The sequence below is a fragment of the Protopterus annectens genome, chromosome 7.part0, assembly GCF_019279795.1.
Source record: "Protopterus annectens isolate FY-2018-M chromosome 7.part0, PAN1.0, whole genome shotgun sequence".
Lineage (NCBI taxonomy): Eukaryota > Metazoa > Chordata > Ceratodontiformes > Protopteridae > Protopterus > Protopterus annectens.
The window spans coordinates 52,210,481-52,282,569 of NC_056739.1; positions in this window are offsets into that span (position 1 = coordinate 52,210,481).

The following is a 72,089-nucleotide window of genomic DNA, read 5'->3' on the forward strand; positions in this document are numbered from 1 at the left end:
AGAATTCACGCTGACCCACTGACAGTAAACACTGAAGCAAAGAGGTGGTGTGACATCTTTTATTGGATGAAGACAGGTTTCACAATGCAACAATTAATGGTCAAAGGCATGCTGAATGGAAACCAATTCATGTTATACAAAAACAGATGATTTTAGGAAGATGATTCACCCCAAATGCTAGCATTCTCAGAAAGTTAAAAGTAGATGCATGATTCTGGGGTGTTGTATAATGCTGGCATCTATTTTTGTTCATGCAAATGTAATAATAATGTTTAATATTAATTTTAAGACAAGTAACCATAAGTTTGACAGTGACTAAATTCCTAATATTCAATATTTTAACATTTTTACAGGCTGTGTGGTCACCACTGCTGTTCTTCAGAAGTAGAAACTATTTATTTATTCATTATTATTTCATTTATTTGAGATTTGTTTACTGGAAAAGTCCAAGTTGGATAATATCCCATATTTTGGTGGAGGCCTAAGAAGGAAAGATCCACATTGACATAATATAGTTATAGTTAAATAAAGTTATTACAAACCCAAATACAAAAGAGTGATGGATTAACTAAGTAAACATGCAGCTTAAGATTTAAACTAGGATTTAAATTGCTAACCCACCCCCCAAAAAAAAAATATTTCCCTTTTATTCCTTTTAACGAAGACTCCATCCCATTATATGTTAGAATGATCAGACCATCTTTTCCACACACATTCCCATTTCATATGTATCCAGGCATCCTAAGCATCTTATTCATTTAGTACTCATCAAAACCCCAGTCTGTGACCTGGGTATTATATATACTGGCACAGATGTATATGTACAAACGATCTCTCTTACCTACATTTCATGGTAATACAGAATACCAAAGTATAACTTCTAGCTTGTTTCTCTGGTTTTAACTAATTTTCAAGGCTATCTCCCTTTATTGTGATTTATTTTTCATTAGGTATTAGACTAAATGAGTTGAATTAATGCTGGTCATTTTTATTCTTTCCTTAATAATCACAAAGGAAAATGCCTCAGTGAACTACCGAAGACCGAGGCTAAGCATTTGAATTGCAAGGGGATTGTTTTCTCACATGGGCATTTTCTAAAGTGTGCTTTTAGCCAGTTAAAACTATGTGCTCATGTCTCCCTTTCTAAAGACAATAGAGTATTAAAGTAGTGCATCTAGAATCAATGGCTTATTACATCCCAATGAGAGGTGATTAACTTATTGAGTCTAGATTCTTCAAATCTGACATTTCAGGTATCTGTTAAACATATATTGGTCCAGTAAAAAGTATCACATTCTGTATCCCAAAGTTTTCTGCAACTTTACCTGGAGTTTAATTCAAGTCTCTGGAATAAAGAGCTGTTTTCTTCTGTACACTAAGAAACCACACATATGAATAACACCACAAGTGCTGAGTAGCTGGAAAGAAATGTTGAATCCAAAACAGTGAATATTACTTTTCAGACTCAAAGAACGGTTGTTTCAGAAAGCAAATAAGACAACTTTATAAGATCATGATTCTACAAGTAGAATAGTATTTGTTGCACTTGACTTACTTATTACAGGGAATGTAAATACCCTCAGCATCAGAACTGCCAACAGTTAATGCAAAGATTGCTCCAATAATGACATCTCCATCACGTCTGTACCTGAACAGCTGAGACCTCTGTGGTGCTACAGAAAGAGAACCAGTGAGTCTCTGCATCATACTGAAGATGAACAGAAATGATATCAACTTGTTTCTCATTACTGCAAAACAATTAGAACCTTCTAGCTGTTTGCCGAATATATGCTTTATCTTTGTCAAGCCTCCATATATTTTTAAAGCACCCACATAACCTTGTAATCCTAACTGCAAGAGTGCAGGAATAGTTCCTGATTCTAAAGGTTAAAAGGTGTTTCAATCAAGATTTATATCAATTCTGCAAAAGCTGGCTTGTTAAATCAAGAAATTTCTGTTATTGTCATTTACAGAATAATTCCTTAATATAAGTCATATAAGGTAACCACACAAAAAAAACTACAGTTAATTAAGCAAACATATTTTCATATATTCATTTACTGGTTCTAGTTAACACCTACTTGTAAATGCATGTTGTTTATATGTCTGTTTCTTTTATACTTTTTCCTCTGTGTATAAACAGTGTTTAGTAACTGACCATGTAATTTGTATAGTTTCTTTGCTCTTCCAGAAATAGAAAAAACATCTAACAAATAAATATCACTGAGACCTGAACTACACATAAGCCCCTTGATAAATGAATCATCCAAAGATATTTACTTTACCAGCTTGATGGTCTATTGAAACAATACAATTACTTTGTCTGATGCAATCAAATGAAAAGTTCATTGTTGTCCTCAGCTTTAGCAAGAGAACATGATTTACTTATCAATTTGAGGAACCACAGGTCAATATTATGTATACAATTAAAAAAAGGGTCAGTAAATAAACGTCTTTGTCCAAGGCAAAGGACAGTACACAGTGTTAATTTCCATGTACTGTATGCTTCCTGAAACTGAACTTCTTTACCAATCTGTGTTGATGTTTAACTGCAAACCTCTCAGTCTCCAAACATTAAAAATCATAAAACTAATACAGATGCTTAGAAAGAGGAGTTCTTTTTTATTTTTCACAATTGAAGGTCTTTATATAGCTTGAGCTGGAGAAAAGCTGGCTCTTTTCTCTCCGGGACTATGCTGCAAAAGGACCTGTGTCCAGTGGACTTTCCCAGTCAACAAATGTAAAATAAAAAAAAATAAATAAATGTACTAGACCCTTATAGACAGTGATAAGACATTTTTTGTAGGCTTAATTATGTACCCGTGAATGGATCTGACTTTTTGAGAAACATAAGTAAGTCTAGGAGAGGCTAAAGTATATTTGAGGGACAAAAATCATAATGCCATGCCTACATCAGATTAGCTGAATGGAATATTTAACTTGCACAAATAAATGCTGCAATGAAAACTTTATTATCAGTGTTTAGTATGTGAATATTAATCCTAGTCAGTTAATCTAGAAGTATAACACAAAGGGCTAAACTATGATCTGCTTGCTGTGGCACCATGGCACAGAGGAATAAAATTCTTAATGCGCCCCATGGCCTATATCTGATTGCAGGCATGGGAGCTGGTAGGAGTAAACAATGATCGTCAGCTCACACATTTTGGAGGCGGGGTGCAGTCTAGGCTCATTGCACTAAAGCAATGTTACAAATCTGTTGCACTCTGTGCTATATAAGAATTATGAAGCTTAGTCAGGAAGTTGTGCATGCACAAAAGTACATCTGTACCTTCTGAGGGCAGTGATTGTGTAGATTGCAAGGTGGGGTGCTGAGAATTAGTGCACCCTCCCCGGCAACAGTATGATGTTTCATCAACATCCTTCATCTCCTTATCAGACCTGCACGTGGGTCAGACTCATCATGGGGAGGCCAAAATGGGTCCTGTGGAGATAGTGAAGAAGGAGAGGAGCTGATGAAAAAAGTATGAGGTGCTTCAACCTACATTCGAGCTTTGACTCCCAGAGCCTTATTTTGTATACTGTGTAATTTGAGCAGTTAAGTTACACAGAAGGGTTTCCCAGGTTATTCCTTAAAACAATTACTGATGTCTAGCTGTTTTACCAAGTTAACAAACAAATGTAGAAAACGCATTTAATAATTATTTCTCAGACTATTGTGGGTATTCAGAAAGAACCATAACTTTACCATGCAGTAGTAAATAGTGTGATGAGGATAGCGCAATGTGGTCTGAAAGGGAATAGTGTGATGAGGATAGCGGGATGTGGTGTGAAAGGCATCAGACAATACTAAGTGCCAAAGCTGTGTCATCATATGTAGACAGTGCTGCATAATTAAACCTCTTAGTCACAAAACTGGCGGCCAACAATACAACTGTGTAGACTCTACTATGAGCAATCATATGCCCTGGGAGGCACTGGTGTACTTGTGTTGTGTGTGACACCATGAGCAGACAGAAGCACATCAAAGCTCCTCATAGCTGCTACATAGCCATGGCTTCAAGCTCGTAAAATGATGACACTGGAAAGATTCCACTGATTTTATTGTATAATCAGGAAGAAAATAGAGGAATAAAATAGAAATGGGGAAGAGACAGCAGAATAATATACAGACAGTAAGAAGGGAAGCATTGAGGGAAGGGAAACAGGGCTATATTTTTTGAAGGGCAGGTACCTTTGGTACCCATTTTTTGAGAAGGCGGGTAGAGAGGGACGTTAACATGAGACAGTAGTAAGAATGGTATCATGATAGCAGCACAGGCAGGCACACATAACACAAACGAACACTGATGGGGAAGTAGTGACAGGAAGACTAGGCAACAGCAAAAGATGCTGAATGGCAGTGAGTGGACAACTGGTGATTGACCTGACCAGACAACAAACAGGAAGGATAGTGATGCAAAACTATGGGCAACATCATGATAGGGATAAGTGATGTGAACGTTGCCTATCAAGTTGTCTCAGAAGGAAATCCATGCAGAAGTTAGTCACCTCTATGACTGACGTGATGAGTGGGCTACATCTCTGGTGGTCCAATGCCTGGGCCCAGATGACTACGCAACTTTATCAGCCACATGAGGGATGCTCTAGAGTACTAATACAGGCATCAAGCCACCAGACCATCCCAGCCTTCACTAGCTGCTGAATGTAATTTTCTTTGACCCAGAAGTAGCCCTACACATTACTGCCCAACGAGAGTGCATGAGACTCCAAAAGAAACAGAGAAAAGGACAGTTTTGAGCCCTGCAAGTTGCCTTCCACAAAGGAATGTAAAACACTTTCAGTGGAACACCTGAGTATACAGTAAATAATACACACCACTACATAAAACATCTGCAAAGTCAATGAACAAGTAAGCAATGGTCAAATACTCAATGAAAACCTAACAAAATACAACCACTGAGTGATATAATACAATGTACTTAATCTGCTATGTGGGGAGTACAGCTTGTGTAGTGTGGTATGGAGAGCGTGGCTTGTGTCTTGTGGTAGGCTATTTAGTTGTCTTTTAACTCCAGAGATTCTAAAAAAAATATAAAGCAATCAGCCGTGAATACAGCATGTCCCTGACAGCAAAATAAGAGCCCAGCCTACTGTAGAGTGACATTCCAAAAACAGCTTAATATAAGATAGGGATTAACTCTCTGCACCTTCCTCTCACTGGCAGAGAAGGTCTGGGTGATGCCTGCTCATGTCATTACATTTACGTTGTCATTGTTTCCCTGAGCAGGTGAGCCCAGTAGCATCACTCACCACACTGTTAAGCTTGTGTGAGGAATCCACATTATATAGGTATCTTCATCTCTATCAGTGAGGTGCTCCCTATGGTGCATATATGACAGGTAGAAAAAGAAGAAGATAATGTACCCCTTGCTACACTATATGGGAGCTCTGCCAGAGTCTGATCCTGCTGAGGATATGTCCACTCATCGGGTTAAGTCCAAGAGTGAAACAGTAGTCAGGACACATAGCTGCATGTCACAGAGACCATGTGATATGCATCTATGGGCAAATTAAGAGCAGGATGCCCATGAGCAGCAGTGCTGTGCATATGGTCAGTAGTAAAATGACCATGTTCATTAGTGCATACAAACTATTTTAACATGGCTAAACTTTGTAAGCAGGCAGACCCCATGTAACCTCAATGCTCATGCTATATAGTTTGATGGCCATGATGAGTTGTGTGATGCAAACAGTAATTAGCACAGCCAGGATCCACAGGCAAACACACACACACACACACACACACACACACACACACACACACACACACACACACACACACACACTCACACACACACACACCATACATGAACTCAAAGCGCATTAACATGTCACTTAGCATGGTATAAAAGGTGACAGTTCATCATGCCATTGGTGTGGTTCAGAGACAAATATACTAAATCCCCTCATCAGTGCAACAGCTGAGTTCCATGTCCAGGTGTAGCATGATAAAAAGCACAGTCACTCCATGTCCAGGTGTAGGATGATAAAAAGCATGGTCACCATGTCCAGGTGTAAGATGGTAAAAAGCATGGTCACTCCATGTCCAGGTATAGGATGATACAAAGCATGGTCACTCCATGTCCAGGTGTAGGATGATACAAAGCATGGTCACTCCATGTCCAGGTGTAGGATGATAGAAAGCATGGTCACTCCATGTCCAGGTGTAGGATGATAGAAAGCATGGTCACTCCATGTCCAGATGTAGGATGATAAAAAACATGGTCACTCCATGTCCAGATGTAGGATGATAAAAAGCATGGTCACGCCATGCCCAGGTATAGGTTGATAAAAAGCATGGTCACTCCATGTCCTGGTGTCGGATGATAAAAAGCATGGTCACCATGTCCAGGTGTAGGATGATAAAAAGCATGGTCACTCCATGTCCAGATGTAGGATGATAAAAAGCATGGTCACCATGTCCAGGTGTAGGATGATAAAAAGCATGGTCACTCCATGTGCAGGTGTAGGATGATAAAAAGCATGGTCACTCCATGTCCAGGTGTAGGATGATGAAAAGATGGTTACTTCACGTCCAGGTGTAGGATGATATAAAGCATGGTCACTCCATGTCCAGGTCTAGGATGATAAAAAGCATGGTCACTCCACGTCCACGTGTAGGATGATAAAAAGATGGTCACTCCATGTTCAGGTGTAGGATGATAAAAAGCATGGCCACTCCCATTTTAAATTCCCCAAGTATTTGGGGTTTCTAACATGATGATGGGAATGGACCCTACTCCTAAGTCAGGGGATGATTACAGTTCATGAAATTAATATTGCTTCAGGCTATAATGTCAGCTAAAACTGCTCTTCTCAGCACCTGTAATGTATGCAGAACTTCCTCCCTCTGTAAATGAGCATATCTAAGTACGACCGTGAAAAGTTTTTTATTACACCCATTGCTCATACTACTTTTGGAACTGTCCAAGTATTTTTCTTCCACATTGCTCTCATTCCTGCCTACAAATCCTGGTATTTTGTGACTTTGTGTCTCTATAGGTAAGACTTTGTAATCACTGGATGTAGTAATTTGAATGATCAATGTTACTTTTGCCTATCTTAATGGAGTACTATATCTGTTTTTCTCCTCTATTTTTTCCAGTGTTGCTAATGTATGGCCTAGTGTGATATACATGCCATTCTCTACATTGTGCTTCGTAGTTCATGGTTCCAGTACTTCTCAGCTGTTTCCATATTGTAGTGGTTGCATAATCTCCAATGCAACAGCCTTGTGATGGTATTGCGTCTTTCAGTGTATACGTCATCCTCCATGAGTGTATCACACCCAACAACAACATTACAGCTGTTTCCAGTTCTTTCTTTTTTTTTCAGAACCTACATTTGTCTGTTTCTTTCACATGATCAATGGACTTTATAAACCAATGTGTATGTAGTCCACTATCCTAGGCTGCCATTATTAACCTTTCACCCTTTGGTTTCAATTCATCCCTTCTTAACCATTCCTGCAACACATGTTGCTCGACATGAGGTAGTTAAGGAGATCTTCAAACTTGCCACTATAGTTATGGATTCATCCCTTAAATTTTATAGTCTCCATGTATACCCCACTCCCACTTGTTAACACCACCTATCAGCTACCTACAATAAGAGTATAATTTGATAATTTCTTTTTTTTTTGTAAGGTTATACATATGTGCACATATTAATGTATACTCAAATAATCAACTAAAGATGGATCCCCTGCCCTCAAAAAAAAAAAAAAATATATATATATATATATATATATATATATATATATATATATATATATGACTTTACTATATTGAAATAACTTTCTCCTTTTTACTAAAGTGCCTATTGTATATTGTAATTTCTTTGCCTCTAGATATTTCTGTTAAATTCTATGTGAAACCGACACTGTACCTGTCAATGTTGTTCTTGTTTTATTGGAGCTTTTCTCCCCGGGCCTGTGCTGAACATGGGCTCACACCCAGATGGACTATCCTGGTCAACAAATGTAAAATAAATAAATACATTTTCCCTTCTCATCTGAGCCTTCTTCTTCTATTTGTTTTTTTGTTTTAGTGCATTCAGTTGCTATCTAACTTGTCCACTTCTGATTTGACTTCCATTCCAACTTGAAACCAAAATGTTTCTCCTAAATTAAGCAAAGATGTCATCTTAGAATTTTTCTCATGTTTTAAAACTTTAACTCTGTTTTGATATGATGAGGTTAGCAGATGTGTATGCAGTCCCAAGATTAAAGATCTATACATCTAATGAAATTTGAGGAGATCCATACTTCCTTCAGAGCAAGGAATATATAATCTTGGTATACAATGATTTTTATATATCATTGGATAAACATGAAGAATTTTTCTTATTTTCACATTCAGTCGATCCAATAATTTCTGGGGCCAGACAATCACCCCAAAACTATAAGACAAACAGGAAGAGCAAATTAATTTATAGCTTAGACTTTATTCCTAGAAGCCGAGGCAGTTTTCAATATCAGTTTTAGTCTCCTGAAGTATTCCTTACTGAGTTTTATTTGCATTTGTTCATATTTTCTTGTTGATCCTACAACTATTCCCAGATATTTATGCATTCACTCCTGCTCAAGTTCCTTTATATCAAATTTCTGTCTCAGGGTGAAATTTTCTTGTTGCAGATTTTCTGTTTTAAATATTTCTTTTGCACATTTACTAAGACCAATGGTCATTCTTATATCATCTGAGAACATTTCTATTATTTGTATGAGTGTTTTCAAACAACTTAACTGATGACCAAAAATGAGGAATGTGCCGGATAAAACCAACACAAAGCAACAGTGTGTCCAGGCACAAATAAAAGGGCTTTAGTGGAATAAAAAACTAGTTTATTGCCAATTACAGTAGCAAAAGATTAAAACTTCCAAATAAATGCGTTTTCATCTCCCACTTAAAAGACTTCATCAGATACAAGAAGCACCTCCTTCCCACTCCTTATATAATAAAGTTGATAACTGAACAATCATTGAATTAATCACTTTAAAGTGAATCATAACATAACAGAATAAATTCACCATAAAACAACAAGAATACCTCAAATCAAGGTACAAGCACTGTTCATGATAAAAATACCTATCAAAAGACTATTCCATATTTAAAAAGTGTTGTAAGAATAACATAAAACTAATTTTAAAGTACATTGTTGTGAAAAAATGTATATAATAGCATGGTGTTGTTTATTGATGAAAAGAAAAAAAAAGAAAAGGTAGGACCCAGGAACACAAATAGTCCATCCATGTAGTTATTTAAATTACCCACAATGGGAATTAATGACCCAGCATAAACATGGATAAGATAATGACAGATGTGAAATCCGCAATATTAAGATTTTCAGATCTTGTTGCAATTTAGCAACCCTTAGCTTTAACACTGGCACCAGGGAGAAATTATCATTACGTCCTGGGTACTTATTAGCCTCCAGCACTATCTGCCAGTAGGCTTTCCGATATTCTAATTTAGTTTCCCATGGACATCGCCTTGGAATCCAGGGACAATTTCTATAACAAAAAATATGAACTTGGCTTTTTTACATATTAATATATGCTTGTAAAGGGCATTACGTTCATTATGATTTTTAACATAAAGATGTTCGTACCATTGATGGTGTAGATTTGTTTTCTGTTATCCCTCATGATGTAGGGATACAATGACTAGAAGAAGTGCTTAGAATGAATAATAGATTATCTTACAGTGATGTTTATGTGTGTTTAGAGCTGGCTAATTTGGTATTAAAGAATCATTTTTTTTGTATTTTGAAGGGGAATTCTAATGACAGGATAAGGGAGTTGCTATGAGGGCTAGCTGTGCCCCCACATATGCTAATATTATTTTATTCCTCTGGGAACAGAAATTTGTTATCTATTGCCAATATACTACCTGTTGGAAAATGTATAAAAGGTACCTAGATGACATTTGCCTTTTGTGGGAGGAGAGTTTGGATAAACTTGGTGAATTTATTGAGTATATTTCTAACACCACTGGATTCTTAAAGTTCACCTACAAAGTTTTGCCTGACCATATGGACTATTTGGATGTGTCCATACATAAAGGGCAAGGATGTTTCAAGTCCACTATTTATAGGAAGGAGACTTTCTCCAATTCCTATATTAGTTTTTCTAGTGCTCACCCCTTTTTTCAAAAGAAGGAGATTGTAAAAGGTCAGTTCATTTGAGCTAGTAGAATAATCTCTGAAGATGAAGATTTTGAAAAGGAGTGTGTAACGTTGGAACAAATGTTCCTGTAGAGGGGTTACCCAGTGGACTTGATACATAGGATTAGAAATGAAGTAACGGAAGGTAGAGGGAAAGGTATCCCACTATCTTGGGAAAGGCAATGTCACTACAAGGAGGTAAAACTTGTCAAGAGAATATTGATCAATCGTATCATCGGGTCATCATCACTAATTACAGTGGAGATGCTTTGTCATTAAAGGAATAATAGAAAAGGGGTGGAAACATTTTTCTTAATTCTTGGAACTGGAGAATATTGTGGGGAAGCTCCTTAAATTATATTTAGAAAAGGACAGAGCATCAGAAGTTTGCTTGAACATACAGTTACCCCAAGAGTTAACAGTCAGAAAAAAATAGAGACTTACAAGTGTGGGGTTTGTTCACAGTGCACTTATGTAAGTCACAGTGAGCAAATATATGTTAAGGCTAGACAGAAATATTTAGAAGGAAAAATTTTCTCTAATAGACAGAAATATTTAGAAGGAAAATTTTTCTCTAACTGTAATTCTAGAGGGTTAGTGTATATCACTCAGTGTGACAACTGTGAGGCTCTTTATGTATGTAAGACCAAGCGTCAGTTAATGAGAAGGGTTTATGAAGTTCTTTATGTTCTTGTTAATCATAATGAACATAATGCCCTTTGCAAGCATACATTAATTTGTAAAAAAGCCAAGTTCATATTTTTTGTTATAGAAGTTGTCCCTAAGGATGCCGGGGGGATGTCCATGGGAAACTGAATTAGAATATCAGGAAGCTTACTGGCAGATCGTGTTGGAGGCAAATAATTACCCAGGACTTAACGATAATTCCACCCTGGCACCAGTGATAAAGCTAAGGGCTGTTAAATTGGAACAAGATCTGGAAATCTTAATATTGTGAATTTCACATCTGTCATTATCTTATCCATGTTTATGCTGGCTCACTAATTCCCATTGTGGGTAATTTAAATAACTACATGGATGGACTGTTTGTGTTCCTGGTTCCTACCTTTTCATTTTTTTTTTCTTTTCATCAATAAACGACACCATGTTATTATATACATTTACATAACATTGTACTTTAAAATAATGTTTATGTTATTTTTACAACACTTTTTTAATATGGAATAGTCTTTTGATGGGTATTTTTATCATGAACAGTGCTTGTACCTTGATTTGAGGTATTCTTGTTGTTTTATGGTGAATTTATTGTTATGTTATGGTTCACTTTAAAGTGATTAATTCAATGATTGTTTAGTTATCAGCTTTGTTATATAAGGAGTGAGACGGAAGTTCTTGTTGTATCTGATGAAGTCTTTTAACTGTGAGACGAGAACGCATTTATTTGGAAATGTTAATTTTTTGTTAAATTAACGAATGAAATATAGTTTAAAGTCATCCACAAAAAAATAGAGGATAAATCTTTAAAAAACATTATTTTCTGGGAGCCAAATTGTAACCATAGAATAATCTGTTAAGTAAACAGCTTAATGGGTTAAAGGCAAGACAAAATAGAAAAACTGAAAATGAATCACCCTGGAATATCTACCTTTGAATTTTTATCCCTGGGATAATAATTTTACCTTTGTCATGGCTCAACTGCAAAGTAGTTTTTCACTGTTTTCCTGTCCCTGTAATGTAACTGATCAGTGCAAGGTGTATGTTATACTTCTGTAAACATTCCTTTAGCTGCACAGTAATATATTTTATTTATTTTTATTATATTACATATTCCCTGAATAGTTCTGACTACATTGTTCATCTGTTTTAACCATCTTCTCACATTTTGGGTCTTATTAACTGTTTTTATCTATTTCGTTCACATAAATTAATATGTCTGTCTCTATTAAATCAAGCAGGACTTGTCTTAAATAGTTTTCTTCTGGATTGAGGGAATCTTCTTTGCTCTCTGTTTCCTGTGTGCAATCTCTAGAAAGTTCCAGAAACTTTTCCTGTAGCATATCCTCTTCAGGTGCACCCTACTTCATATGTTGCTGTTTTATATGGGAACCCTTTAGCCCAGCAATCTGCAACATTACCTGTGTCAGAGTTGTCATCTATTCCTGCAACATTACAGGTGTCAGAGTTGTCAGCGATCCCTGCAACATTACATGTGTCAGAGTTGTCAGCAATTCCTGCAACATTACATGTGTCAGAGTTGTCAGTGATCCCTGCAACATTACGTGTCAGAGTTGTTAGCGATCCCTGCAACATTACATGTGTCAGAGTTGTCAGCGATCCCTGCAACATTACCTGTGTCAGAGTTGTCAGCGATTCCTGCAACATTATCTGTGTCAGAGTTGTCAGCGATTCCTGCAACATTACCTGTGTCAGAGTTGTCAGCAATCCCTGCAACATTACCTGTGTCAGAGTTGTCAGTGATTCCTGCAACATTACATGTGTCAGAGTTGTCAGTGATCCCTGCAACATTATGTGTCAGAGTTGTTAGCGATCCCTGCAACATTACATGTGTCAGAGGTGTCAGCGATTCCTGCAATATTACCTGTGTCAGAGTTGTCACTGACTCCTGCAACATTATGTGTGTCAGAGTTGTCAGCTATTCCTGCGAGTTTACATGTGTCTGATTTGTCAGCAATCCCTGCAACATTACCTGTGTCAGAGTTATCATCAATTCTTGCAACATTACTTGTGTCAGAGTTGTCAGTGATCCCTGCAACATTACCTGTGTCAGAGTTGTCAGTGATCTTTGCAACATTACCTGTGTCGGAGTTGTCAGCGATTCCTGAAACATTACCTATGCCAGAGTTGTCAGTGATTCCTGCAACATTACGTGTGTCTGAGCTGTCAGCGATCCCTGCAACATTACAAGAGTCAGAGTTGTCAGTGATCCCTGCATCATTAGGTGTATCAGAGTTGTCAGCAATTCCTGCAACATTACATGTGTCAGAGTTGTCAGCAATTCCTGCAACATTGCATATGTCAGAGTTATCAGTGATCCCTGCAACATTGCCTGTGTCAGAGTTGTCAACGATTCATTCAGCATTACCTGTGTCAGAGTTGTCAACGATTTATTCAACATTACCTGTGTCAGAGCTGTAAGCGATTCTTGCAATATTACGTGTGTCAGAGTTGTCAGTGATTCCTGTAACACTGCAAGTGTCATAGTTGTCAGTGATCCCTGCAACATTACATGAGTCAGAGTTGTCAGTGATCCTTGCAACATGTGCCAGAGTTGTCAGCGATCCCTGCAACGACGTGTGCCAGAGTTGTCAGTGATCCCTGCAACATTACGTGTCAAAGTTGTCAGCGATCCTTGTAACATTACTTGTGTCAGTGTTGTCAGCAATTCTTGCAACATTACATTTGTCAGAGTTCTCAGCAATTCTTGCAACATTAAGTGTGTCAGAGTTGTCAGTGGTTCCTACAACATTACCTGTGTCAGAGCTGTCAGCGATTCCTGCACCATTATGTGTCAGAGTTGTCAGCTATCCCTGCAACATTGCCTGTGTCAGAGGTGTCAACAATCCCTGCAACATTACCTGTATCAGAGTTGTCAGCAATCCCTGCAGCATTATATGTCAGAGTTGTCTGCAATTCCTGCAACATTACATGTGTCAGAGATGTCAGCGATTCCTGCAACATTATCTGCGTCAGAGTTTTCAGTGATTCCTTCAACATTATCTGTGTCAGAGTAGTCAGTGATTCCTGCAACATTACATGCCAGAGTTGCCAGAGATTCCTACTCCTTCTGTAGCTGCACAACTTCAGCTTGACTTTTGTGCCAGTCTCCTACAGAAGGCTCCAGATCATCATCATGTTGCTAATCTTCTTCAGATGCTTCCAGCTCCACTTGTTGCTCCTTAATCTGGGGACCCATAATCCCATCATGCTGTGATATTATCTGTGTTGGATTCCCCACACTAAATCCTTTACTTCACGGATAATCCATAACAGTTTTTATTTGTTTAACTTCTATCTTAGTAATCCTATTTTCTACAGTTATCTTTGTTTTCAAATTTGTTCTATTGTTATGTTCCATATCCGAGTACCTGTATTTCTCTTTAAAAATCTTCTGAGCTGCTTTCTGTATTGATTAGTTTGACTTCTCCTTTGCATAGACATTGCACCAAAACATATCTCTTTTTCTCATGCCCATGTTTCTTTAGAACTTTCAAAAAACTCTGGGTTTTGTTCTTTATATTTTTGCACTTCCTTTGTCACTTCTTTTTCCAAAGTTCTTTAGTGTATGTAATATTTTTTTCATAAATCTGCTGTATTAATAAATGAGTCTATATTATTTCAGCAAATGCTTAAAATAGCAAATGCTCTTTAATTGACTCAATAAAGTCAAAATCCCTAAATCCCAAACACACGGAATAGCGATTTTTTTTTCCAGGGAAAAGAAATCACTGCTCCGTTAAAAAAAAAAATCAAAACACAAAATAAAGTAAAGGGCTTCACCTCCACACCTCCCTACTTAAATATACCAACTCCTGGATCACACTACAGTAGAGGAAATGACAAAGTCCCAAACACAGCCTAGTGACTTTTTTCCTTGGGAAAAACATTGCTGTTTTGTGCCTTCGGGATTCAGGGATTTCAACTTTATTGGGTCGATTAAACAGCATTCGCTATTTTAAGCATTCACTGAAATAATATAGATCCTTAATAAATACACATTGGCAGTTTTTCTTTTGCAAGTATTTTTCTTTCCACTAATTTCTCTTTTAATCTTTATAAATATCTGCTAAGTGGAAATTCTGGCCTTCTTGTGTAATAGTAATGCTACATAATATCTTCCTTTTCCTCAACAGTCCATGTCATCATCTTTATGTATCACTTTTCTCCTGTCTGTTTTGTTTTTTGTTGTGGACTGTTTCTTCTGTCTATAACAGGGTGACCATGCTACGGCAAGCAACACGGATAGTCTGAAGAGACTGGATTTCTGGCCATGCCACTATATAAGGAAAGTGATTTTAGACAGGATAAATGTCAGACCTCAGGATCGCAGTCCCTACAAATAGGGGCATGACACACAGCGGGGACACTATAACATAGAAGTGCAGTGCACTGTGGCTGTATTTGGTAACTCTGCTCCAGCCACATCAGACTGGTGTCATAGAGGGATAAAGTCCTGATTGTGGCTCATGTGACCTGTGTTTGATTAAATGCTTGCACACTTGATGGAGCTGCCAAGGATGAGTATCTTTATCCTGAGGAATTGACATGCTGGATGTCCCCTTAGTGAAGCCCTGGGGTGATTACAACACACCCCGACCATGACCAATCCACCTACTCTGACTTTTCTGTCCTTTGTCATTATATCCCCTCCTGTGCAAATGATGATGACTACTCACTTCACTAGTTTGTGTGGACATGATAATGTCCCAAGTGCAATATGACCAGTCAGTGCACTTCAATGGACAGTCTGGTGTGTATATGCATGCATCAGTTTTATTCTATGTTTATCTTATAAGGGCTCATAGTTATGGACCAAATAGTGCTTCTTTGCCAGTCCATTTCATATTATACCTATCTTGGCCTTGCATAAGGGTCCTCTGCACTCAGTTTGCTTGGTGACTCCTCACTTAGCCCCTCCTCCACTGCTGGCACAGGCATATCAGACAGTCATACTGGCTGCCCCTACTGTAACAACAGCAAGGCATGTCAAGGACATACTGCTTTAAATCAGTCAGTCATATTGCCTGTCCCTGCTGCAACAGCAGCAAGGCATGTCGGGGACACACTGCATTAGATCAGTCAGTCATACTGCCTGTCTCTGCTGTAACAGCAGCAAGGCATGTGAGGGACACACTGCATTAGATCAGTCAGTCATACTGCCTGTCTCTGCTGTAACAGCAGCAAGACATGTGAGGGACACACTGCATTAGATCAGTCAGTCATACTGCCTGTCCCTGCTGAAACAGCAGCAAGGCATATCAGGGACACAGTTCATTACATCAGTCAGTCATACTGCTTGTCCCTGCTGAAACAGCAGCAAGGCATATCAGGGACACACTTCATTACATCAGTCAGTCATACTGCCTGTCCCTGCTGTAACAGCAGCAAGGCATGTCAATGACATAGTGCATTAGATCAGTCAGTCATATTGCCTGTCCCTTCTGTAACAGCAGAAAGGCATGTCTGGGACATAGTGCATTGGATCAGTCAGTCATACTGCCTGTTCCTGCTGTAATGGCAGCAAGGCATGTCGGGGACATACTACATTAGGTCAGTCAGTCATACTGCCTGTCTCTGCTGAAACAGCAGCAAAGCATGTCAGAGACATACTGCATTAGATCATTCAGTCATATTGCCTGTCCCTGCTGTAACAGCAGCAAGGCATGTCAGGGACATACTACATTAGGTCAGTCAGTCATACTGCCTGTCCCTGCTTTAACAGCAGCAAGGCATGTCGGGGACATACTGCATTAGATCAGTCAGTCATACTGCCTGAGCCTGCTGCAACAGCAGCAAGGCATGTCAGGGACATACTACATTAGGTCAGTCAGTCATGCTGCCTGTCCCTGCTTTAACAGCAGCAAGGCATGTCGGGGACATACTGCATTAGATCAGGCAGTCATACTGCCTGAGCCTGCTGTAACAGCAGCAAAGCATGTCGGGGACATACTGCATTAGATCAGTCAGTCATACTGCCTGAGCCTGCTGTAACAGCAGCAAAGCATGTCAGGGACATACTGTATTATAGTATTAGGATCTCAGACAATGTTGAGACACCAGCTTACTAAAATCTTCCCTGAGCAGCATGTGCGAACAATCTTTTATGTGAATGCCAGTGACTGAAAACATGAATACAAAATTGCATGGAAATAAATGTCTGGCTAAGAGGGCATCAGCCAAGATAGGATAGTGCTCATGAATAATTCCTCTCTTAATCAAGGCATAATTATTAATATAAATAAATATTTATATTGAAAATAATTCCTCTAATAATCAAATGTCAGTCAACAGATGCAAACTAACTATAAGACTTTGCAGGGTTTTTTAGAATTGTCAGCTCAACCTGCTATTAGGATAAAGATAGAATGGAAAGGTCACAACAGCCTGAAACAAGGGTCACACCCTGATATGCACTGATGTATTGTAACAGCAGGAATGGCTCTTCTATTAGAAGTTGTATAAAACATGTATTAATCAGTACTTTTCTATATCTATCAAAGCATTACTAAACTATTTGTGTAAAGAATGCAAATAATGTAAAATACATGGTTTGTAAAATGTACATATTTGCCATAAACATCAAAGAATTAGGAAATGTATATTATTCTATTTCATACATTATCTATAGAATGAATGACAGGGGCATATGTTGTGCCTTGCATATATATGCTGCAAAGCTGAAAATTTTATATGAAGTTTTTATTAAGCTTTTGTATTGTATTACTTTGTAAGTTGCAAACTTTCATTAATTCTGAATTATTCAACAGTAGCAATAATGTAAACTGCAGCTGTAACAATAATAAGTACTCTTTCTCATTAGAAATGTTATGATAAGACAATTAAACAGTAACAACATATGATGACAAAGTAAGCTGAAGCAAGAAATGATAGCTCTGTGCTTGTTACCAAAAAAGGAAAACTTGTATAGCAATTCTAGAAAAATAGTCTGCTATGTCTGCTATAACGGCACTTTTAAAATAACTTGTAATAGTTGCATGACCAGGACTTAGGACACAATGTATATCTAAAGAGGCAGGACTGCATTTGTTAAGAACTGTATAAAAGTTCTGTACTCACTGATGTATGTTGTCAGTCAGTCAGTCAGTAAACTATGTCAGATACATGATTTGTCAGTCAGATACATGGTCAGTCAGCTAATCAGCCAAATTAGCTAGTCAAGGAATAATAAAAACGGTACTGACCCTTGGATGCCTTGCTTTGCTGATCATTTATTTTTCTTGTTCTTCTAACTGCCTGTATTTTTTTCCTCATAGGTGCAGTGCTTACATTTACAGTTTTGGTGCTGAAACCCAGAAAGAATTAAAGCAGAAAGTGCAGAGGTTGGAAAGTTGAACTAAAGTTGAAATATAGCAGAAATGTCTTGGCTTTTAAAAGTCAGCGGGTGAAGGAAGAACAAAGAATCCTCAAGGTTGAATCAGTTTTCCTCCATGGAGTGAAGGAAAAAACAGAATCCTCAAGGTTGGATCAATTCTCCTCCGTGGAGTCTCATCAGCAGGAAAAGGAAGGTGGAAAAGAAAGGCTGCAGCCAACTCCCAAGAGGGATTTCCACACTGCCAAAATAGGGTGAGACTCTAGTCTTTCTGTTGTTTGTAGAATGTACTAAAACTTTGTTCTCCTATAGTTATATGTGTAATCTGTAATTTATGAGGAATGCAGTTAAAGGAATTTGCATGGTAATAAGATTTTTAAATGTGGTAGGGCTAAGGCATCATAGCTGTTATTGCAATCAGAAACTATTAGATCTGAGAAACTGAATTTTAAAAGTAACAGTATTAGAGATTTAAACCAGGATTTTATACCAGAAAAAGCACCTGTAGCCAAATCTAGAAACAGGTATGTATTAAGATTTACTAAACCATATCAAGAAAAAAAGTCTCAAGAGAAATCTGAAACTGTTACTGAGGAAACGTCTCAGGAAAAATCTGACAGTTTTGTTTCATTCTCTGAAGGATGTCAGATTCTAAAAATACCTCAGAGAAAGATAAGGTATCAAGGTTAATTTTATCTCCTAATTTTCCCAGATTTGAAGAAGTTATAAAACAACCAAATAGTGCAGTGATAATTCACAGACAGGGGATGCACATTTTTTGTTATTGGATATTATTCATGAATGGGTCAGTCAAAAGCAACAAATGTTAAGGGAAAAAAGACAAGTCCTATTTTTAAACTGCCTTCTTTGATTTATTAGTTTACAGAGTAGGGAAAACCAAATCAAAATAAAAGAGATTTTATAAAGAAAACATTAATTCCAGCTCTCTTGCAACAGTTTTTGTGTACATTAAAACAACACAGGACTATAGAAGCTTTGTAAAAAATATATTCCAACTTACAGGAAAGTGTAAAAGGATCAAACAGACAAGTAAAAGAGACAGCAAATGAACTAACAGCTTTACATAATGAAACTAAAGAAAAAGAACCATAAGGTCACATGTTCAGATTTGAGTAAGAAACCACTTAGATAAATATTTAATAGGTACAGGAGCTGCAGTTAGCATTACTACAAGAACATTCCCAGGAACAAGAACTATAAACTTGCAAGGGTTGGGAGAAAAAATCTCTCAAGCTCAAGTAAGTTTCCCTGTAGAAATAAAGATAGGGGAAGACACCTTCCAGCATGCATGGGTATCAGGTCCTCATCTACAAAACATAATTGGAAATGATACCTTAAAACAAAGAGGTTACATTATAGATTTGTGTAACAGAGAATTGATTAAGGGACAATTAAATGAAGTATTAATCATCTCTGAAGCATTATGTAAATACAGTGTCAAATACCCAGAACTGTATGATTTAGTCGAGTTATTAAAAACACCAAAGCAAGAGTTGGCTCAGCTAACCTATTGCTATCAGGATATTTTTGCCAAACATAAGAATGATTGTGGACAAGTGACTGACTTTATTCTTAAAGTAAGAGGCAATCCCAAGAAACCTATAAAACAATATCCAGTAAAGAAACAGGCAATACTGAATACTGTGAAAGCTTTAAAAGCTCAAGGGGTAGTGAGAAAAGTTAATTCACCAGCTAACGGTCCATACTGGCCTGTACAGAAGCCAGATGGAAGGTATCACCTTACTGTTGATTACAGAAAACTTAATAAGGTGATACCTCGTTCTTTGCCAATAGTAGGAAGCATGCCTGATCTTATTGGTCAGACTCAGGAAAAAATGAAAATTTTCTCCACATTAGATGTGAGCAATGGTTTCTGGAGTATTACTCTAGATAAAGACTCACAATGGAAATTTGCTTTTACTGTTGAAGGCCAACAATATTCGGGTTCCTATTAGAAAGATGAAAACGCATTTTGTTGAATGCGTTTTTGTCGACACATGTAGGGCGAACAAGCAAAACAGTGAAGCAGCTGTTCAGTGAATTCTTTCCCTGGGAAAGAAGTTGCTTGACCGCTTTGTTGCTTTGCCTGTTCTGGAGTGTAGTGTGGTCCCTTGTCCGGAAAAGCTCATGAGTATGATTGTGCAACAGTTACTGACCTTAGGGTTAGGGTGCGGGTTAAGGTAAGGGCATATGTATAAAGCTGTTTGCTGTTTTCTATTTTGAGTTAGATGTATGGTTGAGTTACGTGTGTATGTGTTTACAGCTGTTTACTTTTGTTTTGGGGGTAGGATTAGGGTTAAGGTAAGTGCATATGTATAAAGCTGTTTGCTGGTTTTTTTTTTTTTTTTTTTGTTAGATGTATGGTTGGGTTACATGCATATGTGTATTTAGTTGTTTACTGGTTTTTGGGGGGTATAATTAGGGTTAGGGTATGTGTGTATGTGTTTGGAAGTGTTTAATGTTTTTTTTGGGGGGGTTGGAACAGCGATTTCTTTCCCTAGGAAATAAATCGCTGTTCTGTGATTTTGACATTTTCAGCATTCACTGAATGTTTGTCGATGAAACACCGTTCGCTGTTTTCAGCATTTGGTGTTTTAATATGAACCCCAATATACTTGGACAAGAATGCCTCAGGACTTTCATAATGCTTCAACAGTTTTTCATCATGTAATGCAGGAAATAGTAAAATCACTAGAATGTAGACCTTCTATTATTCAATACGTGGATGACATACTTGTAGGAACAGAAACTGAAAAGCAGCACTTAAATGCATTAACAGAAATTTTCCAAGCAATAATACAATCAGGATTAAAACTGACCCCTAAAAGAGTTAGTTTATGAAAGATTCTGTTATCTTCTTGGGTGTTACGGTATCAGCAGGACAAAGAAGCATTAGTGAAGACAAAAAGGAACTATTCAGACAGTGACCAATTCCAGTTACTGTCACAGGGTTAAGGCAAGCCCTGGGAATCTTTGGATTCTCAATGGAATGGATATCAGATTATACAGGGAAGACAAAACCCTCGACTAATATGTTTAAAGGAAATAAAAAGGGAGATGAACTTCTCAACTGGAATGATGAATCACTAACAGCTTTCTCTAGGTCAAGGTAGAACTCATTTCTGCACCTGCTTTGGCTGTCCCAGAAAGAAATAAAGAGTTCATTGTACAGTTTGGGTACAACGGTCTAACTATGATGGCCATAGTGTTACAAACAGAGGATCTCAATATCAGGTTTGGGTTACTATTCCCAAACTATGAGTCCAGTTGAGAAAGGAATGAGAGGATGTGAGAAGCAGCCATCATAGCAGAATGGTGCACTGAAGTAACATGCCATGTGATTCAGGGCTCTCCAATTGTGCTACAGACCAAACATACTCCAGTGAAATACACGTTAGAAGGAAATCCAAAGGGCATAAATAATGCTCGACTTGGTAGAATCACTGCAAGTCTTGCAAGTCAGGAAGGAGGAATCAGAGTAGAAATCCCTCGGATTAAGCTTTTGCCAAAACTGTTTAATTACCAAGGGGAATCTCATGAATGTCCTGACTTGGAAAATGGGGAGAAACACTATTGAAGCAGCACCAGAATTGTACATAGATGGATCCAGATTCTGGAGCACTGAAACAGTGTTTTATGATAGAATGGGTAATATACAATGCAGAGACCAAAGAACACATGAAAGGTAGTCTCCCAGGGGGATGCTCAGCACAAAGAGCTGAACTAGAAGCAGTTAAACAAGCCTTATTATTGCTCAGACCTGTAAACATTTATACAGACAGTGAATATGTAGCCTGAGTCTTAACATCATCTCTTCCCATTTGGGCAAGGAGAGGTTTGATTACAGCTGATGGTAAACCAATCAGTCACCAGGAAGTGTTGACAGAAATTTAGTTTGATAAAAGATGACAATCCTTCTACAGTGAGTATAAATAAGGTCAATGCTCACACCAAAAATGAGGTGCACAGTCAGGCTAATAAAACAGTAGATCAGCTAACAAAAGAAGGGGCCCTTGACTCCAAAGGAAATTATCCAATACAAAATGTTCCTCAAAACTGGGCATGGGAAACAAATGGCATGACAGAAAAACAAATGAGAGAAATGGTACAAAATATTCTGAATAAGTACCAAATACAAATGGACTTACCTCTAAAGTCTTTACCTTTACATTCTACAGCTAACTTTTGTAAGGATCAGTGTACAGAGTATGAACATAGAGTGGAACGTGAGGTAGGTAAAATTACCCAGATCCAGTGTGATGGGATCATCATAACACCTACTGTATGTGGATTAACAGTGACAGGAACAGATGAAATGAAGCCGTTATGGGGTCCTGAATTTGAACAAGGTGCTCATCTGACCTTAAATGCAAAAACAAACAAAGATAATCAGCAGTTAGGAAGCTCAGTAAAAATCCCAAGAGAACAGCCAGACATCATTAAGAAAAAGAAAACAGAAGAATTTGAATTAATACAAGGAAGTGAATGGAAATGAGTTAGATTTCCAGAACCTTGGTTGGTACCAGGAGAATTCATAAAGGTCCTTTACACAGGGTACAAACAATTGGGCCTGAAAAAGGACAAATGTTGTTAACTTATTATCATAATTTCCTAGGTCATCCAGGAAGGGAAGGACTACAACAAATTGTTAGTTCTAGATTTAAATGGGAGGGAATGATAACAGACATCCAAAATCATGTAGATAGATGTGTCACATGTGCCATGCACAATGTGAGAAAATGAAATAGGAGAAAACAATATAGATTCCCACAGGCATTGGGACCCTGGGAAAGGGTACAAATGGATGTGTAGGACCTCTTCCAACAGCACCAGGAGAGTTTTGTTTCTTACTTACTTTGACAGATGAATATACTGGATGGGTGGAAGCTCATCCAGCAAAAAAGGAAGATGCAAACACAGTAGTTAGAATAATAAACAAAAGGATTATTCCAACATGGGGAATGCCCTAAGAAATGCATAGTGATCAAGGGACTCACTTTACTGGAAAAGTGACAAAACAAATGTGTAAAATTTGGGGAATCAAGCAAAGGTTTCATACTCCTTACCATCCTCATCCTCAGAGTTCTGGAAAAGTCAACAGAGCTAAGAGAACTCTGAAGGAAGGATTAAATAAAATGATTTCTGAGTATGAGAATCATTGGGTAAAATATTTACCCAACATTTTGATTAAGATGAAAAATTCTCCTCAGGGATGTGGGTTAACTCCACATGAACTAATGACGGGTCGACCTATGAATTTACAAGCAGGAGAAATCCCTTATGGGATACCATTAGAAGAAACAAAATTGTGAGACCAGCTCCAAGACCAAATCAGTTGGGCAAAACGGAGAGTCTGGGAAGCTGGACAAGCTCATAATCTAGAACTGTGTAAACAAAATGAGATTTGGGAATTGAGGGAGGTACAATTGGACCAAGGAGATCTTGTAATGGTCTGTCAGTTTGGAAACACAAGTAAATGGGATTCAAAATCGATAGGACCCTACATTGTTACCAAAGTAAGATTAATGGCTGTACAAATCCAGCCATATAAAAATCAGCCACCAAAAAATGGCTAGATTCATAAAGATCATTTTAAAAGATTAAAATAGAGGGGAGAAAACTGAATAACTTATAAATGTAACAATTGATATAAAGGGACATTGTATCAGATACAACTAATAAGAACACGATTCTTTTATCTTCCAGAAAATATCGAACCATGAAAATCCTACTAATCATGATCCTGGCAAGTTTTTATTCCTCAATGCAAGGAAAGGTGGACTTCAATACCTTTGCCACATCATTGCAAATGTACTCAGAAACTTTGAAAGATAAACAATGCTGGATATGTGCTGAGATACCACAAGATGCAAACAGTAGGAATTCCATAGTAACTGTTCCATCTGCAGTTCAGGAAATGTTAAACCTCACAAATCAAGACTGGGTTCCAAGAAATAACTCTTTCCCAAAGACACATCCTTTCTTGAGGCTTGTCCATACAAATGTGACTGCTGATGTTTGCTTACGAGGAGAAGGAACAATAATCACCCATTTATTGGGAAAAGAAAAGTTCTTGTTGTATTATTTATGCTACCTGAAATACCAGTAAACAATGTTTTGAATGTTTTAGTAATGAAACTTGCTGAACATTTAAAAAAGCTAGAATTACACATTGGGTTACAAAATGGATGGTTCCGATTTGAACAGACATATGTTACATATGTGGTAATAAAGCCTACAAATGGCTTCCTGAGAACTGGACTGAATTGTGTTATTTGGGACATGTAATTCCATCCATTAGACAAACTGCTACAGTGCCTAAGTCTAATATTAGAAATGTTAGATTAAAAAGATTTATTGACATAGTAAAAAATGAATGTATGAAATAATGTCCTTGCAGAAGCATCAATCTTTCCATTCTAAGGAGCAGGAAAAGCTATTTGGGAACTTAAAAAAAAAACTGGCAGGTCTATTACAGGAATTAAAAGTTACCATAGAAATGACTGCCATAAAAACTATGGTCTTACAGAACCATATGGCATTAAATTGTATGCATTGGTAGGAGAGGAATATTATATTTATATTCCTGATAATGAACCTGAAATCAGGAGTCACCTCAAAATAATTGAGGAAATTGTTCAAAAAGGACACATAGAAAAAGAAACATGGTTCTCTTGGCTGAGTGGTTCTATCAGTGGCTGGGGAGGAAAAGTAATTCAGCTTATACTGGTCATAACTGGCATTTTAGGATGTATAAGCCTAGTAATTGTTGTTATCAAGTGTGGAACTGAATGTGTAATACGGCAAGCAGTACAGGTTTTGACAGTGGACCAAATGCATCAGGTACAAGACATTGTATGATTTATGAAGTACTCTGAACCAATGAAGCTTGATGATATTCACTGAATAAAATCAACAAACATGAGTTCTCATGTCTGTTCAGGGGGAACTCTGTTATAGTATTGGAATCTCAAGCAATGTTGGGAGACCAACTTACAGAAATCTTCTCTGAGCACCACGTGTGAACAATCTTTTATGTGAATGCCAGTGACATAAAATAATGCAAAGCTGCATGGAAATAAATATAATGCCTTGCTAAAAGAGCATCAACCAAGATAAGATAGTGCTTATGAATAATTCCTCTCTTTATCAAGGCATAATTATTAATATCAGCAAATATTTATGTTAAAAATAATTCCTCTAATAATCAAATGTCAAACAACAGATGCAAACTAGCTATAAGACTTTGCATGTTTTTTTTTTAGAATTGTCAGCTCAGCCTGCTATTAGGATAAAGATAGAATAGAAAACAACAGCCTGAAACAAGGGTCACACACTGACACACAAACAAGGGTCACACCCTGATACGCACTGATGTATTGTAACAGCAGGAATGGCTCTTCTATTAGAAGTTGTATAAAACATGTATTAATCAGTACTTTTCTATTTCTATCAAACATTCCTAAACTATATGTGTAAAGAATGCAAATAATGTAAAATACATGATTTGTAAAATGTACATATATGACATTAACATCAAAGACTCAGGAAATGTATATTGTTCTATGTCATACATTATCTACAGAATGAATGACAGGAGCAGTTATGCCTTGCATATACACACTGCAGACTTTATATGGAGTTTTTATTTAGGTTTTGTATTGTATTACTTTGTAAGTTGCAAACTTTCATTAATTCTGAATTATTCAACAGTAGCAATAATGTAAAGTGCAGCTGTAACAATAATAAGTACTCTTTCTCATTAGAAATGTTATGATAAGACAATTAAGCAGTAACAACATATGATGACAAAGCAAGCTGAAGCAAGAAATGATAACTCTGTGCTTGTTACCAAAAAAGGAAAACCTGTAAGTCTGCTGTAGCACTTTTAAAATAACTTGTAAAACAACTTTTAAAATAGTTGTATGACCAACTTAGAACACATTGCATGACCAATTTAGGACACAATGTATATCTAAAGAGGCAGGACTGCATTTGTCAAGAACTGTATAAAAGTCCTGTACTCATTGATGTATTCAGTCAGTCAGTCATCAGACAAATTAGCTAGTCAAGAATAATAAAAGCTGTACTGACCCTGGGATGCCTTGCTTTGCTGATCATTTATTCTTCTTGTTCTTCTAACTGCCTGTAGTTTTTCCTCATAGGTGCAGTGCTTGTATATATGTTTACAACAAGGTTCCTCTGCACCCTAATGGCAAGAGTGTGCAGTTAGAGCTTCTCTGATTGAAGACTGCTGGAACAGGGCTCAGTTTTGAGCCTTTTATTGGGTAATTGGGTAATTCGTTTAAATAAGTTTGCTCATTTTCTATTGCTATATAAAAATTTGCACTTTATTCATCTGCTTTTGCCATATTTGTGTTTCTTCTTACTTTATTACTTTATTTTTGCTTTTGCTGTCTGTTATTAACAGTACTTAATTGCATTTATTCTGCTGCATTTATTACTGCTTGTTAGTAGCCTGATTAAATTGTAATTGCTATCCTAAGCCTTTGCTTTAAGCACTTGGGCTTCAGACCAGTTGTTTTACATTAAGAAGGTTTGTGGTCTGCACTGTTGTGGCAGGACAGCTAGCTTACATACTTCTGAGTTGGGAGTTGCTGATTGAAGGCTTACTGTCTGTTATTCTAAATGTGTATTAGTTCTGGTTTAAGCACTTGGGAGTAGGGCCAGTTATTTTACATTAAGAAGATGTGGTCTGCACTCTTGTGGGAAGAGAGGGTAGATTCGGCCCTTCTGAGCTGGGAGTTTCTGGTTAAAGGTTTATTCTGCCTGCTTATTTAAACTGTTTCATTCTGAAATTGGTATGCCTTGTTTGCTGTATCATAGACTAGATTCAGACCTGCTGAATCTAGCTTTGTTTGTATAACTTGAGCACTAATCCAGGCCATCTTTATTTTGAGAAGGCTCCCCTGCACCCTAGTGGCAGGAGTGTGCAGTTAGAACTTGTATGATCGAAGACTGCTGGAATGGAGCTCAGTTTTTAGCTTTTTCTTGAGAAATTGGTTAATTTGTTTGAATCAGTTTGCTCATTTGCTACTGTTGTATTAAAAAAAAATACACTTTATGCATCGCTGCTTAGCTAGGGTTAAACTACTCCCAGCGCCATAAAGTCTGCTCTTCAAATTTTCCCTTAGAACTAGCCAGTTTTTTTAGTTTTAGCACTCAAATCTGTTTCTTTGAGCTCAGCACTTGTTCAGAACTCGTAAGCACTAAATGAGCTACAAATTACTACAGCACTCAACTTTCCTCACTTGTCTAGAAGAAAACATTTTTTTAGTACTTAATAAATAAGCACCTATCCAGGCATATCTATGGGTCAACTACCGGTGTTTTATCCTGTCTAGCTGATGAATCTGGGCATCTCAGGGCAATGCAGCAATTGCCTCATGTACATAGACAACCTTCTCCTCCTACCACCCAACACTACAACCTGTAAGAGATGCACTTATATAGCCAAACTGGAAGCAAATCTCTCTTCACCCAAGACTGGACTAGACAGTCAAGAGGAGAGGGTAAATACTTGCACAACACCACATTCATCACATAGTTCCTCAATACCTACACCACCAAAACACACAAGTAGAAACACAAAACACACACCTACATTCACAGAGGCTCTCACTAAAAATCTGCCCAAGCAACAGAGACCTCCAAAGCAGAAACTCAAGCAACCTCCACCCTCCCAACACAACCCAAATGACACATAACCCACAAACTCAGTGTGCCACTCAACCACAGCCCATAAGGCATAACAACGTACCCAACACACTAGTCATAGGTGACTCAATAGTCAGGCACACTGATCTTCCACTCACCAGTCAAAACAAGGAGAAAGTTACTGCCAGCTGCCTGTCGGGTGCCAGGATCCACCACATAACACACGCACTCAGGTCACTTCACAACAAGTACAAATATGACTCTGTCACTGTCCATGTTGGTGTGAATGACCTGAGATGTACCTCCCTGGACTACATGAAAAGAGACATGGAGGAGCTCTCTAATCTTGTAGCCCAGGCAGGGATGACCATAGCCCTGAGTAGTATCCTGCCATCAACAAAAATGATACCACAGTACATGGACACAGTGATTGACTTCAACAATTGGCTAAGCTTCTGGTGTCACTCTAAGAGGATCCAGTATCTGTCTGCCTGGGATGACATGATTGACAGACTATGATGCTTTGCCAGAGATGACCTGCATCTTTTGCCCTTGAGATTCCAGATACTGGCTAAGGCTCTTACCACCCCTATAGTGCCTTTTTTAGGCAAGGTTCAAATGACAAATTCACCACCACAACAGGTACAAGCAAACAAAATCTGAGGGTAATGCTACTTAATGCTAGAAGTCTAAAGTGCAAAATGCACTCACTCAAGGCACTCCTTAAAATGGAGAACATCGACATCTGTGCAGTGACAGAGACCTGGTTCAAGGCTCCAGAGAGCACCCCTGCATTACCAAGCTATAATTCATACCACACCTTTTGGCCACCTAACATGGCCTGAAACACTAAAGGTGGAGACCTGTCCATATTCATTAAGGATATCCACATCTCCAGGCTAGTTGCTCAGCATAATGCATCCGAGATTATCCAAGTGCAACTAACTCTGGGCAAGACCACAATCCAAAGTGTAGCTTGCTACAGGTCCCCCATCATGCCCCAGGATTCCCACTCCTCATTTCTTGATACACTGGAAAATATTAGGGTACAACCTAACACCCTAATAATGGGTGATTTCAATTGCCCCACCATTAACTGGGAAAACTACTCATGTACCAACTCTTTTGCTCAACATTTTCTGGAATTCATAAATTCCAATGCCTTGGATCAACTTTTCCACACCCCCACCAGGGGCAGCAATATCCTAGACCTGGTCATTACCAACATGGGCGAACAGTGTTCCACACCAGAGGTCAATTCCTCTTTGGTCAGGTCCGACCACAAGCTAATCACCCTAAACATTCACATTCCGACCCCACCCCCCATTAGGGAAACCACCGTAAAAAAATTCTCCAAAGCCAACGTCACGCTTCTTAAGACAGAAGTGGCAAACTTCATGACACCCATATAGACTGACAATAGAGGTACAACTGCTGAATCCTACACAAATGCACTTTATAAGCACTTACATGAGTGCATGGATTATGCTATCCCTAACAGAACCAAGATGCTGTCCTCCAAAAAAAGGAAGCCAATCTGGTGGTCCCCTGCCATAAACAAACTCTACAACAGAAGAAAGAAACTGCTGCAAAAAAGAGTAAAATCCCATGATTTGAGGAACTCCCTGGTCAGCCTAAGTAAGAAGCTGAGATCCCTCATAAAATCCTCCAAAGCTAGTTACAAAAACAAAATCAGCATCATTTCTAAAGACAGCTAAAAAGCACTCTATAGCAATGTCAATAATCTCAATGGAAGCACTCAGATCTGCTCTGAGTTACAGCACAATGGCATTAAATATACAGAACCAACTGATATTGCCAACATCCTGGCAGACAGGTTCAGTGCTAACTTTACTCCCTAAAGGGCCCATCTCTATACTGGAAGAATGCAGAGTTCCTGTAATCATGGCTGCACAGGTAAAAAACACACTCTCCAAAGCCAAGAACACAGCATCCATGGGAACTGACAACATCCCAGGCTGTGTTCTACATGAACTACAGAATGAACTTGCACCCCACCTAAGCACCATGTTCAATCATAGCCTCACCTCAGGCTTTGTGCCCTCTGAATGGTGCACAGCAGCAGTTATCCCACTCCACAAAGGGGGATCCACCATGGCAGCCCATGAATTGCCGCCCCATTAGCCTGATGAGCCTGGTTAGCAAGGACATGGAACATATCATGGAACTTATAAATAAATACATCGGTAGTCTCCAAACTCTGGACCCCACCCAGTTCGAGTTTGTAAAAGACAGATCATGTCTCCTAAACCTGATAGATTTCTTTGAAGCAGTCACCAAAGCCCTAGATGAGGTTAAAGTGGTTCACACAGCCTAAACCCACACTGGAGATCAGTCACAGTACTTTATTACAAAAAACAAAAAACAATGGGTGAGCGCTTTCACAGCTTAATGTTGCTTCATCAGACAATATCACTGCAAATGATGCTTGATTAAATACTAAAGCAATCAGTATGACATCACAATTTAAAGCAATATTTCTCTACAACCATAAAACGTATACCAATATCTGTAATAAGAAAATACATAAAAGAAATATATAGAAAATATATATATATATATATATATATATATATATATATATATATATATATATATATATAGTAAAAAAAGAAATATATGGTAAAAAAGAAAGGGGATATCTTCCCTGATGGTTATTAATAATAGGTAAGGAACTAATGAAGTGCAACCATTCAGACCAGGATATTTATCTGCTTGTAACTTGGTACAAGTAAATAAATATCCTGGTCTGAATGGTTGCACTTCATTAGTTTCTTACCTTAAGGCAAGGCGCCTTAAACATTAACTATGAGTCTTTTATTGTGCTATTAAGGTTTATATGTGTGTAATGTATATATATATATATATATATATATATATATATATATATATATATATATATATATATATACACATATATTTTAATGATTATTATTAATAACCATCAGGGAAGATATCCCCTTTCTTTTTTACCATATATTTCTTTTTTTACTATATATATATATCTATATATATATATATATATATATATATATATTCTATATATTTATTTTATGTATTTTCTTATTACAGATATTGGTATATGTTTTATGGTTGTAGAGAAATATTGCTTTAAACTGTGATGTCATACTGATTGCTTTAGTATTTAATCAAGCATCATTTGCAGTGATATTGTCTGATGAAGCAACATTAAGTTGTGAAAGCACTCACCCATTGTTTTTTGTTTTTTGTAATAAACTATTGTGACTGATTTCCAGTGTGTAACTTTGGTGCCTTAATTTTACTTTTGTTGTCATGCGTTTTTGGGCACCTTAGTGTACCTGAAGCCGTTTGAGTTTGCATTTTCGGTTCACACAGCCTATCTAGATCTTGTCAAGGCTTTCAACACCATCCCCCACTCTGGAATTATAGATAAACTCATTAAACTAGGTATAAATCCTTATGTCACAAGATGGGTTGCCAACTGGCTAACTGACAGAACCCATACTGTGAAAGTTGCAGACTCCAAATCTGACTTCAGACCAGTGACAAGTGGAGTACCACAGGGTTCAGTCCTGGGTCCTCTCCTGTTTGGTATCCACTTCTCTGAAGTACAGGCTGATACAGAAGGTCTTTGGCTAACAACATTCGCAGATGACTGCAAATTAGGAGCAATTATCGAAACTCCTAATGATGTGGACATCCTACAAAAGGGCCTCACTGAGACAGATGCCTGGTGTCAATACCAAAAAATGCATAGTCATCCCTTTTGGTAAAAACTATGTATCCACGAACTACCACATAGGCTGTAGTCTATTTAACACCAAAAGTGTGATAAGAGACCTTGGGACACAGGTGGACAGTAGTCTCTCCTTTGATAATCACATTGCCACAGTAGTCAAGAAATCCTTCTATGTGGCACACCTGATCACAAAAGGTTTCTCATTCAAGAAAAAAGAGGTAATTGTTTCCCTCTATTCATCACTCATTAGACCCATTATAGAGTACAATGCTTCTTTTGGTATGTACCTCACAAGACATCTACAACAACTGGAAAGGCCACAGAAATACCTCACAAAGGGGATTACTGGTCTCAGACAGATGCCCTACGCAGACCATCTCAAAAAACTCCAGCTTTACTGTGTCGCATATCGCCTACTCAGAGGAGATATCTGCCTAACATACAAAGCTATGTCAAACCCAGAGCTGTTGGACACGCTCCACTTAAAGAAATCCCAATCCCTCCAGGATACATGCTCTAGGGACCTAAGCCTTGTCACCACAATAAACAGAACATGCTGGAGGGATAGATTCCTGTCCCAGAGACTTTCCATACTCTGGAACAAACTACCTATCTATATCAAACAAAGCTCCTCATTAGCACTCTTCAAGAAAAATATTGATGCTTGGATGGGAAATAGGACATTCACCCTTGGGATCACTTCTGGTGCTTTGCTTGACAGGGGCACAAGAAAAAATTTTTTTGTGTGGCGAAAGCCAGGGTACCTTTTTGGCTAGGCTTTTGTAGGCCCTAGGGCCAATAGCCTAGTACCTACCTATGAATCTATGAACCTATGAACATGAGGAAGTAAAGTTTGTGGACATTGGCTGGGATCAATTTTACTATTTGTATTTGCTTAGGTTATGTATATTCCTTCACCTGTGAGAGTGTGTGTGCTATCATTTGCCTCTTAGCTTGTGAGTGTGTATGCTGTCCTTTGACCCTTAGCTAGGGCAAGTGCATATTGTGCATGCCTATGTCTGTCCACTTTCTCTTCAGCTAGAGGTTCTCCCTCTGAATCCTTGTCTGCATGTGCTGGAGGTACTGGCTCTGCCTGTGTTCCAGGAATTTGTGGTCCTGGCTCTTGTTGCCTCTTTTGCAGCTGTTTCCTCAAGATGATATTGTGAAAAGTGACCCAGACTGAGAATTTTTGCACAGGTTCATCAGTCATACTGCAGGGCAGCCCTGATGTGTCTGGACAGTAGAAGCATGACCTCAGCACATCAAACACACTTTATGATGTTTCTAGTCCGAGCATGGGCATCACTGTATTGTATTTTTGTGGGAGTGTATGCACTTCTGGCGGGTGTCATAAGCCATGGTTCCAGTGTATAACCTGCATCACTCAGCAGATGGACCTATGGAACATCACCCCAGTAGACCTTGTGTAAAACTAAGAGGTATGCCATATGTTTGAGCCATGGTAGCAGCCTGAGTTGCCTGCACACACACATTGAGGATGTCATTAATGGAAAAGGTCACTCAGACTCTGATACAACTTGCAGTGAGGGATAGGTTAATTTGTTTTTGCTTCTTCTGTTTTGTATATTGTGATTTATTTTCTTTACACCATGATTTACTTGCATTCTGCTTCTAACTGCATATTTAAACTAGGAAATAGACCACAGCTGTGTCTCTTGTGAGTCACTCAGTAAGGTTAATTACATGCCTACTGAGTGTGGAGCTAGGAACTGAGACCTCCATTTAAGGAGTAAAATAAAAAAAATTCAAAGCTTTACTGAATAAGCTCATTCATACTCTGCCACATCTTGCTGTAAGGGAAAGGTTAGTTTGTTTTTGTTTTCTTGTATTTTGTATTGCTTCATTGCTTTCTTGTATTTTGTATAACTTTATTGCCTTCTTCTATTTTGTATATTGTAGTTTATTTTCTTTATACTGCGTTTTACTTGTATTCTGCTTTTAATTGCATATTTCAGCTAGGAAATAGACCTTAGCTTTATCTCTTGCAGGTCACACAGAAATTAAGTGTTCCTCCACCCTTCCAACCTGGTGCCACTGTACTTTTAAACTCAACTGTAGACTAAACTGAACTGTGAACTGTGTTCTAAAGATATGTGTCTGGAGCATCTCTCCCCAGGCCTCCACTGAAAACAGGCTCTGTGGAACCTAGTCAGACTTTCCCAGTCAACAAATGTTAAATAAAAATAAATAAAAATAAAAAACTGCCTTTCTGTATGCTGCCCCTTAAGTTAATTTGGCGACATATTTCCTTCCCTCTCTTTTTTTCATTGGCTATTGTAAGTAAGAGCAAAATGATTTTTTTTAAATCACTCCCTTCAGCTATTTAAATTGATTGGCCATCCCACTATATTCCATACAGCCAGAATACAAAGTGTACACCCCCTTCCAATAAATCTTGTTCTTTTAAAATTTGTGGCTCTTCACTTAGAGAGCTAAAGTTTAAGTTACTCTTTCATATCTAACTGCTTGGTGCACACTGCAACTCTTAGGACATTAACCATTTTCCATCTTACCTTTAAAATCTGCAACATCTACTCCAAGACCTCCAATTATTGGAGAACCCACATTCTGCCTCTCAGTAGTCATCTTGAGATTAGTGTTTCTGTTTTACCTCTGGTGAGGGAAGGAGCATAGGGAAATGTTTCCTGGAGATTGCTGATCACTAGAAAGCATATTAACTGCTTCATAGGAGCCATCTTAGAATGTCTGCTTATATTTTGCTTTTGGTAAGAGAAGGAGCAGAGTACATTTATTCCTGACTATTCTTGATTGGGCAGTGAGTGTCCACATTGGACCTTCCTGATTGGTCTTATTGCTATTCAAGGCATCTACCAGGAAAAGATAATAACAAGCCTACAGAGCATGGCATCATCTGGGACAAGACTGTTGCTCACTAAAGAGCCTGTGGCCTGCTTCTTATCTTGGGACTGGTGCTACAGTTTTTCTTGTGGTGAGAGAAGAGCATGAAGTCATGGTGAGACCAGCACTAGTAGTAGCCAGGCAGTAGCCATTCAGTAATCACCTCTTTTCATCATTCTTTACAAAGTTAATTCTTTCTTTTTGGTAAGTACTGCTTAATTTTGCTGCTGTCTATCTAACTTAATGTCAGAATATCTCCCTAAATACTTCATCCCTAAACCAACAGGGTCTACTTATTAGTTTCCTCTCACATGTTTGCAGTGTCCTGTATAGATACAGGCACCTTGAGTTGACATTATTCTTGTAAAAACACCCCTGAAGTTTCTCCAGTACCTAGTTGCAGACAGGGCAACTAGTTTGCAGTGACAAGCACTGCTCCCATAGTTGTAAACCATATACTTCTGACATTAGTTTATATTCTCACTCCTACCATCTAGTCAGTAAACAATGGTCTGTTGACATGGATATGACCTTTCCCACTATCTCCATTACCAGCCTGATGGATATGGGCGTCTTGAGGCAATGTAGAAATTGCCTCATGTTTACCAACAACCAGTTAATTCTCAAACAACCTGCTATGGTATGTGAAAGATGTATTTACACAATGTCAATAGAGGCAAATCTCTCACATAAAAGCATGCATAATGTCAATCAGGTTGTCAGTAGCAGACATGCTTTGCCAAAAACACAGTTTGAAGCAGACACATAGACCCATATATGCTGAGGCACTTAAATGTACCTTTCCTAAACTCCAAAGACTTCAAAGATAAAGTACACATAACAAATAGCCTCAGCAACCCCAATTGCACTCTTTCAAAACAACACCCACATCAATACATACAGTCACATCTCATGGAGTCTCTACTTCTGAGCCCATAAAGCAAGCCACATTATAATCCAAAGTTCTGGTCATTGGAGACTCCATCATGAGATACACTGATGTCCCTCTCACCAGGCTGAGTAAGGAGAAAGCCACAGTCTGTTGCTTATCAGAGGCTAGGATCCACCACATTATGCAAATGCAGTCAGGTCATTGGACCACAAGTACCAGTATGACTCAGTCATAGTCCATGTGGGTGTAATTGACCTGAGATATACCTCCCTAGTCTATGCAAATAGAGACATCATGGAGCTCTTGGAATGTGTGTCTCAGGCTGGTACGAGCCTTGTAATGAGAAACATTTTACCTTCTCCAAGGTAATGCCACAATATTAAAAGAAGATGACTGACTTTAACAATTGGCCTAGTTTCTGGTGTCATTATAAGGGGGTGCAATATTTGTCAGCATGAAGCAGATGGTTAACAGATCATGCTGCTTTGCCAAGCATGGTCTCCACTTCTCCACACTAGGCTTTTGAATATTAGCTAAAACATTGTCCTCCCCCATAGGGCCTTTTTTAGGCAATGCCATAATGAAAGCACCTCCAGCATAGCAAATCAGAACCAAGAAAACTTAAAGGTGTTACTGCACAATGCTAGGAGTTTAAACAAAAAATTCAGCTCCCTACAAGATCTCCTAACCCTAGAGAATGTTAACATCTATATGGTCACTGAGACATGATTACAGCTGCAGAGAGCACATCAGCATGTCAAGGTTATAACGCCTTTCACATATGTAGACCAGCTACTACAGAGACAGGGACTAAAGGTGGAGGTGTCTTCATTTACATCAATATACCTCAAAGCTGGTCAAACAGGACAATGCACTTGAGCTTCTCCATGTTCAAATCACCATAGGCAAAATCCTTTACTGCTTCCTTGCAAACTATAGGTCTTCATCTATGAATCAGGACACCCAGAGAATGTATTTAAACTTATCAGAAACACTCATCGTCCAACCCAGCACTGTTGAATACATTCATGGGTGACTTTAATTACCCCACTATTAACTGGAATCGTATACCATACCACATGTACAGTCACAAATATTTCTGGATTTTGTAAACACAAACCCCTGGACCAGAATGTCAATACACAAAGCAGGGGTGCAAACATATTAGATCTAGTCCTGGGAAAGTGTTGCATAAACATATTAGATCTAGTCCTGGGAGAGTGTTGCACAAACATATCAGATCTAGTCCTGGGAGAGTGTTGCACAAACATATTAGATCTAGTCCTGGGAGAGTGTTGCACAAACATATTAGATCTAGTGACAGATCAGAGCCATGGGCTCAAGCTCAATGCCAAGAAATGTATAGTTATCCCTTTTGGGAAAAAAACATATACCCATGAATTACCATTTAGGTTGCAGTACACTAAACACCGAAAGTGTGATAAGAGACTTAGGGACAGAGGTGGACAGTGGTCTCACCTTCGATAACCACATCGCCACAACAGCCAGGAAGTCCTTCTATGTGGCACACCTCATCACTAAGGGCTTTTCATCCAGAAAAAAGGAGGTCATTGCCCCACTGTACTCATCCCTCATTAGACCCATTATAGAACACAACACCCCGTTTGGTATGTACCTCTCAAGACATCTGCAATAACTGGAAAGGCCACAGAAATACCTCACTAAAAGAATCACAGGCCTAAAGCAGATGCCCTACGCTGACCACCTTAAAAAACTCCAGCTATACTCTGTCACATATCGTCTACTTGGAGGCAATCTCTGCTTAACATACAAGGCCATGTCAAAACCAGAGCTGTTGGACATGCTACACTTAAAGAAATCCCAATCCCTCAGAGCCACACACTCCAGGGATCTAAATCTTGTCATCACAATAAACAAAACATGCTGGAGGGATAGGTTCCTGACCCAGAGACTCCCCAGACTCTGGAATAGATTGCCCATACATGTCAAGCAGAGTGCATCTTTGGCCCTCTTCAAAAGGAACCTTGACGATTGGATGGGAGAAAGGAAATTCACCCCAGGGATCACGTCAGTCGCCCTGGTAGACAGGGGTCCAGGGAAGTAAATAGTGTGGGAAGAAATATACAGGGAATTTTTATGGCTAGGCTTGTATAGGCCCTAGGGCTGATAGCCTAGTATTTTTATAATTAAACAGCTTAAGAGTTTCTCTGAAATGGCATATATAATGCAGTTTATTAAATGGTTTAAGGAGTTACTCTGTAATGACATATATAATGCTGTTAATTAAACAGTTTAAGGAGTTAATCTGAAATGGCATAAATAATGCTGTTAATTAAACAGTTTAAGGAGTGACTCTGTAATGGCATACACAATACTGTTAATTAAATAGTTTAAGGAGTTACTCTGTAATGGCATATATATTGCTGTTAAATAAACAGTTTAAGAGTTACTATGTAATGGCATATACAATACTATTAATTAAACAGTTTATGGAGTTACTCTGCAATGGCATATATTCTTTTTCTTCTTTAATGCTGTTAATTAAATCCTTTAAGGAGTTACTTTGTAATGGCATATATAATGTTGTTAATTAAACGGTTTAAGGAGTTACTCTGTAATAGCATGTATAATGTTGTTAACTAAACAGTTTAAGGAGTTACTCTGTAATGACATATGCAATAATGTTAATTAAACAGTTTACGAGTTACTCTGTAATTGCATATATCATGCTGTTAATGAAACAGCTTCAGAGTTACTATGTAATGGCATATATAATGCTGTTAAACACTTGAAGAGTTACTCTGCAATGACATATATAATGCTGTCAATTAAACAGCTTAAGAGTTACTCTGTAATATCATATATAATGCTGTTGATTAACACTTTAAGGAGTTACTCTGTAATGGCATATATAATGCTGTTAATTAAAGAGTTTAGGAGTTATGAAGAGAATGAGAGAGAGAGAAGGTTGGATGATGTGGGGATAGTGAATCAGGAAGTGAAGTAGATTAGCAAGGAGGAAGTAAGGACAGCTATGAAGAGGATGAAGAATGTAAAGGCTGTTGGCTCAGATGACATACCAGTGGAAGCATGGAGGTGCTTAGGAGAAATGGCAGTGGAATTTTTAACCCAATTCTTTAATGAAATTTTGGAAAGTCAGAGGATGCCTGAAGAGTGGAGAAAAAGTGTTTTGATACCTATCTTTAAGAATAAGGGTGATGTGCAGAGCTGCAGTAACTACAGAGGGATAAAATTGATCAGTCACAGCTTGAAGTTATGGGAAAGAGTCGTGGAAGCTAGGTTAAGAAGGGAGGTTATGATTAGTGATCAGCAGTATGGTTTCATGCCAGGAAAGAGCACTACAGATGCAATATTTGCTCTGAGAGTGTTGTTGGAGAAATACAGAGAAGGTCAGAAGGAGTTGCATTGTGTCTTTGTGGACTTAGAGAAAGCATATGATAGGGTGCCTAGAGAGGAGTTGTGGTATTGTATGAGGAAGTCGGGAATGGCAGAGAAGTATGTAAGAGTGGTACAGGCTATGTACAAGGGTAGTGTGACATTGGGGAGGACTGCAGTGGGGGTGACAGATACATTTAAGGTGGAGGTGGGATTACATCAAGGATCAGCTCTGAGCCCTTTCTTATTTGCAGTGGTGATGGACAGGTTGACAGATGGGATTAGACAAGAGGCCCATGGACTATGATGTTTGCAGATGACATTGTGATATGTAGTGAGAGTAGAGACCAGGTTGAGGAGACCCTGGAGAGGTGGAGGTATGCTTTAAAGAGGAGAGGGATGAATGTCAGCAGGGCTAAAACAGAATATATGTGTGTAAATGAGAGGGAGGGTAGAGGAATGGTGAGGAAGCAGGGAGTAGAGTTGGTAAAGGTGGATGAGTTTAAGTACTTGGGATCAACAGTTCAGAGTAATAGTGAGTGTGGAAGAGAGGAGAAGAAGGAAGTACAGGCAGGGTGGAATGGGTGGAGAAGAGTGTCAGGAGTGATTTGTGACAGGTACCAATAAGAGTGAAAGGGAAGGTCTACAAGAGGGTAGTGAGACCAGCTATGTTATATGGGTTGGAGATGGTAGCATTGTCGAAAAGGCAGGAGTCAGAGCTGGATGTGGCAGAGTTAAAGATGTTAAGATTTGCACTGGGTGTGACTAGGATGGACAGGATTAGGAATCAGTATATTAGAGGGTCAGCTCAGGTTGGACAGTTTGGAGACAAAGCAAGAGAGGCGAGATTGCATTGGTATGGACATGTGCTGAGGAGGGATGCTGGGTATATTTGGAAAAGGATGCTAAGGATGGAGCTGCAGGTAAGAGGAAAAGAGGAAGGCCTAAGATGAGGTTTATGGATGTGGTGAGAGAGGACATGCAGGCGGTTGGTGTGAAAGAGCATGATGCAGAGGACAGGAAGAAATGGAAACAGATGATCTGCTGTGGCGACCCCTGATGGGGACAGCCAAAAGAAGATGAGGAGTTACTCTGTAATGGCATATATAATGCTGTTAATTTAACAGTTTAAGGAGTTACTTTGTAATGGCATATGCAATACTATTAATTGGGAGGGTGGCCTAATGGTTAAAGTAGTTGCCTTACAAACAAAAGGTGAAGGGTTTGAGTCTCATATGGGATATTTGGCTAGGCTTAAAATGGCTTGCAAGGGCAGTTAGCCTAGTGCTAATCTATGAACCTATGAATTAAACAGTTTAAGGAGTTACTCGGTAATGGCATATATGATGCTGTTAATTAAACAGTTTAAGGATTACTCTGTAATGGAATATATCATGCTGTTAATTAAACAGTTTAAGGAGTTAGTCTATAATGGCATATATAATGCTATTAAATGGTTTAAGGAGTTACTCTGTAATGGCTTTTATAATGCAGTTAATTAAACAGTTTAAGGGTTACTCTGTAATGGGATATATAATGCTGTTTATTAAAAAGTTTAAGAGCTGCAATGTAATGGTATATATATATATATATATATATATATATATATATATATATATATATATATATATATATATATAATAATGTTAAACAGTTTAAGGAGTTACTCTGTACTGAAATGTACAATGTTGTTAATTAAACAGTATAAGCAGTTACTCAGTAATGGTATAAATAATGCTGTTAATTGAACAGTTTAAGAGTTAATCTATAATGGCATATATAATGCATAATGCTGTTAATTCAACAGCTTAAGAGTTACTCTGTAACGGCATATATAATGCTGTTAATTAAGCAGTTTATGGAGTTACTCTTTAATGGCATATATAATGCTATTAATTAAACAGTTTAAGGAATTACTCTGTAATGGCATTTATAATGTTGTTAATTAAACAGTTTATGGAGTTACTCTGTAATAGCATATACAAAAATGTTAATTGAACAGTTTACAAGTTACTCTGTAATTGCATATATAATGCTGTTAATTAAACAGTTTAAGAGATACTCTGTAATGGTATATATAATGCTGATAAACAGCTAAAGAGTTTTTCTGTAATGGCATATATAATGTTATTTATACAGTTTATGGAGTTACTCCGTAATGACATATATAATGCTGTCAATTAAACAGCTTAAGAGTTACTCTGTAATATCATATATAATACTGCTAACTAACAATTTAAGGAGTTACTCTGTAATGGCATATATAATGCTGTTAATTAAACAGTTTAGGAGTTACTCTGTAATGGCATATGTAATGCTGTTAATTTAACAGTTTAAGGAGTTACTTTGTAATGGTATATACAATACTATTAATTGGGAGGGTGGCCTAATGGTTAAGATAGTGGCCTTACAAACACAAGGTGCAGGGTTTGAGTCTCATATGAGATAATTGCCTAGGCTTAAAATAGCTTGCAAGGGCAGTTAGCCTAGTATTAATCTATGAACCTATGAATTAAACAGTTTAAGGAGTTACACTGCAATGGCATATATGATGCTGTTAATTAAACAGTTTAAGAGTTACTCTGTAATGGAATATATCATGCTGTTAATTAAATAGTTTAAGGAGTTAGTCTATAATAGCATATATAATGTTATTAAATGGTCTAAGGAGTTACTCTGTAATGGCATATATAATGCAGTTAATTAAACAGTTTAAGGGTTACTCTGTAATGGGATATATAATGCTGTTTATTAAAAAGTTTAAGAGTTACTCTGTAATGGTATATATAACAATGTTAAACAGTTTAAGGAGTTACTCTGTACTGACATGTATAATGCTGTTAATTAAACAGTATAAGGAGTTACTCAGTAATGGTATAAATAATGCTGTTAAATGAACAGTCTAAGAGTTACTCTGTAATGACATATATAATGCTGTTAATTAAACAGCTTAAGAGTTACTCTGTAATGTCATATATAATGCTGTTAATTAAACAGTTTAAGGAATTCCTCAATTAACAGCATTATTTATACTATTACTGAGTAACTCCTTATACTGTTTAATTAACAACATTGTACATTTCAGCAATGGCATTTATAATGCTGCTAATTAAACAGTTTATGGAGTTATTCTGTAATGGCATATACAAAAATGTTAATTGAACAGTTTACGAGTTACTCTGTAATGGCATATATAATGCTGTTAATTAAACAGTTTAAGAGATACTCTGTAACAGTATATATAATGCTGATAAATAGCTAAAGAGTTTTTTGTAATGGCATATATAATGTTAATTATACAGTTTAAGCAGTTACTCTGTAATGGTATATATAATAATGTTAATTAAACCATTTTAGAGTTACTCTGCAATTGCATATATTATGCTGTTAAGCAGTTTAAAAGTTACTTTCTAATGGTATATATAATGCTGTTAATTAAACAGTTATGGAGTTACTGTGTAATGGCATATATAATGCTGTTAATTAAACAGTTTAAGGAGTTGCTCTGTAATGTTATATACAATACTGTTAATTAAACAGTATAAAGAGTTACTCTGTAATTGCATATATAATGCTGTTAATTAACAGCTTAAGAGGTACTCTGTAATGGCATATATAATGCTGCTAATTAAATAGTTTAAGTGTTGCTCTGTAATGGCAAATATAATGTTAATAAAACAGCTTAAGAGTTACTCTGTTATGGCATATATAATGGTGTTAATTAAACAGTTTAGGGGTTACTCTGCAATGGCATATATAATTCTGTAAACAGTTTAAGGAGTTTCTCTGTAATGGCATATAAGGATGTTAATTAAACAGTTTATGGAGTGACTCAGTAATGACGTATGTAATAATGTTCATAGGTTCATAGGTTCATACTAGGCTATCTGCCCAAGGGCATTTATAAGCCTAGCCCATAGTTTTGTGGCTTACGCCACCCCTTTAGTTTGGAGAAACTATGCCCATTATTTTGCTGTGCCTCTGTCGAGCAGTGACACTGAGGTAACCCCTGGGGTGTATCTGCAATCTCCCATCCATTGGTCAAGATTCCTCTTGAACAAGGCCAGTGAGGTGCTCTGCCTCACATAAACCGGGATTTTGTTCCACAGCATAGGGAGTCTTTGGGTGATGAATCTATCCCTCCAGCACGTCCTATTAATAACTGTGTCGAGGTTTAAGTCTCCAGCCCTTGTGGCTCTGAGGGATCTAGATTTTTTGAGATGAAGCATGTTCATCAAATCTGGGTTTGACATGGCCTTGTATATCAGGCATAGGTCACCTCTGAGCAAGCGGTAAGCAACTGAATATAACTGGAGTTCTTTCAGTCGGGCAGCATAAGACAGATTTTTGAGACCCTTTATCCTTTTGGTGAGGAACTTTTGTGGCCTCTCCAGCTGCTGCAAGTGTCGGGTCAGATACATTCCGAATGGGGCATTGTACTCGATCATTGGTCTGATGAGTGATGAGTATAGGGAGACTATGACTTCCCTTGATCTAGATGTGAATCCCTTCATGATAAGGTGGTTTATGATAATGTTAAACTGTTTAAGGAATTAGTCTGTAACAGCATACATAATGCTTTAATTAAACAGTTTAAGGAGTTACTCTGTAATGGCTTATACAATACTGTTAATTAAATAGTTTAAGGAGTTACTCTGGAATTGCATATATAATGCTGTTAATTAAAAAGTTCAAGAGTTACTCTGCAATGGCATATGTAATGCTGTTAAAGAGCTTAAGAGTTACTATGCTAATGGCATATATAATGCTTTTAATTAAATAGTTTCTGGAGTTATTCTGTAATGTCATATGATATGCTGTTAACTAAACAGTTTAACGAGTTACTCTGTAATGCTATTTATAATAATGTTAAGCAGTTTAAAGGGTTACTCTGTATTGACATGTATAATGCTGTTAATTAAACAGTTTAAGGAGTTACTCAGTAATGGTATAAATAATGCTCTTAATTGAACAGTTTCAGAGTAACACTGTAATGCCATATATAATGCTGTTAATTAAACATGTTAAGAGTTAGTCTGTAATGGCATATATAATGCTGTTAATTAAACAGTTTAAGGAGTTACTTTGTAATGGCGCATATAATAATGTTAATTAAACAGCTTAAGAGTTACTCTGCAATGACATATGTAATGCTGTTACATAAACAGTTTATGGAATTACTCTGTAATGGCATATATAATAATTTTAATTAAACATTTTAAGGAGTTACTCAGAAATGGTATAAATAATGCTCTTAACTGAACAGTTTAAAAGTTACTCTGTAATGACATATATAATGTTGGTAATTAACCAGCTTAGGAGTTACTCTGTAATGGCATATATAATGCTGTTAAACAGTTTATGGAATACCTCTGTAAAGAGATATATAATAATGCTAATTAAACAATTTAATATTTACTCTGTAATGGCATATGTAATGCTGTTAATTAAGCAGTTTAAGGTGGTACTCTGTAATGGTATATATATATATATATATATATATATATATATATATATATATATATATATATATATATATATTTATATATATGTATCTGTAGATATATATAAATATATATATATATACATATATATATATATATATATATAAAATGTAAATTAAACAGTTTAAGAGTTACTCTGTAATGGAATTTATCATGCTGTTAAACAGTTTAAGGAGTTACTGTGTAATGGCATATATAATGATGTTAATTAAACAGTTTAAGGAGTTACTCTGTAATGGCATATACAATAATGTTAATTAAACAGTTTAAGAGTTACTCTGTAATGGCATATATGACACTGTTAATTAAACTATTTAAGAGTTAATCTGTAATGGCATATACAATGCTGTAAATTAAACAGATTAAGAGTTACTCTGTAATGGCATATGTAATGCTGTTACATAAACAGTTTATGGAGTTACTCTGTAATGGCATATATAATAATTTTAATTAAACAGTTTAAGGAGTTACTCTGTAATGGTATATATAATGGTGTTAAACAGCTTAAGAGTTACTCTATAATGTCATATATAATGATGTTACTTAACAGTTTATTGAGTTTCTTTGTAATGGCATATATAATGCTTTTAATTAAACAGTTTAAGGAGTTACGCTGTAATGGCATGTACACTACTGTTAATTAAACAGTTAAAGGAGTTACTCTGTAAAGGCATATATAATGCTGTTAATTAAACAGTTTAAGAGTAACTCTGTAATGGGATATATAATGCTGTTAATTAAACAGTTTAAGAGTTACTCTGTAATGGCATATATAATGCTATTAAATAGCGTAAGATTTATTCTGCAATGGCATGTATAATGCTATTAATAAAACAGTTAATGGAGTTACTATGTAATGGCATATATAATGCTGTTAATTTAACAGTTTAAGGAGTTACTCTGTAATTGCATTTATAATGTTGTTAACTAAACAGTTTAAAAGTTACTCTGTAATGGCATATATAATGCTGTTAATTAAACACTTTAAGGAGTTACTCTGTAATGTATATATAATAATGTTAAACAGTTTAAGGTTTTACTCTGTACTGACATGTATAATGCTGTTAGTTAAACAGTTTAAGGAGTTTCTCAGTAATGGTATAAATAATGCTGTTAATTGAACAGTTTAAGAGTTTCTCTGTAATGGCATATATAATGCTATTAATTACACAGTTTATGGAGATTCGCTGCAATGGCATATATAATGCTGTTAATTAAACAGTTATGGAGTTACTGTGTAATGGCATATATAATGCTGTTAATTAAACAGTTTAAGGAGTTGCTCTGTAATGTTATATACAATACTGTTAACTAAACAGTATAAGGAGTTACTCTGTAATTGCATATATAATGCTGTTAATTAACAGCTTAAGAGGTACTCTGTAATGGCATATATAATGCTGCTAATTAAATAGTTTAAGTGTTGCTCTGTAATGGCAAATATAATGTTAATAAAACAGCTTAAGAGTTACTCTGTTATGGCATATATAATGGTGTTAATTAAACAGTTTAGGGGTTACTCTGCAATGGCATGTATAATTCTGTTAAACAGTTTAAGGAGTTTCTCTGTAATGGCATATAAGGATGTTAATTAAACAGTTTATGGAGTGACTCGGTAATGATGTATGTAATAATGTTAAACTGTTTAAGGAATTAGTCTGTAATGGCATACATAATGCTTTAATTAAACAGTTTAAGGAGTTACTCTGTAATGGCTTATACAATACTGTTAATTAAATAGTTTAAGGAGTTACTCTGGAATTGCATATATAATGCTGTTAATTAAAAGTTTAAGAGTTACTCTGCAATGGCATATGTAATGCTGTTAAAGAGCTTAAGAGTTACTCTGCTAATGGCATATATAATGCTTTTAATTAAATAGTTTCTGGAGTTATTCTGTAATGTCATATGAAATGCTGTTAATTAAACAGTTTAACGAGTTACTCTGTAATGTTATTTATAATAATGTTAAGCAGTTTAAAGGGTTACTCTGTATTGACATGTATAATGCTGTTAACTAAACAGTTTAAGGAGTTACTCAGTAATGGTATAAATAATGCTCTTAATTGAACAGTTTCAGAGTAACACTGTAATGCCATATATAATGCTGTTAATTAAACATGTTAAGAGTTAGTCTGTAATGGCATATATAATGCTGTTAATTAAACAGTTTAAGGAGTTACTTTGTAATGGCGTATATAATAATGTTAATTAAACAGCTTAAGAGTTACTCTGCAACGACATATGTAATGCTGTTACATAAACAGTTTATGGAGTTACTCTGTAATGGCATATATAATAATTTTAATTAAACATTTTAAGGAGTTACTCAGAAATGGTATAAATAATGCTCTTAACTGAACAGTTTAAAAGTTACTCTGTAATGACATATATAATGTTGGTAATTAACCAGCTTAGGAGTTACTCTGTAATGGCATATATAATGCTGTTAAACAGTTTATGGAGTACCTCTGTAAAGAGATATATAATAATGCTAATTAAACAATTTAATATTTACTCTGTAATGGCATATGTAATGCTGTTAATTAAGCAGTTTAAGGTGGTACTCTGTAATGGTATATATATATATATATATATATATATATATATATATATATATATATATATATATATATATATATTTATATATATGTATCTGTAGATATATATAAATATATATATATATACGGATCTATCTTACAACGTCGACAAGTCAAAACGCCGAAAACGAAATCACCGACACCACATAACCGACATTTCACAAACACGAAACCTCACATGCCCGACACACCATAATCCCGACAAGCAACAAACAAAACAAATCCCCGGTCCAAAAAGCACACACACAACACAAGCACACCAAAATCCTTACAAACCAACACTAAACCTCACATACACAACTACCTACAACCTTAACCCAAACCCTAACCCTAAGGTCCGCCACTATCGCACACTCACCTAACCCGCGCCCTAACCCTAACTCACTTAACCCGCCCCTAACCCACAAACTATCACAGTCGACACTTACCTAGCCCGCCTCTAACCCTAACTCACTTAACCCGCCCTAACCCACAAACTATCACAGTCGACACTTACCTAGCCCGCCCCTAACCCTAACTCACTTAACCGCCCCCAACCCACAAACTATCACAGTCGCACACTTACCTTACTCGCACCCTACCGTCCGTCACTACCGCATACATCCACAGCCTTTTCCCATGTCGATGTTCTCAGCGTCGGGGTTTTGATCCGTCGGTCTTCTCCGTTTTCGATCTTCTGGCGTCGGTGTTCTCGCTGTCGGCGTTCTGACTTGTCGACGTAGTCAGATAGAACCATATATACATATATATATATATATATATATATATATATATATATATATAAAATGTAAATTAAACAGTTTAAGAGTTACTCTGTAATGGAATTTATCATGCTGTTAAACAGTTTAAGGAGTTACTGTGTAATGGCATATATAATGATGTTAATTAAACAGTTTAAGGAGTTACTCTGTAATGGCATATACAATAATGTTAATTAAACAGTTTAAGAGTTACTCTGTAATGGCATATATGACACTGTTAATTAAACTATTTAAGAGTTAATCTGTAATGGCATATACAATGCTGTAAATTAAACAGATTAAGAGTTACTCTGTAATGGCATATGTAATGCTGTTACATAAACAGTTTATGGAGTTACTCTGTAATGGCATATATAATAATTTTAATTAAACAGTTTAAGGAGTTACTCTGTAATGGTATATATAATGGTGTTAAACAGCTTAAGAGTTACTCTATAATGTCATATATAATGATGTTACTTAACAGTTTATTGAGTTTCTTTGTAATGGCATATATAATGCTTTTAATTAAACAGTTTAAGGAGTTACGCTGTAATGGCATGTACACTACTGTTAATTAAACAGTTAAAGGAGTTACTCTGTAAAGGCATATATAATGCTGTTAATTAAACAGTTTAAGAGTAACTCTGTAATGGGATATATAATGCTGTTAATTAAACAGTTTAAGAGTTACTCTGTAATGGCATATATAATGCTATTAAATAGCGTAAGATTTATTCTGCAATGGCATGTATAATGCTATTAATAAAACAGTTAATGGAGTTACTATGTAATGGCATATATAATGCTGTTAATTTAACAGTTTAAGGAGTTACTCTGTAATTGCATTTATAATGTTGTTAACTAAACAGTTTAAAAGTTACTCTGTAATGGCATATATAATGCTGTTAATTAAACACTTTAAGGAGTTACTCTGTAATGTATATATAATAATGTTAAACAGTTTAAGGTTTTACTCTGTACTGACATGTATAATGCTGTTAGTTAAACAGTTTAAGGAGTTTCTCAGTAATGGTATAAATAATGCTGTTAATTGAACAGTTTAAGAGTTTCTCTGTAATGGCATATATAATGCTATTAATTACACAGTTTATGGAGATTCGCTGCAATGGCATATATAATGCTGTTAATTAAACAGTTATGGAGTTACTGTGTAATGGCATATATAATGCTGTTAATTAAACAGTTTAAGGAGTTGCTCTGTAATGTTATATACAATACTGTTAACTAAACAGTATAAGGAGTTACTCTGTAATTGCATATATAATGCTGTTAATTAACAGCTTAAGAGGTACTCTGTAATGGCATATATAATGCTGCTAATTAAATAGTTTAAGTGTTGCTCTGTAATGGCAAATATAATGTTAATAAAACAGCTTAAGAGTTACTCTGTTATGGCATATATAATGGTGTTAATTAAAGTGTTATAGAGTTACGCTGTAATGGCATATATAATTCTGTTAAACAGTTTAAGGAGTTTCTCTGTAATGGCATATAAGGATGTTAATTAAACAGTTTATGGAGTGACTCGGTAATGATGTATGTAATAATGTTAAACTGTTTAAGGAATTAGTCTGTAATGGCATACATAATGCTTTAATTAAACAGTTTAAGGAGTTACTCTGTAATGGCTTATACAATACTGTTAATTAAATAGTTTAAGGAGTTACTCTGGAATTGCATATATAATGCTGTTAATTAAAAAGTTTAAGAGTTACTCTGCAATGGCATATGTAATGCTGTTAAAGAGCTTAAGAGTTACTCTGCTAATGGCATATATAATGCTTTTAATTAAATAGTTTCTGGAGTTATTCTGTAATGTCATATGAAATGCTGTTAATTAAACAGTTTAACGAGTTACTCTGTAATGTTATTTATAATAATGTTAAGCAGTTTAAAGGGTTACTCTGTATTGACATGTATAATGCTGTTAACTAAACAGTTTAAGGAGTTACTCAGTAATGGTATAAATAATGCTCTTAATTGAACAGTTTCAGAGTAACACTGTAATGCCATATATAATGCTGTTAATTAAACATGTTAAGAGTTGGTCTGTAATGGCATATATAATGCTGTTAATTAAACAGTTTAAGGAGTTACTTTGTAATGGCGTATATAATAATGTTAATTAAACAGCTTAAGAGTTACTCTGCAACGACATATGTAATGCTGTTACATAAACAGTTTATGGAGTTACTCTGCAATGGCATATATAATAATTTTAATTAAACATTTTAAGGAGTTACTCAGAAATGGTATAAATAATGCTCTTAACTGAACAGTTTAAAAGTTACTCTGTAATGACATATATAATGTTGGTAATTAACCAGCTTAGGAGTTACTCTGTAATGGCATATATAATGCTGTTAAACAGTTTATGGAGTACCTCTGTAAAGAGATATATAATAATGCTAATTAAACAATTTAATATTTACTCTGTAATGGCATATGTAATGCTGTTAATTAAGCAGTTTAAGGTGGTACTCTGTAATGGTATATATATACATATATATATATATATATATATATATATATATATATATATATATATATATATATATATATATATATATATGTATATGTGTATATATATATATATATATATATATATATATATATATATATATATATATATATATATATATATATATATATATATATATATATAAATGTAAATTAAACAATTTAAGAGTTACTCTGTAATGGAATTTATCATGCTGTTAAACAGTTTAAGGAGTTACTGTGTAATGGCATATATAATGATGTTAATTAAACAGTTTAAGGAGTTACTCTGTAATGGCATATACAATAATGTTAATTAAACAGTTTAAGAGTTACTCTGTAATGGCATGTATAATGCTATTAATAAAACAGTTAATGGAGTTACTATGTAATGGCATAAATAATGCTGTTAATTAAACAGTTTAAAAGTTACTCTGTAATGGCATATATAATGTTGTTAATTAAACAGTTTAAAAGTTACTCTGTAATGGCATATATAATGCTGTTAATTAAACACTTTAAGGAGTTACTCTGTAATGTATATATAATAATGTTAAACAGTTTAAGGTTTTACTCTGTACTGACATGTATAATGCTGTTAGTTAAACAGTTTAAGGAGTTTCTCAGTAATGGTATAAATAATGCTGTTAATTGAACAGTTTAAGAGTTTCTCTGTAATGGCATATATAATGCTATTAATTACACAGTTTATGGAGATTCGCTGCAATGGCATATATAATGCTGTTAATTAAACAGTTATGGAGTTACTGTGTAATGGCATATATAATGCTGTTAATTAAACAGTTTAAGGAGTTGCTCTGTAATGTTATATACAATACTGTTAACTAAACAGTATAAGGAGTTACTCTGTAATTGCATATATAATGCTGTTAATTAACAGCTTAAGAGGTACTCTGTAATGGCATATATAATGCTGCTAATTAAATAGTTTAAGTGTTGCTCTGTAATGGCAAATATAATGTTAATAAAACAGCTTAAGAGTTACTCTGTTATGGCATATATAATGGTGTTAATTAAACAGTTTAGGGGTTACTCTGCAATGGCATATATAATTCTGTTAAACAGTTTAAGGAGTTTCTCTGTAATGGCATATAAGGATGTTAATTAAACAGTTTATGGAGTGACTCGGTAATGATGTATGTAATAATGTTAAACTGTTTAAGGAATTAGTCTGTAATGGCATACATAATGCTTTAATTAAACAGTTTAAGGAGTTACTCTGTAATGGCTTATACAATACTGTTAATTAAATAGTTTAAGGAGTTACTCTGGAATTGCATATATAATGCTGTTAATTAAAAAGTTTAAGAGTTACTCTGCAATGGCATATGTAATGCTGTTAAAGAGCTTAAGAGTTACTCTGCTAATGGCATATATAATGCTTTTAATTAAATAGTTTCTGGAGTTATTCTGTAATGTCATATGAAATGCTGTTAATTAAACAGTTTAACGAGTTACTCTGTAATGTTATTTATAATAATGTTAAGCAGTTTAAAGGGTTACTCTTTATTGACATGTATAATGCTGTTAACTAAACAGTTTAAGGAGTTACTCAGTAATGGTATAAATAATGCTCTTAATTGAACAGTTTCAGAGTAACACTGTAATGCCATATATAATGCTGTTAATTAAACATGTTAAGAGTTAGTCTGTAATGGCATATATAATGCTGTTAATTAAACAGTTTAAGGAGTTACTTTGTAATGGCGTATATAATAATGTTAATTAAACAGCTTAAGAGTAACTCTGCAATGACATATGTAATGCTGTTACATAAACAGTTTATGGAGTTACTCTGTAATGGCATATATAATAATTTTAATTAAACATTTTAAGGAGTTACTCAGAAATGGTATAAATAATGCTCTTAACTGAACAGTTTAAAAGTTACTCTGTAATGACATATATAATGTTGGTAATTAACCAGCTTAGGAGTTACTCTGTAATGGCATATATAATGATGTTAAACAGTTTATGGAGTACCTCTCTAAAGAGATATATAATAATGCTAATTAAACAATTTAATATTTACTCTGTAATGGCATATATAATGCTGTTAATTAAGCAGTTTAAGGCAGTACTCTGTAATGGTATATATATATATATATATATATATATATATATATATATATATATATATATATATATGTGTAGATATATATAAATATATATATATAAATATATATATATATATATATATATATATATATATATATATATATATATATATATATAAAATGTAAATTAAACAGTTTAAGAGTTACTCTGTAATGGAATTTATCATGCTGTTAAACAGTTTAAGGAGTTACTGTGTAATGGCATATATAATGATGTTAATTAAACAGTTTAAGGAGTTACTCTGTAATGGTATATACAATAATGTTAATTAAACAGTTTAAGAGTAACTCTGTAATGGGATATATAATGCTGATAATTAAACAGTTTAAGAATTACTCTGTAATGGCATATATAATGTTATTAAATAGCTTAAGATTTACTCTGCAATGGCATGTATAATGCTATTAATAAAACAGTTAATGGAGTTACTATGTAATGGCATATATAATGCTGTTAATTAAACAGTTTAAGGAGTTACTCTGTAACTGCATTTATAATGTTAATTAAACAGTTTAAAAGTTACTCTGTAATGGCATATATAATGCTGTTAATTAAACACTTTAAGGAGTTACTCTGTAATGGTATATATAATAATGTTAAACAGTTTAAGGATTTACTCTGTACTGACATGTATAATGCTGTTAGTTAAACAGTTTATGGAGTTTCTCAGTAATGGTATAAATAATGCTGTTAATTGAACAGTTTAAGAGTTTCTCTGTAATGGCATATATAATGCTATTAATTACACAGTTTATGGAGTTTCGCTGCAATGGCATATATAATCCTTTTAATTAAACAGTTTAAGGAGTTACTCTGTAATGGCATATATAATAATGTTAATTAAACAGTTTAAGAGTTACTCTATAATGGAAATTATAATGCTGTTAAGTAACAGCTTAAGAGTTACTCTGTAATGGCATATATAATGCTGTTAATTAAACAATTTATGGAGTTACTCTGTAATGGCATATATAATGCTGTTATTTAAACAGTTTAAGGAGTTACTCTGTAGTGGCATATATGATGTTGTTAATTTAACAGCATAAGATGTACTCTGCAATGGCATATGTAAGGCTGTTAATAAAATAGTTTAAGAGATACTCTGTAATGATATATATAATGCTGATAAACATAGTAAGAGTTTTTCTGTAATGACATATATAATATTAATTAAACAGTTTATGGAGTGACTCTGTAATGGCATATATAATGTTATTTAAAAAGTTTAAGAATTACTTTATAATGGCATATATAATGTTAATTAAACAGTTTATGAAGTGACTCTGTAATGGCATATATAATGCTAATTAAACAGTTTAAGAATTACTTTGTAATGGCATAAATAATTCTATTATTAAACAGTAATGGTATAAATAATAATGTTAATTAAACAGTGTATGAGTTACTCTGTAATGGCATATATCATTCTGTTAAAGAGTTTAAGAGTTACTCTGTAATAATATATATATAATAATGTTAATTAGTTTAAGAGTTACTCTGCAATGGCATATATCATGCTGTTAAACAGCTTAAGAGTTACTCTCTAATGGCATATGTAATGCTGTTAATTGAACAGTTTAAGGAGGTACTGTGTAATGGCATATATAATGCTGTTAACTAAACAGTTTGAAGAGTAACTCTGTATTTGCATAAAATGCTGTTAACAGCTTAAGAGGTACTCTGTAATGGAATATATTATGCTGTTAATTAAACAGCTTAAGAGTTACTCTGTAATGGGATATATAATGCTGTTAAACAGCTTAAGAGTTACTCTGCAATGTCATATATAATGCTGTTAATTAAACAGTTTATGGAGTTACTCTGTAATGGAATATATAATGCTCTTAATTAAACAGCTTATAGAGTTACTCTGTAATGGCATATATAATGCTGTTAATTAAACAGTTTAAGGAGTTACTCTGTAATGGTATTTATAATAATGTTAAGCAGTTTAAAGGATTACTCTGTACTGACATGTATAATGCTGTTAAAAAGTTTAAGGAGTTACTCAGAAATGGTATAAATAATGCTCTTAACTGAATAGTTTAATAGTTACTCTGTAATGACATATATAATGTTGGTAATTAACCAGCTTACTAGTTACTCTGTAATGGCATATATAATGCTGTTAAACAGTTTACGAAGTTACTCTGTAAAGGCATATATAATAATGCTAATTAAACAGTTTAAGATTTACTCTGTAATGGCATATATAATGCTGTTAATTAAGCAGTTTAAGGCGTTACTCTGTAATGATATATATATATATATATATATATATATATATATATATATATATATATATATATATATAAAATGTAAATTAAACAGTTTAAGAGTTACTCTGTAATGGCATTTATCATGCTGTTAAACAGTTTAAGGAGTTATTGTGTAATGGCATATATAATGATGTTAATTAAACAGTTTAAGGACTTACTCTGTAATGGTATATACAATAATGTTAATTAAACAGTTTAAGAGTTACTCTGTAACGGCATATATCATGTTGTTAAACAGTTTAAGAGTTACTCTGTAATGGCATATATAATGCTGTTAATTAAACAGATTAAGAGTTTCTCTGTAATGGCACATGTAATGCTATTACATAAACAGTTTATGGAGTTACTCTGTAATGGCATATATAATAATTTTAATTAAACAGTTTAAGGAGTTACTCTGTAATGGTATATATAATGGTGTTAAACAGCTTAAGAGTTACTCTGTAATGTCATACATAATGCTGTTACTTAACAGTTTATTGAGTTTCTTTGTAATGGCATATATAATGCTTTTAATTAAACAGTTTAAGGAGTTACTCTGTAATGGCATGTACACTACTATTAATTAGACAGTTAAAGGAGTTTCTCTGCAATGGCATATATAATGCTGTTAATTAAACAGTTTAAGAGTAACTCTGTAATGAGATATATAATGCTGTTAATTAAACAGTTTAAGAGTTACTCTGTAATGGCATATATAATGCTATTAAAAAGCTTAAGATTTGCTCTGCAATGACATGTATAATGCTATTAATAAAACAGTTAATGGAGTTACTATGTAATGGCATACATAATGCTATTAATTAAACAGTTTAAGGAGTTACTCTGTAATTGCATTTATAATGTTGTTAATTAAACAGTTTAAAAGTTACTCTGTAATGGCATATATAATGCTGTTAATTAAACACTTTAAGGAGTTACTCTGTAATGGTATATAAAATAATGTTAAACAGTTTAAGGGTTTACTCTGTACTGACATGTATAATGCTGTTAGTTAAACAGTTTAAGGAGTTTCTCAGTAATGGTATAAATAATGCTGTTAATTGAACAGTTTAAAAGTTTCTCTGTAATGGCATATATAATGCTATTAATTACATAGTTTATGGAGTTACGCTGCAATGGCATATATAATCCTGTTAATAAAACAGTTTAAGGGGTTACTCTGTAATGGCATATATAATAATGTTAATTAAACAGTTTAAGAGTTACTCTGTAATGGAATATATAATGCTGTTAAGTAACAGCTTAAGAGTTACTCAGTAATGGCATATATAATGCTGTTATTTAAACAGTTTAAGGAGTTACTCTGTAGTGGCATATATGATGTTAATTAAACAGCTTAAGAGGTACTCTGTAATGGCATATGTAATGCTGTTAATAAAATAGTTTAAGATATGCTCTGTAATGATATATATAATGCTGATAAACAGAGTAAGAGTTTTTCTGTAATGGCATATATAATGTTAATTAAACAGTTTATGGAGTTACGCTGTAATGGCATATATAATGCTAATTAAACAGTTTAAGAATTACTTTGTAATGGCATATATAATGCTATAATTAAACAGTTTAAGGAGTTACTCTGTAATGGTATATACAATAATGTTAATTAAACAGTTTAAGAGTTACTCTGTAATGGCATATATCATGCTGTTAAACAGTTTAAGAGATACTCTGTAATGGCATATATGACACTGTTAATTAAACTATTTAAGAGTTACTCTGTAATGGCATATATAATGCTGTTAATTAAACAGATGAGGAGTAACTCTGTAATGGCATATGTAATGCTGTTACATAAGCAGTTTATGGAGTTACTCTGTAATGGCATATATAATAATGCTAATTAAACAGTTTAAGAATTACTTTGTAATGGCATATTTAATGCTGTTAATTGAACAGTTTAAGGAGGTACTGTGTAATGGCATATATAATGCTGTTAAACAGTTTAAGAGTTACTCTGTAATGGCATTTATCATGCTGTTAAACAGTTTAATGATTACTGTGTAATGGCATATATAATGATGTTAAACAGTTTAAGGAGTTACTCTGTAATGGTATATACAATAATGTTAATTAAATAGTTTAAGAGTTACTCTGGAACGGCATATATCATGCTGTTAAACAGTTTAAGAGTTACTCTGTAATGGCATATATAATGCAGTTTATTAAACAGCTTAAGGAGTTACTCTGTAATGACATATATAATAATGTTAATTAAATAGTTTAGGACTTACTCTGTAATGACATATATAATGCTGTTAATTAAACAGCTTAAGAATTACTCTGTAATGGCATATATAATGCTGTGAATTATAAAGTTTAAAGAGTTACTCTGTAATGGGATATATAATGTTCTTAATAAACAGTTTAAGAGTTACTCTTTAATGGCATACATAATGCTGTTAATTAAACAGTTTAAGGAGTTGCTCTGTAATGGCATATATAATGCTGTTAATTATGGGTTTAAGGAGTTACTCTGTAATGGCATATATAATGCTAACAGCGTTAATTTAACAGTTTAAAAGCTACTCTGTAATGGCATATATAATAATGTTAATTAAACAGTTTAAGAGTTACTCTGTAATGGCATATGTAATGCTGTTAATAAAATAGTTTAAGAGATACTTGGAATGATATATATAATGCTGATAAACAGAGTAAGAGTTTTTCTGTAGTGGCATATATAATGTTAATTAAACAGATTATGGAGTGACTCTGTAATGGCATATATAATGCTAATTAAACAGTTTAAGAATTGCTTTGTAATAGCATATATAATGCTATAATTAAACAGTTTAAGAAGTTGCTTTGTAATGGTATAAATAATAATGTTAATTAAACAGTGTAAGAGTTGCTCTGTAATGGCATATATCATTCTGTTAAACAGTTTAAGAGTTACTCTGTAATGGTATATATATAATAATGTTAATTAGTTTAAGAGTTTCTCTGCAATGGCATATATCATGCTGTTAAACAGTTTAAGAGTTACTCTAATGGCATATATAATGCTGTTAATTGAACAGTTTAAGGAGGTACTGTGTAATGGCATATAAGATGCTGTTAATTAAGCAGTTTAAAGAGTAACTCCGTATTTGCATAAAATACTGTTTACAGCTTAAGAGGTACTCTGTAATGGCATATATAATGCTGTTAATTAAACAGTTTAAGAGTTACTCTGTAATGGGATATATAATGCTGTTAAACAGCTTAAGAGTTACTGTGCAATGTCATATATAATGCTGTTAATTAAACAGTTTATGGAGTTACTCTGTAATGGAATATATAATGCTATTAATTAAACAGCTTATGGAGTTACTCTGTAATGGCATATATAATGCTGTTAATTAAAAAGTTTAAGGAGTTATTCTGTAATGGTATTTATAATAATATTAAGCAGTTTAATGGATTACTCTGTACTAACATGTATAATGCTGTTAATTAAACAGTTTAAGGAGTTACTCAGAAATGGTAAAAATAATGCTCTTAACCGAACAGTTTAAGAGTTACTCTGTAATGACATATATAATGCTGGTAATTAACCAGCTTATGAGTTACTCTGTAATGGCATATATAATGCTGTTATACAGTTTATGGAGTTACTCTGTAAAGGCATATATACTAATGCTAATTAAACAGTTTAAGATTTACTCTGTGATGTCATATATAATGCTGTTAATTACGCAGTTTAAGGCGTTACTCTATAATGGTATGTATATATATATATATATATATATATATATATATATAATAATGTAAATTAAACAGTTTAAGAGTTACTCTGTAATGGCATTTATCATGCAGTTAAACAGTTTAAGGAGTTACTGTGTAATGGCATATATAATGATGTCAAACAGTTTAAGGAGTTACTCTGTAATGGTATATACAATAATGTTAATTAAACAGTTTAAGAGTTACTCTGTAATGGCATATATCATGCTGTTAAACAGTTTAATAGTTACTCTGTAATGGCAAATATGACACTGTTAAACTGCTTAAGAGTTACTCTGTAATGGCATATATAATGCTGTTAATTAAACAGATTAAGAGTTACTCTGTAATTTTATATATATAGCTGTTAATTAACAATTTAAGCAGTTACTCTGTAATGGCATATATAATGCAGTTTATTAAACAGCTTAAGGAGTTACTCTGTAATGACATATATAATAATGTTAATTAAATAGTTTAGGAGTTACTCTGTAATGGCATATATAATGCTGTGAATTAAAAAGTTTAAGGAGTTACTCTGTAATGGGATATATAATGTTCTTAATAAACAGTTTAAGAGTTACTCTTTAATGGCATACATAATACTGTTAATTAAACAGTTTAAGGAGTTGATCTATAATGGCATATATAATGCTGTTAATTATGGGTTTAAGGAGTTACTCTGTAATGGCATATATAATGCTGTTAATTTAACAGTTTAAAAGCTACTCTGTAATGGCATATATAATAATGTTAATTAAACAGTTTACGAGTTGTTCAGTAATGGCGTATATAATACTGTTAAACAGTTTAAGAGTTACTCTGTAATAGCATTTATTATGTTAATTTAACTGCTTATTGAGTTACTCTGTAATGGCATATATAATGCTAATTAAATAGGTTAAGAATTACTCTTTAATGGCATATATAATGCTCTAATTAAACAATTTAAGGATATATATATAATATTGTTAATTAAACAGCTTAAGAGTTACTCTGTAATGATATATATAATACTGTTAATTAAATAGTTTATGGAGTTAATCTGTAATGACATATATAATAATGTTAATTAAACAATTTAAGAGTTACTCTGTATTGGCATCTATCATGTTGTTAGTTAAACAGTTTAAGAGTTACTCTGTAATGACATATATAAATCTTTTAACTAAATCATTTAAGGAGTTTCTCTATGATGGCATATATAATAATGTTAATAAAACAGTTTAAGATTTTTTCTGTAAAGGCATATTTAATGCTGTTAATTAAACAGTTTAAGGAGGTACTTGGTAATGGCATATATAATGCTGTTAATTAAACATTTTAAGGGGTTATTCTTTAATGGCATATATAATGCTTTAAACAGTTTAAGAAGTTAGTCTGTAACGGCATATACAGTACTGTTAATAAACAGTTTAAGAAGTTACTCTGTAATGGCATATATAATGTTGTTAGTTAAACAGTTTAAGAGTTACTCTGCAATGGCATATATAATGCTGTTAATTAAAGATCTTAAGAGTTACTCTGTAATGGCATGTATCTTCTTCTTATTCTTTTGCCTTTTCCCGGTTAGGGGTCATCACCGTGGATCACCTGTCCGCTCATGATTGGTAGTGGAGTTTTACAGTGTCGAGCTGCCAGCCCGGTGCCTAACCTTCCACAGAAGGCACACACATGCATGCACTCACACCTAGTGCCAATTTAGAATGTCCAATCCACCTACATCATGTCTTTGGGATGTGGGAGGAAACCAGAGCCCCCGGAGTAAACCCACACGACCACAGGAGGACATGCAGATGCCACACAGAAGGCACCCCAAACGAATCGAACCGAGAACCTCTTGCTGTTAGCCAGCAACGCTAACTGCTGCTCTGTAATGGCATGTATAATGCTGTTAATTAAACAGTTTATGGAGTTAATCTGTAATGGCATAAATAATGCTGGTAATTAAACAGTTTAAGAGTTATTCTGTAATGGCATATATAATTCTGTTAATTAAACAGTTTAAGAGTTACTCTGTAATGGGATATATAATTCTGTTAAACAGCTTAAGAGTTACTCTGCAATGTCATATATAATGCTGTTAATTAAACAGTTTATGGAGTTACTCTGTAATGGAATATATAATGCTATTAATTAAACAGCTTATGGAGTTACTCTGTAATGGCATATATAATGCTGTTAATTAAAAAGTTTAAGGAGTTACTCTGTAATGGTATTTATAATAATATTAAGCAGTTTAATTGATTACTCTGTACTAACATGTATAATGCTGTTAATTAAACAGTTTAAGGAGTTACTCAGAAATGGTATAAATAATGCTCTTAACCGAACTGTTTAAGAGTTACTCTGCAATGACATATATAATGCTGGCAATTAACCAGCTTATGAGTTACTCTGTAATGGCATATATAATGCTGTTATACAGTTTATGGAGTTACTCTGTAACGGCATATATACTAATGCTAATTAAACAGTTTAAGATTTACTCTGTAATGTCATATATAATGCTGTTAATTACGCAGTTTAAGGCGTTACTCTATAATGGTATGTGTATATATATATATATATATATATATATATATATATATATAAAATAATGTAAATTAAACAGTTTAAGAGTTACTCTGTAATGGCATTTATCATGCTGTTAAACAGTTTAAGGAGTTACTGTGTAATGGCATATGTAATGATGTTAAACAATTTAAGGAGTTACTCTGTAATGGTATATACAATAATGTTAATTAAACAGTTTAAGAGTTACTCTGTAACGGCATATATCATGCTGTTAAACAGTTTAATAGTTACTCTGTAATGGCAAATATGACACTGTTAAACAGTTTAAGGAGTTTCTCTGTAATGGCATATAAGGATGTTAATTAAACAGTTTATGGAGTGACTCGGTAATGATGTATGTAATAATGTTAAACTGTTTAAGGAATTAGTCTGTAATGGCATACATAATGCTTTAATTAAACAGTTTAAGGAGTTACTCTGTAATGGCTTATACAATACTGTTAATTAAATAGTTTAAGGAGTTACTCTGGAATTGCATATATAATGCTGTTAATTAAAAAGTTTAAGAGTTACTCTGCAATGGCATATGTAATGCTGTTAAAGAGCTTAAGAGTTACTCTGCTAATGGCATATATAATGCTTTTAATTAAATAGTTTCTGGAGTTATTCTGTAATGTCATATGAAATGCTGTTAATTAAACAGTTTAACGAGTTACTCTGTAATGTTATTTATAATAATGTTAAGCAGTTTAAAGGGTTACTCTTTATTGACATGTATAATGCTGTTAACTAAACAGTTTAAGGAGTTACTCAGTAATGGTATAAATAATGCTCTTAATTGAACAGTTTCAGAGTAACACTGTAATGCCATATATAATGCTGTTAATTAAACATGTTAAGAGTTAGTCTGTAATGGCATATATAATGCTGTTAATTAAACAGTTTAAGGAGTTACTTTGTAATGGCGTATATAATAATGTTAATTAAACAGCTTAAGAGTAACTCTGCAATGACATATGTAATGCTGTTACATAAACAGTTTATGGAGTTACTCTGTAATGGCATATATAATAATTTTAATTAAACATTTTAAGGAGTTACTCAGAAATGGTATAAATAATGCTCTTAACTGAACAGTTTAAAAGTTACTCTGTAATGACATATATAATGTTGGTAATTAACCAGCTTAGGAGTTACTCTGTAATGGCATATATAATGATGTTAAACAGTTTATGGAGTACCTCTCTAAAGAGATATATAATAATGCTAATTAAACAATTTAATATTTACTCTGTAATGGCATATATAATGCTGTTAATTAAGCAGTTTAAGGCAGTACTCTGTAATGGTATATATATATATATATATATATATATATATATATATATATATATATATGTATATATATGTATGTGTAGATATATATAAATATATATATATAAATATATATATATATATATATATATATATATATATATATATATATATATATAAAAATGTAAATTAAACAGTTTAAGAGTTACTCTGTAATGGAATTTATCATGCTGTTAAACAGTTTAAGGAGTTACTGTGTAATGGCATATATAATGATGTTAATTAAACAGTTTAAGGAGTTACTCTGTAATGGTATATACAATAATGTTAATTAAACAGTTTAAGAGTAACTCTGTAATGGGATATATAATGCTGATAATTAAACAGTTTAAGAATTACTCTGTAATGGCATATATAATGTTATTAAATAGCTTAAGATTTACTCTGCAATGGCATGTATAATGCTATTAATAAAACAGTTAATGGAGTTACTATGTAATGGCATATATAATGCTGTTAATTAAACAGTTTAAGGAGTTACTCTGTAACTGCATTTATAATGTTAATTAAACAGTTTAAAAGTTACTCTGTAATGGCATATATAATGCTGTTAATTAAACACTTTAAGGAGTTACTCTGTAATGGTATATATAATAATGTTAAACAGTTTAAGGATTTACTCTGTACTGACATGTATAATGCTGTTAGTTAAACAGTTTATGGAGTTTCTCAGTAATGGTATAAATAATGCTGTTAATTGAACAGTTTAAGAGTTTCTCTGTAATGGCATATATAATGCTATTAATTACACAGTTTATGGAGTTTCGCTGCAATGGCATATATAATCCTTTTAATTAAACAGTTTAAGGAGTTACTCTGTAATGGCATATATAATAATGTTAATTAAACAGTTTAAGAGTTACTCTATAATGGAAATTATAATGCTGTTAAGTAACAGCTTAAGAGTTACTCTGTAATGGCATATATAATGCTGTTAATTAAACAATTTATGGAGTTACTCTGTAATGGCATATATAATGCTGTTATTTAAACAGTTTAAGGAGTTACTCTGTAGTGGCATATATGATGTTGTTAATTTAACAGCATAAGATGTACTCTGCAATGGCATATGTAAGGCTGTTAATAAAATAGTTTAAGAGATACTCTGTAATGATATATATAATGCTGATAAACATAGTAAGAGTTTTTCTGTAATGACATATATAATATTAATTAAACAGTTTATGGAGTGACTCTGTAATGGCATATATAATGTTATTTAAAAGTTTAAGAATTACTTTATAATGGCATATATAATGTTAATTAAACAGTTTATGAAGTGACTCTGTAATGGCATATATAATGCTAATTAAACAGTTTAAGAATTACTTTGTAATGGCATAAATAATTCTATTATTAAACAGTAATGGTATAAATAATAATGTTAATTAAACAGTGTATGAGTTACTCTGTAATGGCATATATCATTCTGTTAAAGAGTTTAAGAGTTACTCTGTAATAATATATATATAATAATGTTAATTAGTTTAAGAGTTACTCTGCAATGGCATATATCATGCTGTTAAACAGCTTAAGAGTTACTCTCTAATGGCATATGTAATGCTGTTAATTGAACAGTTTAAGGAGGTACTGTGTAATGGCATATATAATGCTGTTAACTAAACAGTTTGAAGAGTAACTCTGTATTTGCATAAAATGCTGTTAACAGCTTAAGAGGTACTCTGTAATGGAATATATTATGCTGTTAATTAAACAGCTTAAGAGTTACTCTGTAATGGGATATATAATGCTGTTAAACAGCTTAAGAGTTACTCTGCAATGTCATATATAATGCTGTTAATTAAACAGTTTATGGAGTTACTCTGTAATGGAATATATAATGCTCTTAATTAAACAGCTTATAGAGTTACTCTGTAATGGCATATATAATGCTGTTAATTAAACAGTTTAAGGAGTTACTCTGTAATGGTATTTATAATAATGTTAAGCAGTTTAAAGGATTACTCTGTACTGACATGTATAATGCTGTTAAAAAGTTTAAGGAGTTACTCAGAAATGGTATAAATAATGCTCTTAACTGAATAGTTTAATAGTTACTCTGTAATGACATATATAATGTTGGTAATTAACCAGCTTACTAGTTACTCTGTAATGGCATATATAATGCTGTTAAACAGTTTACGAAGTTACTCTGTAAAGGCATATATAATAATGCTAATTAAACAGTTTAAGATTTACTCTGTAATGGCATATATAATGCTGTTAATTAAGCAGTTTAAAGTTACTGTGTAATGATATATATATATATATATATATATATATATATATATATATATATATATATATATTATGTAAATTAAACAGTTTAAGAGTTACTCTGTAATGGCATTTATCATGCTGTTAAACAGTTTAAGGAGTTATTGTGTAATGGCATATATAATGATGTTAATTAAACAGTTTAAGGACTTACTCTGTAATGGTATATACAATAATGTTAATTAAACAGTTTAAGAGTTACTCTGTAACGGCATATATCATGTTGTTAAACAGTTTAAGAGTTACTCTGTAATGGCATATATAATGCTGTTAATTAAACAGATTAAGAGTTTCTCTGTAATGGCACATGTAATGCTATTACATAAACAGTTTATGGAGTTACTCTGTAATGGCATATATAATAATTTTAATTAAACAGTTTAAGGAGTTACTCTGTAATGGTATATATAATGGTGTTAAACAGCTTAAGAGTTACTCTGTAATGTCATACATAATGCTGTTACTTAACAGTTTATTGAGTTTCTTTGTAATGGCATATATAATGCTTTTAATTAAACAGTTTAAGGAGTTACTCTGTAATGGCATGTACACTACTATTAATTAGACAGTTAAAGGAGTTTCTCTGCAATGGCATATATAATGCTGTTAATTAAACAGTTTAAGAGTAACTCTGTAATGAGATATATAATGCTGTTAATTAAACAGTTTAAGAGTTACTCTGTAATGGCATATATAATGCTATTAAAAGCTTAAGATTTGCTCTGCAATGACATGTATAATGCTATTAATAAAACAGTTAATGGAGTTACTATGTAATGGCATACATAATGCTATTAATTAAACAGTTTAAGGAGTTACTCTGTAATTGCATTTATAATGTTGTTAATTAAACAGTTTAAAAGTTACTCTGTAATGGCATATATAATGCTGTTAATTAAACACTTTAAGGAGTTACTCTGTAATGGTATATAAAATAATGTTAAACAGTTTAAGGGTTTACTCTGTACTGACATGTATAATGCTGTTAGTTAAACAGTTTAAGGAGTTTCTCAGTAATGGTATAAATAATGCTGTTAATTGAACAGTTTAAAAGTTTCTCTGTAATGGCATATATAATGCTATTAATTACATAGTTTATGGAGTTACGCTGCAATGGCATATATAATCCTGTTAATAAAACAGTTTAAGGGGTTACTCTGTAATGGCATATATAATAATGTTAATTAAACAGTTTAAGAGTTACTCTGTAATGGAATATATAATGCTGTTAAGTAACAGCTTAAGAGTTACTCAGTAATGGCATATATAATGCTGTTATTTAAACAGTTTAAGGAGTTACTCTGTAGTGGCATATATGATGTTAATTAAACAGCTTAAGAGGTACTCTGTAATGGCATATGTAATGCTGTTAATAAAATAGTTTAAGATATGCTCTGTAATGATATATATAATGCTGATAAACAGAGTAAGAGTTTTTCTGTAATGGCATATATAATGTTAATTAAACAGTTTATGGAGTTACGCTGTAATGGCATATATAATGCTAATTAAACAGTTTAAGAATTACTTTGTAATGGCATATATAATGCTATAATTAAACAGTTTAAGGAGTTACTCTGTAATGGTATATACAATAATGTTAATTAAACAGTTTAAGAGTTACTCTGTAATGGCATATATCATGCTGTTAAACAGTTTAAGAGATACTCTGTAATGGCATATATGACACTGTTAATTAAACTATTTAAGAGTTACTCTGTAATGGCATATATAATGCTGTTAATTAAACAGATGAGGAGTAACTCTGTAATGGCATATGTAATGCTGTTACATAAGCAGTTTATGGAGTTACTCTGTAATGGCATATATAATAATGCTAATTAAACAGTTTAAGAATTACTTTGTAATGGCATATTTAATGCTGTTAATTGAACAGTTTAAGGAGGTACTGTGTAATGGCATATATAATGCTGTTAAACAGTTTAAGAGTTACTCTGTAATGGCATTTATCATGCTGTTAAACAGTTTAATGATTACTGTGTAATGGCATATATAATGATGTTAAACAGTTTAAGGAGTTACTCTGTAATGGTATATACAATAATGTTAATTAAATAGTTTAAGAGTTACTCTGGAACGGCATATATCATGCTGTTAAACAGTTTAAGAGTTACTCTGTAATGGCATATATAATGCAGTTTATTAAACAGCTTAAGGAGTTACTCTGTAATGACATATATAATAATGTTAATTAAATAGTTTAGGACTTACTCTGTAATGACATATATAATGCTGTTAATTAAACAGCTTAAGAATTACTCTGTAATGGCATATATAATGCTGTGAATTATAAAGTTTAAAGAGTTACTCTGTAATGGGATATATAATGTTCTTAATAAACAGTTTAAGAGTTACTCTTTAATGGCATACATAATGCTGTTAATTAAACAGTTTAAGGAGTTGCTCTGTAATGGCATATATAATGCTGTTAATTATGGGTTTAAGGAGTTACTCTGTAATGGCATATATAATGCTAACAGCGTTAATTTAACAGTTTAAAAGCTACTCTGTAATGGCATATATAATAATGTTAATTAAACAGTTTAAGAGTTACTCTGTAATGGCATATGTAATGCTGTTAATAAAATAGTTTAAGAGATACTTGGAATGATATATATAATGCTGATAAACAGAGTAAGAGTTTTTCTGTAGTGGCATATATAATGTTAATTAAACAGATTATGGAGTGACTCTGTAATGGCATATATAATGCTAATTAAACAGTTTAAGAATTGCTTTGTAATAGCATATATAATGCTATAATTAAACAGTTTAAGAAGTTGCTTTGTAATGGTATAAATAATAATGTTAATTAAACAGTGTAAGAGTTGCTCTGTAATGGCATATATCATTCTGTTAAACAGTTTAAGAGTTACTCTGTAATGGTATATATATAATAATGTTAATTAGTTTAAGAGTTTCTCTGCAATGGCATATATCATGCTGTTAAACAGTTTAAGAGTTACTCTCTAATGGCATATATAATGCTGTTAATTGAACAGTTTAAGGAGGTACTGTGTAATGGCATATAAGATGCTGTTAATTAAGCAGTTTAAAGAGTAACTCCGTATTTGCATAAAATACTGTTTACAGCTTAAGAGGTACTCTGTAATGGCATATATAATGCTGTTAATTAAACAGTTTAAGAGTTACTCTGTAATGGGATATATAATGCTGTTAAACAGCTTAAGAGTTACTGTGCAATGTCATATATAATGCTGTTAATTAAACAGTTTATGGAGTTACTCTGTAATGGAATATATAATGCTATTAATTAAACAGCTTATGGAGTTACTCTGTAATGGCATATATAATGCTGTTAATTAAAAAGTTTAAGGAGTTATTCTGTAATGGTATTTATAATAATATTAAGCAGTTTAATGGATTACTCTGTACTAACATGTATAATGCTGTTAATTAAACAGTTTAAGGAGTTACTCAGAAATGGTAAAAATAATGCTCTTAACCGAACAGTTTAAGAGTTACTCTGTAATGACATATATAATGCTGGTAATTAACCAGCTTATGAGTTACTCTGTAATGGCATATATAATGCTGTTATACAGTTTATGGAGTTACTCTGTAAAGGCATATATACTAATGCTAATTAAACAGTTTAAGATTTACTCTGTGATGTCATATATAATGCTGTTAATTACGCAGTTTAAGGCGTTACTCTATAATGGTATGTATATATATATATATATATATATATATATATATATATAATAATGTAAATTAAACAGTTTAAGAGTTACTCTGTAATGGCATTTATCATGCAGTTAAACAGTTTAAGGAGTTACTGTGTAATGGCATATATAATGATGTCAAACAGTTTAAGGAGTTACTCTGTAATGGTATATACAATAATGTTAATTAAACAGTTTAAGAGTTACTCTGTAATGGCATATATCATGCTGTTAAACAGTTTAATAGTTACTCTGTAATGGCAAATATGACACTGTTAAACTGCTTAAGAGTTACTCTGTAATGGCATATATAATGCTGTTAATTAAACAGATTAAGAGTTACTCTGTAATTTTATATATATAGCTGTTAATTAACAATTTAAGCAGTTACTCTGTAATGGCATATATAATGCAGTTTATTAAACAGCTTAAGGAGTTACTCTGTAATGACATATATAATAATGTTAATTAAATAGTTTAGGAGTTACTCTGTAATGGCATATATAATGCTGTGAATTAAAAAGTTTAAGGAGTTACTCTGTAATGGGATATATAATGTTCTTAATAAACAGTTTAAGAGTTACTCTTTAATGGCATACATAATACTGTTAATTAAACAGTTTAAGGAGTTGATCTATAATGGCATATATAATGCTGTTAATTATGGGTTTAAGGAGTTACTCTGTAATGGCATATATAATGCTGTTAATTTAACAGTTTAAAAGCTACTCTGTAATGGCATATATAATAATGTTAATTAAACAGTTTACGAGTTGTTCAGTAATGGCGTATATAATACTGTTAAACAGTTTAAGAGTTACTCTGTAATAGCATTTATTATGTTAATTTAACTGCTTATTGAGTTACTCTGTAATGGCATATATAATGCTAATTAAATAGGTTAAGAATTACTCTTTAATGGCATATATAATGCTCTAATTAAACAATTTAAGGATATATATATAATATTGTTAATTAAACAGCTTAAGAGTTACTCTGTAATGATATATATAATACTGTTAATTAAATAGTTTATGGAGTTAATCTGTAATGACATATATAATAATGTTAATTAAACAATTTAAGAGTTACTCTGTATTGGCATCTATCATGTTGTTAGTTAAACAGTTTAAGAGTTACTCTGTAATGACATATATAAATCTTTTAACTAAATCATTTAAGGAGTTTCTCTATGATGGCATATATAATAATGTTAATAAAACAGTTTAAGATTTTTTCTGTAAAGGCATATTTAATGCTGTTAATTAAACAGTTTAAGGAGGTACTTGGTAATGGCATATATAATGCTGTTAATTAAACATTTTAAGGGGTTATTCTTTAATGGCATATATAATGCTTTAAACAGTTTAAGAAGTTAGTCTGTAACGGCATATACAGTACTGTTAATAAACAGTTTAAGAAGTTACTCTGTAATGGCATATATAATGTTGTTAGTTAAACAGTTTAAGAGTTACTCTGCAATGGCATATATAATGCTGTTAATTAAAGATCTTAAGAGTTACTCTGTAATGGCATGTATCTTCTTCTTATTCTTTTGCCTTTTCCCGGTTAGGGGTCATCACTGCGGATCACCTGTCCGCTCATGATTGGCAGTGGAGTTTTACAGTGTCGAGCTGCCAGCCCAGTGCCTAACCTTCCAAAGAAGGCACACACATGCATGCACTCACACCTAGGGCAAATTTAGAATGTCCAATCCACCTACAGCATGTCTTTGGGATGTGGGAGGAAACCAGAGCCCCCGGAGTAAACCCACACGACCACAGGGAGGACATGCAGATGCCACACAGAAGGCACCCCAAACGAGAATCGAACCGGAGAACCTCTTGCTGTTAGCCAGCAACGCTAACTGCTGCTCTGTAATGGCATGTATAATGCTGTTAATTAAACAGTTTATGGAGTTAATCTGTAATGGCATAAATAATGCTGGTAATTAAACAGTTTAAGAGTTATTCTGTAATGGCATATATAATTCTGTTAATTAAACAGTTTAAGAGTTACTCTGTAATGGGATATATAATTCTGTTAAACAGCTTAAGAGTTACTCTGCAATGTCATATATAATGCTGTTAATTAAACAGTTTATGGAGTTACTCTGTAATGGAATATATAATGCTATTAATTAAACAGCTTATGGAGTTACTCTGTAATGGCATATATAATGCTGTTAATTAAAAAGTTTAAGGAGTTACTCTGTAATGGTATTTATAATAATATTAAGCAGTTTAATTGATTACTCTGTACTAACATGTATAATGCTGTTAATTAAACAGTTTAAGGAGTTACTCAGAAATGGTATAAATAATGCTCTTAACCGAACTGTTTAAGAGTTACTCTGCAATGACATATATAATGCTGGCAATTAACCAGCTTATGAGTTACTCTGTAATGGCATATATAATGCTGTTATACAGTTTATGGAGTTACTCTGTAACGGCATATATACTAATGCTAATTAAACAGTTTAAGATTTACTCTGTAATGTCATATATAATGCTGTTAATTACGCAGTTTAAGGCGTTACTCTATAATGGTATGTGTATATATATATATATATATATATATATATATATATATATATAAAATAATGTAAATTAAACAGTTTAAGAGTTACTCTGTAATGGCATTTATCATGCTGTTAAACAGTTTAAGGAGTTACTGTGTAATGGCATATGTAATGATGTTAAACAATTTAAGGAGTTACTCTGTAATGGTATATACAATAATGTTAATTAAACAGTTTAAGAGTTACTCTGTAACGGCATATATCATGCTGTTAAACAGTTTAATAGTTACTCTGTAATGGCAAATATGACACTGTTAAACTGCTTAAGAATTACTCTGTAATGGCATATATAATGCTGTGAATTAAACAGATTAAGAGTCACTCTGTAATTTTATATATATAGCTGTTAATTAACAATTTAAGCAGTTACTCTGTAATGGCATATATAATGCAGTTTATTAAACAGCTTAAGGAGTTACTCTGTAATGACATATATAATAATGTTAATTAAATAGTTTTGGAGTTACTCTGTAATGGCATATATAATGCTGTGAATTAAAAAGTTTAAGGAGTTACTCTGTAATGGGATATATAATGTTCTTAATAAACAGTTTAAGAGTTACTCTTTAATGGCATACATAATACTGTTAATTAAACAGTTTAAGGAGTTGCACTGTAATGGCATACATAATGCTGTTAATTATGGGTTTAAGGAGTTACTCTGTAATGGCATATATAATGCTGTTAATTTAACAGTTTAAAAGCTACTCTGTAATGGCATATATAATAATGTTAATTAAACAGTTTACGAGTTGTTCAGTAATGGCGTATATAACACTGTTAAACAGTTTAAGAGTTACTCTGTAATAGCATTTATTATGTTAATTTAACTGCTTATGGAGTTACTCTGTAATGGCATATATAATGCTAATTAAATAGGTTAAGAATTACTCTTTAATGGCATATATAATGCTGTAATTAAACAGTTTAAGGATATATATATATAATGTTGTTAATTAAACAGCTTAAGAGTTACTCTGTAATGGCATATATAATGCTGTTAATTAAATAGTTTATGGAGTTAATCTGTAATGACATATATAATAATGTTAATTAAACAATTTAAGAGTTACTCTGTATTGGCATCTATCATGTTGTTAGTTAAACAGTTTAAGAGTTACTCTGTAATGACATATATAAATCTTTTAACTAAATCGTTTAAGGAGTTTTTCTATGATGGCATATATAATAATGTTAATAAAACAGTTTAAGATTTTTTCTGTAAAGGCATATTTAATGCTGTTAATTAAACAGTTTAAGGAGGTACTTGGTAATGGCATATATAATGCTGTTAATTAAACATTTTAAGGGGTTATTCTTTAA